The sequence below is a fragment of the Akebia trifoliata genome, chromosome 2 (assembly GCF_017979445.1).
Source record: "Akebia trifoliata isolate Shusen 1 chromosome 2, ASM1797944v1, whole genome shotgun sequence".
Taxonomy (NCBI): domain Eukaryota; kingdom Viridiplantae; phylum Streptophyta; class Magnoliopsida; order Ranunculales; family Lardizabalaceae; genus Akebia; species Akebia trifoliata.
Window position 1 is genome coordinate 9,550,227 of NC_141376.1, and position 64,957 is coordinate 9,615,183.

Here is a 64,957-nt window from a genome sequence, read left to right on the forward strand (position 1 = left end):
GTTGTTTCTTCATTTTTCCAATCTAGAACAAAACTGAACTTTGCGCTAAAGCATGCCAAACCTACTTGTTTGGTTCATTTTATAATTTGAACCGGACCAAGTTGAACCCTACGTGTTCCCCAAGAAGTAGTAATTTTTTTCTTGTTTTTACTAATAAAGAATTTGTGGAAAAACTAATGAAAAATCATCATACAAGTAGGGTGCCCAGTATCTGGGCTGGTTCCATTAATAATCTGATCTAATCAACCTGAACCGAATCCAACCCATTTTTAATTAAAAGACACGTTCATTTTGATTGACTCATGAGGATTGTAATAATAGAGAGAGTTAACGCAGATAGTAAGATGAGGATGGTGTCCCATCATCAGATTACATGTTGAAATTTTATATACACTAGTGCTGAGGTGAGGAATTACTGCTATTCTCACAATTCTGACATGGAGATGCGCACATAACCGTAGATGTTTCAATCATGCTGGAATCACTCAAACGGAGACCCGAAGGTTATAAAAATAATGTGTTGGCATGGGCTACCTACTTGAGCTTTTGTCACCCTTGTGTCTCCTTTGTGTCACCCCAGCACTGACTCCATTATTGTTACCAAGATAAGGACACAAAATTTATTTGCTTTAAGAAATACAAGATGCAGCTGTCATTTACATTATTACATACAAAACAAGAACAATAAAATTATTTAATGAAATTTATGCCACCTCACAGACTCATCACATTATAAACAAATTTTCTTATCTAACACCCCTTATTGTGGGTATTTCGGTAATATCACACTCTCGACATCACATGTTTCATGTGATAATAGAATCACCACTTTACGACTTTCAAATTTCAACAACCACCACCATCATCTTAATTCTCCCCCCAACCATCCTAACCATTCTTTTTTTTAATATTTTTTTTTTCGAGGGAATTATCAAATAGTTAGTAGAGTAAAAGTTGAAATTTTCAAATTTTAATAGATTATTCATTTTAATTCCCAAATAGTAAACTATCATTTTTCAGATTAAAGTATTTTATGTAAGAGGGGAAAAAAGTTACTATTTTATAAGGTGTAGGTCCATCATTGCACTCAAAAAATATAGGTCATTTACTTATTCATTACTACATGAGTTATTTGTGCCCAGAAGAGTTGTTTATCAATCCACCCGAGTGAAAGGAATGACTCGGTTGACAAAACAGGAATATGAGTAAGAGGGCTTGACTGATTGAGTAACTCAGTCGCACTAGGTTAGAGGGTGGCCGACACTGATATTAAAGTCTATAAATTTAAGTAAAGTTTACTGGTTCAAGACTCCGCGAGATTAGGGGGAAAAAAATGTATCCAATATAATACATTAAGGAAGAAGTGATGTTCCACATGAAATTGATTGATTTAATTGTGGAAAAGATCAGGAGGTTTTTTAATTGGTGAGAGCTACAAGAATATGGAAAAAAATCCTCATAGATTTAGAAAAAAAAAAAAAAAAATCTAAGAGGAAAGCGTTTTGGGAGTCCAATTGGATTTAGCTAAGAGCCCATTTTGATGGAAAGTAGCCAGTAGAAAATAGTTAGGAAAAGAGAGAAAAGAACTTTGGAGTACAAAAAATAGTTTTCTTTTGCTTTTCAAAATGTTAAGATTTTTTAATTTTTTTTAAAATAATTTTCTAAAATGAATCCAAATAAGATTTTTTTAATTTTTTAATTTTTAAAAGTAAAACAAGGGGATCCTCTCTCCCCCTATTTATGTACAATTGTTATGGAGGCCTTTTCCTGCATCCTTGTTAAGGGGAGAGGTCTTCCTTTGATCTTTCATCAAATTTTTTGCGGATGATATTCTCCTTTTTTCTATTAAGTTGGCTCAGCTCGGAATATTAAAGATCTCCTTGACTATTTGTTTTATATTTATGGATTGCAAATTAATATTGAGAAGAGTAACATTTTTTAGTGCTTCTTGCACTAATAAAAACTCAATTCTCAATACTCTTTCTTGCTTCAAACCGGTACTTGGGTCACCCTATGTTCTCTAGTCGATTAACTATGAATCTTTGTTTGTCTTTGATCAATAACATTCAAAAATGAGTTGAAGGTTAAAGGAGCCATCTTCTTTCTTTTACAGGTAGATTAGAATTGATCAAATTTGTTCTTTCGTCCTTCCAAATCTACTAGTCTTCTTGCTTTTCCATTCTTAAGGGGGTGATCTTATAATTTGAATCCATCCTTAACCGTTTCATTTGGAGTGGTCCTTCTTTGAGTTCCTCTTTTCATCCGAATAGTTGGAATAAAGTTTAGCAACTTTTAAAAGAAGGTGGGCTTTCGATTAGAAGAATACATGATTGCAACACTATTGGCCTTCTGAAAATGTTAAAAATGAGGCCTTGTAGTCGAATTGAATGAGAGCTAGATAAATTGGGAATGGCGATCTTTGGAGATGTATTCCTCTTAGGGACGCATCCAGGTCTTGGAAAGGTATTACAAAAGTGAGAAATCTGGTTGTGAGGCACATAAAGTTCATTATTGGGGATGGCACGCCAACGAATTTTTGTAAAAATCTTGTTAGAGAACTAGATACAACATATTATGATACATGAGATACATTATATCATATTAATGTATCTCATCTCAAAAGGAAGAGAATGTTAGATAATATACGTATATCAATTAGGATATTCTACATTAGGAAGTTTTAATAAATTAGAATATTTATGTTAGGTTAGTTTCCTTGTCTTGATTGATATAATCCCTATAAATATCCTATTAGGATTCATGTAATATTTATCGAAGAATACTTAATAAATCAAATTTTATATGGTATCAAAGCTCAAAGCTCCACTGAGCACATTGATCCTGGTGCGTCATTCTTCGGCGATGGCAATGGCGCCATCTCTGAACCTAAATCCATTTTTTTTTACTTTATTATTATTATAGTTTCCTTCAATAAATCACATCTTTTATTTCTCTATAAATCTCCCACGTCTATACATTTATCTCTTACAATCTAATTGTTTTTCCTTATTAAAAAAAAAATGCAGGATGCGATAATGATGGACTTCACTGACAGGCGGTGATCATCAAGAAGTAGAATTGGATTTTTGACGATCTAATAACGTTCCAATTAATAAAATCAAGATAAATTATTCAAAGAAGCCAATTACATATTCCTTCTACAAAAGACCATGCAATTGCGGGAGGATGTTAAAGAACTATATGCAACATATAATGATACATGAGATACATTGTTTCATATCAATGTATCTCATCTCAAAAGAAGATAATGTTGGAGAATAATATATGTAGCAATATCAATTAGGATGTTTTACATTAGGAAGTTTTAATAAATTAGAATATTTATGTTTGGCTAATTTCCTTATTTTGGTTGATGTAATCCCTATGAATATCCTATCAGGATTCATGTAATATTTATTGAAAAATACTCAATAAATCAGTTTTTACAGAAGACCCTACTCTCTTTTTTTCCATGATTATCTTCCATCTGATTTGTTTTTAATCATTCTTAAGAATCAATCTTGTATTTTCATTCGACGATAACCTATTTTTATTAATAATATAGAATGGGGCCCTTCATAGCACAACGTGAAAAAAACTCATATTTGATGGTCCAAGGTCATCAAAATTTCATAAAATTTGATGGATCATGGTGTCAATTTTTTCGTTGTTGAATTTTTTCTTCCAGTGGATCCAAACCATCAAATTAATGGAGGATGGGAGAAATTTAATGGTTCTAGGTCATCGAATGTAGGGAACATCACAAATTATGACGACCCTAAGCCATCAAATTTTGGTTTCTAAAATTCATGGGCTTTGATCTGTCTTATTTTCCTATAGAATTTTTCAGTTTTCACATAGTGTAGTCACTGTTTATCGATCAAAAAGAAAAAAAGAAAAAATATTTTTTTGTGTATCTAAACAGACTCTGACTTAATCGTTAGAGGTTCTTAATTAGGAAACCCTTCCCAACACCAAGACTTGTTGTAGGTACAATGGATGAGAACTTCATCAAGATTCGAGTCGGGGGATGAGATAAGGAATTTTACCTACATAAAACAAACCTTTTTAAGTACTTATTAAGAATAAAGTGAAAACATGTTTACTATTTTATAAATTAGTAAATACTTTTTTTACTTATGTAAAATATTTTATTTTTGAAAATAGAAAGTTATTAACAAAAAAAAAATGACCATGATTATATTAAATTTAAATATAAAAATAGAGGCATTCATGATCATTCAAATTTTGATCAACTTCTATTCCACCTTCTCTCGTTGTACTAGTAAAGATTATTGACCATTGGCTCTTAAAGGTGCCAACTTGTAACGTTACCCATCATATAGAATACAGCTCTTAGATTTATCAAAAGCCCAAATTGTTAAGGGGACTATTGTAACTTTCTTCCATTTTTTCTTAATTCCCATGAAGCACGAAGAAACACTTTAGATTCCTGTTGACCAACTTGGCTAGGACACAAAAGTAGTAGAAAAATACCAAGTCCTGATCATTGTTTAATATAACAGCGTGACTGAAACGGAAACGCTGGTTTATAGGATACCTTCATGTTTTACCGTCCAATTGTTGCTGCCACTGAAACTAGCAGCCGTTATAATGTTGTGACAAAGTTGTCTTAGGCTATTAGCTTTCAAATCGAAAAATGCTATTATTTGAGCATTTTTTCAGAAAAATATAGTTTGTTATAATGGTACAAAGTATTTTTTAATTCAAATTTCAATTTAAAATAAATAATGGATTAGCCAAAGCATGCTACACGTAAGCACGAAAACAATTTGTGAGCAATATACACACTGCTTGCATATCTTAAGACCATAGTTAATTATCTTTCTTTCTAAATCGTATTTGTTCTCTCCAAGAGATAATGCAGCTAAATGAAATTAGTCTCTCTTTTTTTCTAGATATTAATTTACTCATTTATCATGAATGCTTTTCAACGAAATAGGAAGCTCCAAAAAACATGTTTGATTTCACACAAAAAATAAATAAATAAATAACCTAAAAAACTAAACTCCATTGATTTTACTTTTCACAAACTCACAAGTTGAGTTACGTAGACAAAGTGTTTTGCCCTGCATAGGCTAAATGTTTCGGAATTATTTGATTTTTTTGATAGGATGATCCCTATAGTGAGAAAATCATTCTCACAAAAAATCAGTCCATTCCTAAACTTTTTTTTTCATATAAGACAAATCTTTGTCTAGAACGTTGTCTATAATTTTATTTAACGAACACTGTGCATATATATATATATATATATATGGGTTGGGTTACACAATTAAATTCCTAGCCAAAATTTTGTCTTATATGGGTTAAAAGTTTTAGAATGAGTTGATCTTTTATGATGATGATCTCTATGGTGAGGAGATCATCCTCACAAAAAATTAGCTCATTTCGAAACTTCTAACCCTATCAAAAGTGATTTATAAATTAACATTAAAATATAACAATTTACAATCCTTCAACTTATAAATTGGGGTTAGAAGTTTCAAAATTGACTGATTTTTTGTGATGATGATCTCCCTACCATAAAGGTCATTCTCACAAAAAAAAAAAAAATCAATGCATTCCGAAACTTTTAGTTTGTATAAGACAAAACACTTTGATTAGAACTTTAATAATAAGTCCATTATATATATATATATATATATATATATATATATGGGGAATGTTAACGTCCAAGAAGGTCTTGGACGTTAACATTCTCCAACACTTTATTTTTCTAATAATACTCATATTCATTATGTCTTTTAATGAAAAGAAATAGGGGTATATTGATCTTTTACACAATAAATATTTGTTTGTATTGATTGTCAAATCATATATTAGAACAAGACATTTAATTCTAAAGATTAAATGTCCTTAACATTTATCATGAAAGAGACAAATATTTATTACATAAATAAGTATTTATTATGTAAAAAAATTAATATATCATTGTCTTTTTTCACTAAATAACAAAATGAAGTAGAGGTATTATTAAAAAAAGGAAAATGTTGAAATGACAAAAAGTATTTACTGCGATTCTCACAAGTCCGATGTGGGATGTGCACATAACCATAGTGTGTTTCCTCGTGATACGAGTAAAAATCATCTACGGTTATGTATGCATATCCACTTCAGAAATATGATAATCACAGTAAATCTTATGTCACTCCAACACGACTCTTAAAAAAAAGTGTTAGAGAATGTTAATGTCTTTATAAGGTCTTCAACGTAAGTATTCCTCTATATATATATATGGGGAGTGGTTCAGCGGCCCTAAAGTTTGCCAAACATTTTTCAAAACATGGGTTAGAAGTTTTAAAATTGACTAATTTTTTGTGAGGATGATCTCTATGATGAGGAGATCATCCTCACCAAAAATCATCATATTCCAAAACTTCTAACCCCATCAAAAGTGATTTACAAAAATTGGATGGTCCACGATTCTTCAATTTGTAAATTAGGGTTAGAAATTTCAAAATTAGCTGATTTTTGAAGAGGATGATCTCTTTACCGTAGAGATCATCTTCACAGAAATCAACTCATTCCAAAGCTTCTAACCGATGTTTTGAAAAATATTTGGCACAATGTTTGGTAAACTTTAGAGCGGTTTAGCGATCCTAAAGTTTACCAAACATTTTTCAAAACATGAGTTAGAAGCTTTGGAATGAGCTGATTTTTTGTGAGGATGATCTCTACGGTGAAGAGATCATCCTCACCAAAAATAAGCCTATTCCAAAATTTCTAACCTCATCAAAAGTGATTTATAAAAATTGGACGGTCCACAATTCTTTAATATGTAAACTAGGGTTAGAAATTTCAAAATGAGTTGATTTTGGAGAGGATGATCTCCTCATCATAGAGATCATCCTCACAAAAAATCAGCTCATTTCAAAATATATATATATATACAGGGGGGGCGTTCAATGGCAAACTTTTTAGCAAACTTTTTGGCAAAACATTTTTCAAAACATGAGTTAGAAGTTTTGGAATGGGCTGATTTTTGGTGAGGATGATCTCCTCGGTGTAGAGATCATCCTCACCAAAAATCAGCCCATTCCAAAACTTCTAACTCCATCAAAAATAATTTACAAAAAATGGACGGTCCACGATTTTTCAACTGGTAAACATGGGTTAGAAGTTTTGGAATGGGCTGATTTTTGGTGAGGATGATCTCCTCACCGTAGAGATCATCCTCACCAAAAATCAGCCCATTCCAAAACCTTTAACCCATGTTTTGAAAAATGTTTTGCCAAAAAGTTTGCTAAAAAGTTTGCCCTTGAACGCTACCCATATATATATGGGAGCGGTCCAACAGCCCTAAATTTTGCCAAACATTGTGCCAAATATTTTTCAAAACATGGGTTAGAAGTTTTGAAATGAACTGATTTTTTGTGAGGATGATCTCTATGATGAGCAGATCATCCTTTCCAAAAATCAACTCATTTTGAAATTTCTAATCCTAGTTTACAAATTAAAGAATCGTGGACTGTTCAATTTTTGTAAATCACTTTTGATGGGGTTAGAAGTTTTGGAATAGGCTGATTTTTGGTGAGGATGATCTCTTCACCATAGAGATCATCCTCACAAAAATTCGGCTCATTCCAAAGATTCAAACCCATGTTTTGAAAAATGTTTGGCAGAGAGAGAGAGAGAGAAGAAGAGATTTGGATAGTTATTAAAGTGGGATTTTAAATCGATGGGTCCGGTTACAATGGATTTAAAGAGTACATTCATAAGAGTAAAATCATTATTTTATTTTATTCTTTAAAATTTTGACATTTAATAGGTACAATGAGCATTTTAGGTGTCTGCAAATAGCGCCACCCATGAGTTACCCAGCCTTTTTTTTTTTTTTACTTTGGCTTCTAGTTATTGCTACAGACATTGTAGGTCAGTGCAGCAAAGAGACATAGGGAGGGTACATTGGACATTAGAGCAAAGAATCTACAAATGAATTCTTGAATAATACTCATGCTCATGTTTCCATCAATCATGAAAGATTTTGCTCCAGTTTTCTTTTTTAAGTCCAAGAGGTATTAATTAAGTATAAGTACATGTGTAATCATAGAGATATTGGGCTGTCTCCCTCCAAAAAAAATATATAAAAATTAGGCAACTGATAACAAACCTAAGAAAGGGTTTAGACTTTGAATCTATTCACATCACATACAGGCGCACAACACAGAGATACACACCTGGAAGTACGCATACAAACGCATGTAAGTACACATACACAAGTTGGGAGAACCCTCATAGTTTATGTGGATACCAAAAATACTGTAATCCATCTCAAGGGCCCAGAATTGGCTGGGATTTTTCAAGATTTTCTGCTCCTTGAATATTGACTACACTTCATGAACGGGGTAAATTTAATGTCAAGTTTCAACGAATTTGACAAAATCCAAGCAAATTTGACAGACCTTAGCATTGCATTTACCCCCTTTTTCACATAATAATCCTCTCCCAAACTCCTGGGTGTTCCTAAATCAAAGACCTTCCAACGTCCAAGTCAGTACCAAAAAATCTTGAAGGGTTTTTAGGGTTAGAGATTAGTACAACTTTTCTAGAGTTACATATTTAAGCTGTTTATTTGATGGATAGCCTCGACCATGGGTTGGAGGCAAATGTTTTTCTTGGAAATAAAACTACATTAAGACTAGCAACAGGTGTCTTAATCCCGAGTAAAACACATTTTTGGCAAATGATTAAAATAATAAAAACCTTGAATATAATAATCCTTAAATTTTTATTTCCTTTTTAGGCCAAAGTTAAGAATGAATTTGGGACTACTGCATTTTAGTCAATAATTAGGAGGAATGCTGGAAACCAAACGGGGCCTGAGGTTCAATGATGCAGTTGAGGGTTTGGAGTACGTGATATCCAACTAACAGGGCGTTTCCTCAAAATTTCATTGTCGAAGGACTTAATTTTTAAATCATACCAAATATAACTTATTCAATTATACATCTAATTAAAAAAAAAAAAAAAACTTCTCTCTTTCCCGTATGTGCACGCACACGTGTGCAGCCCCCCTCCCCCCAAGTATGTAGAATGGAGAACAAGCCCATGCATGTATACATACATACATACAACAACCAATCATAAGCATAGTTTTAAAACTTGGTTTTGCTTCTCGCCTCGTCCATGCCAGATACTGAGTTATCTCAGACGAGTTTTTCGATATGTTGGAGAAGTCTAGTTCAAAAAAAATAAAAAATGAACATGGGATTTAATATCTCATCTTAAAATTTGACTTGTCCATCCGTCTCATCCATGCCTGATACCAAGACGAAATCGGGTGATACGTCTCAGTCTCAGACGAGTTTTGAAACCATGATCATAAGTTGTTTACCTAGAAAGATCAAATTGTGTTTAACTTTATTTTCTCATAACCGTAGAAACTGATTGATCATAGTTAAAAGGGTCAAAAAGAGTAAATAATGTAATTTCTCAACCACTAGTCTCTATTCTAAAAAATTGTTAATGCCTTAAATCAGACAAAGAATCTCCAAAAAAGCTAAGCGGTACCAAATATGAAAATCTTTTAGTTTTAAGACCGGATTAAGGCTTGCGATACATTTGGGGTAAGGATTTGCTGCTGCTTCATGCCTTTGATGATGATGATGATGATCCAATAAGGGTTTGCAAATGCAGACTAACCCAAATGCTGAGAGAGACTGGAGCTCTGCCTTTCCTAAGATCATTTAAGGGCACATTAACTATTAGATATTGTTGCAAACTGGATATAATATTAGATCTAGTGTTAGATTGGTGATCTACACAAATTTTCTGATCCCTGAGGAAACAAAAGTTGTTGGGAGGGTTATATTATAATTAATTAAATGGCAAAATAAGGGGGCATTTTCGTATAAATAAGGTATTAATATGGAAAAGATTCGTCCTATATATTTAAATAGGGCACCAAACTTTGTATTCTGGTTTACCTATTAAAAGAACTACTTAGTACTTTGGTTTCTAGTAGTGGTTTCAGGGTATTGTTGGACAATGTAGGAAAGAGTCATAGGGGGAAGGGTTGCATTGGACATAAGACCAAAGATTCATATACAACTTGAAATTAAGTACTCAACCTTAGCTTTCCCTCAATCTTGAAAGATTTTGCCTCAGATTTTTTTAGTCCAAGAAGTGAATAAGTACATGGGTAATCATAGAGATGTTGGGCTGTCTCCCTGAAAAATATCGAGCCAACTGATGACAAATCTAAGAGGGTGATTGTATTCCATATTACACACACAGGCACACAACATAGAGATACACATGAAGTACATATACAAGTAGCAAAAGTACGGATATATATATGGGTAGCGTTCAATGGCAAACTTTTTGGCAAAACATTTTTCAAAACATGAGTTAGAAGTTTTGGAATGGGTTGATTTTTGGTATGGATGATCTCTACGGTGAGGAGATCATCCTCTCCAAACATCAGCCCATTCCAAAACTTCTAACCCATGTTTACAAGCTGAAAAATCGTGGACCGTCCATTTTTTGTAAACTGTTTTTTATGGGGTTAGAAGTTTTGGAATGGGCTGATTTTTGGTGATGATGATCTCCTCACCGTAGAGATCATCCTCATCAAAAATCAGCCCATTCCAAAACCTCTAACCCATGTTTTGAAAAATGTTTTGTCAAAAAGTTTGCCATTGAACGCCCCCCTATATACATATAGGGAAATGTTCAGCAACAAACATTTTGGCAAAACATTTTTCAAAACATGGGTTAGAGGTTTTGGAATGGGCTGATTTTTGGTGAGGATGATCTTTACGGTGAGGAGATCATCATCACCAAAAATCAGCCCATTCCAAAACTTCTAACCCCATCAAAAATGGTTTTCAAAAAATGGACGGTCCACAATTTTTCAACTTGTAAACTGGGGTAAGAAGTTTCAAAATGAGCTGATTTTTTGTGAGGATGATCTCTTCACCGTAGAGATCACCCTCACAAAAAATCAGCCTATTCCAAAACTTCTAACCCCATCAAAAGTGATTTACAAAAAATGTTTGGCACCAAACTTGGCAAACTTTAGGGCTGCCGAACAGCTCCCATATATATATTTGGAGCAGAGTTATCTCGGAGAAGGGATAGGCTTAGTGAATATAAATGGTCTGAAATTTTACCAATCGAAATGATCGTTGATCTGAGGTATGTTAAAATTGCTCAATTAATGAAATAAAAAAGGTGCATAAAAATCGTATCCCAAACTAAAATATACTTAGTACAATAATACAAACAATGGTTTCTATTATATTTACACTAACTTTGTTTTTTGAACGTTAGACCAAACAAACTACAAATGGGTCCTTAAATATATGTAGTCAAACTTAGGTTTCCCCTAAATCTTGAAAGATTTTGCATCAGATTATTTTAGTCCAAGTAGTGTTAATAAGTACATGGGTAACCAACCCCAAGTTGATCCTTGATAAGCTCCTCAGGAAGGGTAGGTCAAGTGGTTGAAACCCCACGAAGCAATGGATTCCTTGGGGCCACCCTCCAGGGCCCGTTTGACCCTCGAATCAACCAAATGCAAGTAGGACTTCCTGAGGGGGCGGTGCGTGTGACCGTGGGATTAGTCTCACCCGAAGGGTGGGGATACCCACGATAAGACCCAAAAAAATAGACATACACAGGTAACCAATCATAGAGATTTTGGACTGTCTCCCTAAAAATAATTTAGCCTCCTAATAAGAAAATGAAAAGAGGGTTTAGACTCTAAATCTATTCCATATCACACAAGCAAAAACGCAACATAGACATACACACATGCAAGTATATACACACAAATTGCAAGAACCTTCATAGATTATATGTGTCACTTACTAATCCGCCCCTACCATTTCTTCAAATACAATACATTTGTATACTCTGGATAACTTTGAGAACGGAGAAGGATAAACCAAAGAAATATGGTCTGAGACACTTGGTTTAGACATCTAAATGATTACAGCTGAAAGGTCTGTTCAAATTACTTAACAAAAAAAAAAGGCCTCATCATATCGAAACCAGAACAAAACTTTTATGTAGCATAGTAATACAACAAAAAATTTATATTAGCTTTATTGGAGCTTCATATATGCCGTGAAGTGAAAGTATCAATCAAGAACACTCACCAACAAAATACAATAGTAGTAATCAAAGCTTCAGATAAAGACGCTCATATTCGACAAATGCACTAGTGAAAAGTCAAATCACTGACGTGCCAGAATAGAGACTTTGAGCAAAGCTCAAATGAATTGTCCTCCCCATAGAATGGAATAGAGATTATTTTTTTCAAACACTTACGTGTTTAAACCGTTAGCGATTAATAATTCATAAAAATCTATGGCATATCTAATACCCACTTAATAAATTTTAGAATTCATTTTTCTATCTTGATGTGACGTGGTTATCATCCTTGCTCGTTTCACACCCATATTCTCCATTAAACTAATACAAACAAACAGCTACTCTGGTGAGAGTTAATATAGTTTGTTTTCATATGATCGGTATACATGTTAATATAGTGAAGAATGAGCACAGGTGTTTTCGGATGTAAATTCTGTTACATCTCATGATGATAATGGAAGTCCTCTTACCATTTCCTAATTCACTGGTACGGCGTAGAATGGTCATCTGCTTCCAGGATTTTCATCTCTTGTACTTCAAAGAGTAAGCCTTTACACAATGAAAATAATCTTACCAAACATAACACTTGTATCAAATAGATAAGAAACATTATGAAATTAATCTCAGAATGAAAATCAAGAAAACTACCATATGCAGGAAAGATGGATGCATAGTTTGGAGTCCAAATCATCTGGGATAAGCAGTAAATTCCTTACATAACATTGGCCAAACAAACGCATTTTATCATTGATTTGAAAAACTAAAACCATTCATCAAGGTACCCAGCATGGTTACAAGCAGTTGATAAAACAATAAAGCACTCAAAGCAGTCAATAAAGCATTAAAATGAAATTTTTAAGCACATATTATCAGAGAGCTGGCCAGAAACACATTTCTGTCTGAAACAATCTTAACTGTCAGAGAAGGCATCTATCTTCATCACTAGGAACTGTGAGACCCTCAAAAGCATTCAAAATGCAATGGTATAAAACACTGCAAAATATTTTTCATGAAAAGTTAAGGCCTCTCACATAGTAAGTTCTTTGGAATAACCAGTGTAGTTAGAAAAATTGGTATCCCTTCCAAAGTTGTATCAAATAGCAATATATCTTGATAAAACCCACATTTTGGATAACAATCAAGAAGAGTGCAGAGAGCTTATTATCAAGTTACTCAGCTCAAACCCACGTTTTGATGTAGCAAGGTACCTAGCTCAAATGTTGCAACAGATCAGGTGCATACACTAATTACACTAAAAAGGTGAGAAATTGGGTATCTTCAAACACCATTAGTCTTCCATGCCCAATGTGGAGAAATCCAGTTATGATGAGTCCACCTACGTGGTCTTTTCTTTTATGCTGTTGAAATACTCCTTACGTCAACAAGCACCTAAAATTTTGCATGTAGACTAACAAGCGCACTGTATATATAGAAAGAGATTTCTTTAAACCCCATTTTGAATCATTCAAGTGCGAATAGGCGAAACCAAATTACGATCTAGCATACCGTTTGGGACCCCTTTTTTGAAGAACAAAAGGCTATCCACTTATGAAGCAAGATCCCTGTCTAAAGAGGGAAGGCCAATCTTGTTGAAAAGTAGTTGGCTAGCATCCCTATCTATTTCATGTCTCCATTCGCAATGCTCGTTTCAGTGGAGAAAAGCTGTTTAGATATTTTTGGGGGAGCGATTCTGTGGTATCTCCTAATTAGTATCATCTAGTGTGTTGAGATAAAAGGTGGTTCCCCAAACCGAGAAGAGGGTTAAGAATGAGGAGGCTTTGTCTAATGAACAGAGCTTTCCTTGGTAAATGGCTCTTGAGATTATCGAAAGAGCGAGATTATTGGGGACAAAGCATCAATGAAAAGTTTGAAAGTGAGAATTTAAGCTGGGAGTCTAAAAGAGTTAAGAGGTGGTTATGGCCTCTGAAAAAGTATTAAAATGGGATTGAGAACTTCAGAAAAGTGGCTCGTTTTAAGGTTGAGGGAGGGAGAAAAATATGCCTTTGGGAGGACATGTAGATAGGAGTTGATCCCTCGAGAATCCAATTTCCTACCCTTTTCATACACTCCTTCCAGAAAAATCAAGTTTTGTATTTATAATTGGTTGGGAAGTGAGACCCCTCATGAGACCTTTACTTCAAAAGAAATCTTTATAACTGAGTTGCCCTATTTCCCTTGAGGATGAAGATCTTTTGGTTTGGAAGATGTGTAAAAATGTATTTTCTTAGTGAAGAGCTATTTTTCATGCGTTTTTATTCTCAATTTCCACCATGGATTGGCTGTTTAGGGAACCATGGTCTCATTTAAAGTGGCATTTTTTTTTTTCTTGGTATGGCACTTTAAACAAAATTGTAACAAGAAATCATCTCATAGCCCACAATGTCATTATGTTTAATTTTTATGTCGTGTGTAAATCAACTTGTCACTCATTCCCTAGTAACCTCAATCGTCCAACACTACTTTTTTTCTCTATATCTTTAACATGTGTTGGACTCTCTCCAACTCGATCTTGTCATATTGATGGTCCCTTGGCCCTTGATGGAATGCTCTTCGGATGATGCTCCCTTTTGTCATTTTGCTCGAGCTTGGAGTATATGGAAAGAGTGGAACATAAAAACTTTTGAGGGATTGAGGAGGGACTTCCAAACACCATTCTATCTGTGAAGGAGAATCTCCATTTATGGTCTAAGATATACAAGGATAATACAACATCTGCATACACCATAACCCTACACCACACAAACTGTATGCAGTCTGTACACTACGTGAAAACTGGAAAATTCGACAAAGAATTTGATGGGCCAAAGCCCACGAATTTAGAAACTGAATTTTGACAGTCTAAGACCGTCGAAATTCTTGATGTTCCCAGATTTGATGGCTTAGAGCTGTCGAATTTCTCCCATCCTTCATAATTTGACAGTTTCGGCCTGTCGGAAAAAAAAAATTTGACAATGAAAAATTCAATGCCAATTCGACCTCTTGGTCCGTCGAATTTTATGAAATTTGACGGCCCAAGGCCGTCAAATTTGGACTTTTTCACATTGTGGTAACCACTACATGTAACCAACCCATGTCTCTGTTGTAGTCCTTGTGAATATGCCACGTGTCATGTTGTAGTCCTTATGAATAAGCCATGTGTCATGTAGTTATCTTGTAGCTATGTTGTAAGCTATTTTGTGTACTTATAAATAAACATGATCACTGATCTGGAAAATAAGATCAGATTTTCTAGAAAAACCTTACTTCATCTCTTTAAACATTTTTAGGATTTTGTATTCAAGTGGGACTTAATGTTGTTTGGTGAGGGTTGATAGGTTTAACCTCTTTAAGGCTTTCAGGCTGTCGCCTTGACATATTTGTTTTGTTTTGTTTAGCTTCATTTCCTTTCGTTTAGTCTGTTCTCTAGTAGGACTTCTGAGCCTCTAGGGAGGGCTCCTATTTTTTCCTCTATGTACTATTTTTCTTTGTTTATGAATGAGTGTTCACTTGTGAAAAAGAAAGGTATGATCTGTCACTTTTTGTGCAAGAATTGAGAATAGTACAAAGAATGAACTTTTGAGGGCATCATATTCATATATATCAAAGCTATTGATGCAACAAAGGGAAAGTTCAGTAACAAATGAGTTGCAAGATTTCTGATAATGACCATACTTGGCAAAACCGCTAACTATATATGGAGTTGTAGGAGAAGTATGTACATATGTTTATAATATGATAATGGTTTTTCATAATCATAAACAATATCTAGAGTTGAAATAAAAGCATAGAAAACTCTTGGGAGATTTAACCAAACAATGAATGTGCTGCAAAGGATAAGTTTATATAACGTGGCAATGGGGTTCTTCATTGTTGCAAAGGAAACATACCTAATTTGGTTAGGCATCTTTTCCTCCTTCAGTCCATCTAATTGTCTGTTTTTTTTTCCTTACGAATGATGACTTTTTCTGTATCCTTCAATTGCCAAAAGTAAACAAAAGCAACCACCCCATAGTGGAAATTGTTTTTTTGCTCACAGATATCCACCAATCACATGAACCCGTGTGTATTGAATGGCATCCTTAATTCACAAAGCTACCCTTCTTGGTTACAAAATTACCCTTACATGCTTGACGTGAGTGACACGTACTGAAGAGTCTGTTAGCACTGCGAACAAATATTTTGTGAGCAAAAAAAATCAGTCCTCATGCGAGTACGTGTGTAGATGGAGGCAGGACGCATACCGCTTCCATTTTTACCATAATGAGTAGTCAGGACAGGATTGAAGGTCTTCTTCACAATCACAAACCAATGAAACGCGGCCCAAGTAGCCTTGGATTCCTTCTCATAGAAACCTCAACACCCATGCATTGGCTTAAAATGAGTCGGATTTTATCCCATATTTGAGTGGTCCGAAAATTAATTTTAGCGGGTTTGGATTGTTGGAGTGGACCCAAATAAAAAAATGGGTTGAATATGATTTAAGGTCTTTTGACCCAACTCGAATTCAGGTAGGATACAAGTTCATCATTCTATAAATCCAATTTGAATCCTAATGTTATGTTGATTTTTATCCTAAGATTCATCCTATTACATTTATAGCATCTTTGAAACTTGAACCCTTCATTCATATTCTCTATTTCCCTCTCAAATTCAAGCCTTCATATTCTTTTTTGAAGACTACTCTTGCATCTTTCAATTAAGATTTTACAAACTTGATATCGCATCTCTCGAATGGAATTTAGCAAGACGATCTCTGGTGCTTCTGCTTGCGTAGGTGAGATCAAATCTCGTTTAGATTTGGGGCATGTTTACAACTCCCACTACTTTTAAGTTATAATTTCAAAATTTTGTTCTCATGTTCTCTCTCTCACTCTTTCATCCACAAATAAGAGAGGTTCTCTTATTTCTTTAATCTATGAACATGGAATCAAGATTTTGACCCTAAATCAAGGCTTGAACCCCTGAGCTTGGGGTATAAATGGTGTTAATACAGAGAAATGTAAGGGTGTCATGGTCTCGTCGATGCACCACTGGCTAGACGTGAAAAGGTCTACGAAAACCAAAGGGTTAAAGTGGAGCCGTTACGTGGTAAGATGGAATGACATAAAGGAGTGCGATTAGTCCCACATTAGATAGGAAAACATTCAGATCATGATCTATAAAGATAAATCAGACCCTATATAATACAACGCATTTTCAAACCGTGAGGGCTTCAGCCCAAAACGAATAATATTGTATCTTTGTGAGTCTGGGGCATTACAAATGATATCAGAACTGAAGATGACTCTTCTTGTTTAGAGGGGAGATTGTCACGACCCCGTCGATGCACCATTAGCTAGACATGGAAAGGGCTACGGAGACCAAAGTATCGAAATTGAACCGTCATGTGACAAGGTGGAATAGTAGGGACGAGTGCAATTAGTCCCACATCGAATAAAAAAACATTCAAATCTTAGTATATGAAGACAAACCAGACCTTACATAGTATAACGCATTTTAAAATCATACGAACTTCGACCCAAAACAGACAATATCATACTATTGTGATTCTGACACTTTACAAGGGGCTCCTAAATAATATACTTTTTTTTTAGAAAAAAATGATAAAAATTATTATACTAAAAAATAAAATAAAATAGGAAATATTCAAAGTGTGATTTTTTTTTCCATTTATATAAAAATATATTTTTCAAATTTGAAGGATTTAAATTTAGATTCTTGAAGAATCCAATACCATATATATAAAGTGATCGGTTGTAAAAACTTGATATATAAATGCAGAGATAGAGATGTAAAATAAGACTTTGGATAAGTCAAATTCGTTCCACAGGGATAGTTTGGATTCAAAAACTCATTCGGATAAAAAGGACAAAACAGGTTAGAAAACAGATTCTTTAAAAACGAAATTGATTTGTAAAAAAAAATAGAGAAGAAAGTAGCAACTAATTTGTAATTGAAATTAAAACTAATAACAGAGATTGAAGATATAAGGAAAAGAGCTTGGAGAGGTCAATTCAACCTTTGTAATTCATCCAAAATGGTGATTTAGTCTATTTATAATTCAATCCACGTAGCAAGTCATTGCTCGTGGATCGAAAGATAAATCGAATTAAACATTGATGGTAATGAAAGAGTATTCATGAGAATCCCAACTTAAATAAGATTAGCTGACTTATACTTCAATTCTTCACATAGCATGATTGTTCTTGAGCTTATCTAAGTAACAATCATCTAAGCTTGATTTGAATGTATAAGTTTGCTGATTTTATCCTAAGAGGATTCTCAAAATTAACTTGTAAAACAAAAAGAAAGAATTAAAACAACATAAGTAAGATGAAATTGCTCCGGCATTCTTGACCTCTCTAAGGAGAGTATAGCAGATCATCGCAAGGGTCATATTGCAACAGTAATAAAAGCAAGAGAATAATAGATGGAGAAGATAATGTGGAACAATGCTGCAATGTGATTCCTTCTTTGATAGTCTCTTAAAAGAGTTACAATAGGTGCTAATGAATCACTCTTGATGTTCTCACTACACTCAAAAAATCTCCCAAAGGAAAATTACAGAGACTTCTAAAGAAAGAAACTAAAAAAAATACAAAAGAAGAGAGCTTCCCTCTCTGAAATTAACCTTCCAATTTATAACATTCGTATTCGGGTAATTGGGTCGATTTGGTGGATGATTTGATTCGAATGACCCAATCAGTTACAACCATCGAAGCAATTGGAAGTTTTGTGCGAATCTCGAGGATAGATTCCTCGAGATGATCGCGGCACAGTCTTGCCTAGCCACGGCGCGGTGACGTGGCACTCAAATTAGTTGACATTTGGCTGGCTGCTTCCTCTTTGCTCACATGTTGTAACAGTAATTGTTATCTGTTTTGTTGGTTTCCGATTGTGCCCTTTTCACCTGAAATTGGTAACACATTATTGTTAGCTACATTAATTTGGGATTTAATATAATTTATTATTATTTTTAAGGAACTAGTATTCAAACTTTGATAATCTTGATGAAATTAAGGTCCCAAAGTGAAATTATTGGGACCTTATCATAAAGATATATTTTGAAGTTGCATCCTGATCCCACACAAATCTTTCCCAAAATTTTGAATGAGTAAATTTAGCCTTGATAACTTATTAAAATTTCAAAACAAGCAATTTGGTTCGGGTTCGGTTTGTGTTGTATTTAATTTTAATAAATAAATAAAATTTAGGATGTGACCTTGAATGGTAGAATCCAAGTCATATTTGAATATTGTTCTATATTTTAAAAAAGGATCTAGATATGGACATCACATATTCAAATCGGATCTAACCCATTTTAAACCTTACACCCACCCCCAAATTATTACTTAGTAATAATCATGTTAAAGACCCAGCTTCTATGCATATATTTATGGGAAATTTTTTGCGCACAGAAAAGTCAATTTAGGATTTCACATAATTTCAATTGAACAATCATAAGACGTAACATGTATTAAGGAGCTCCCAATTTAAAAAATACCCACATAGATACTCTTTCAATTCATGACTGCGAAATCTTAGATTGGCTTTTCTATTAAAAAAAATCATATATTTTATTATGAGTCATGACAATCTGACTCAAAAAGACACTCAAACGTCACTCAAATTACATGGCATATGCACATAGCCATAAATTTTTTCTTGAGGATACACAAGGAAAAATATCTACACTTTTTTGCAGTTGAGTGAATTTTGAGTGTTTTTTTTTAAGTCTAATATATTATCATTATTTGTTGAAGGACCAAATGATTGGCACTTTGACCAATTCCAAACCTAGGCTTCAAAGTTTGTCTTCAAATTGGCATGTTCATTTTGAAGACCCTGAATCACTTTTGAGCATCAAACTAGCTCCATCTTCAAATAACTATTTTTTTCTTCAAAAACACTATTCACTCACTCACAATATTAGAAGAAGAATACAAGAGACAGGAGAAAAAATGATATTTAAAGCATGTTCTATAAAAAAAAAAGAAGGTTAAAACTTAAAATTGACATTTGTGAAAAAAAACAGTGATATAATAGGTATTTAAAAACAATAATGATGAATGCATACGGTTTTGATACGTGGCTGACATGGCAAGGACACAATACTGGACATCTTTTTTCTGTGTATCCTGAAGAAAAAGATCCATGGTTTTGTACCCTTGGCACATCAGTCGCATACCAAAATCACGTGCATTCATCACTACTCATTTAAAAAAGGAAAACCATGTAGAGATTTGGCTTAAAAAATTCTCTCTTCATTTTGAAGATTGGTCCGAAATGAAGCCATGTGCATTCATTCTAAATGAAATCTTCATTTTGAAGATTGATCAGTTGCAGTTTGATTTGAAATGCTCATTCTCTAAAGATTTTCCTCGAGATACACAAGAAACAAATCTATTATTCTGTGCACATTCCACGTGGTATTTTTGAGTGTATTTGAGATTTTTTTTTTTTTTTTTTTTTGAGTCAATGTATTATTCAAAAAAACAAAGTTTCATCCAAAACTATTGCATCACAATTCACAAAAGAGAACACAAATAAAAACAAAAATTTGCAGATTCTAAACAAACAACAAACAACTGTTCTTCTTACAACCACGCAAACAACTAGTGACAGAATCACTCAACCAACCACGCAGCAAAAAGGGGGGCAATCAAGGTGGGGGTTCAGAGGTCAGATGAGATGGACTAAAAAGAAGGTGGAGATTCTTCACATAGATTTTAAAACAGGAAACATTGAGGCAGAATGCATTGTTTCATTTCAGTTCTTCTAGACACCCAACTGAACTTAATTGGGGTTCAATGAGTTCTTCTTTCTCACACATCATGAACCCACGAAACTCTGACCGTAGATTCTTCACCAGATCCTTCACTGTCATGCAGAATTCTTCGTCCATCTGTAATATAATCCAAATGGGTGTTAAAATTTATATGGTTTGAAGCCAAAATAAATAAATAAAAGGAGCTAAAGTCTTTAATATATTGATCTCCTTTTTAAAATAAAATAGAAGACAAAGACAGAAGATCTCTCTCTTTCTTTCACACAAGTTAAGATCATAAGAAAGAATCAGAGAAATTACCTGAGCTACTACTGTTATCTCGAGAGCGGAATTCCCAAATGGCATGACACACGAATTAACGACAGTTAGATGGAGTTTCTCAATTTTGGCATGTATTTTCAAGAGAATTCCTTTGTGTTTCTCAAAGTCACAATGAATTCTTATTAAGAGGTTCTTATTGGAAACTCTTACTTCCATTTGGGGAAGAAGTTCATCGTATCTATCATTGAAGACCTCATCTGAGGACGATGTAGTCTCATCATCCGCAAAGAGTTGTGATTTCTTGATATTGATCATAGACTCCATGCTCTTCTTTGTGGTTTGTTCTTCAAGTATTTTCACTCTCTCTTGGAGTTGTTTCATGTAGGTTATAGCATCTTCAAGAACAGAAATCTTGTCCATCTGCATGCAATAAGGATACAAATGATCAAACAACACCCTTGTTGGAAATTCCTATCTTTCTCTGCCCCAAAAAATTTTGACTGACCACATTATAGTAATTAGAGATATTTATCAAAACGTGATCAACTTTTGACGAAATTATAATTTCGGCTCACTGTTAAATTGCCAAAACATGAACGATAATAAATTTGGAGGTTTTGAAGTAACTATTTTGCAGGTTTAAAGTGACTATCTCGTAGGTTTCGCTATTTTTAGCGAGATTGTCACTCTGATTGTAAAAGTGACGATCTCACAGGTTCACTACTTTTTAGCAAGATCATCACTTTATAAACCAGTAAGATTATCACTTTTCAAATAAATATCAGTGATCTTGCTACCTTATATCAATGAGATAGTCACTCTGAAATATCTGTGATCTTGCACTTCATGTTTTGGGAATTAAAATGAACACAAAACTAAGAATTTCGTCATATTTAACTCACATAAAATTGTAATTTGGCCAAATTTAAATCCATTAACGAAGACCGATTTCCATAGGCCTACCTTCTTTATTCCGGGGACAATGGCTGATAGAGCTTTAAACATCTGGTTATGCTTCTCTCGCCGCTTCCTCTCCCCCATTATGTGATCTCGAGTACAAGAAGTCGACTTAGTAGCCAAGGTGCTTGCACTCTTATTCTCTTTATTATTATTATTCTGGTTACTATAGAAACCTTGACAATTCCTAATATCAAAGGGGGAAGAAGCCATGTTTCCATCAGACACAGCCTTCTTCTTAGGCCTCACAGCACCAATTACATTCTCATAGAACTGCTGAAGATTGGTCGAATTTGGATTATCAAAAGAAAGAATGTTGGGAGGAGAAGAACTTTCAGGGGTCGATATGAGTTGGGTAGTGCAAGAGTTCCAACTTTCAGTCTTGAATTGCTTTGTGAGTTTCTCATAGTTAGTGGTGGTGGTGGTGGTGGTCTTGCTGCTTCTTGGGTTGAAGGGTGGGTAAGAGAAGAAGCTATCAGTGGTGAGAGAGTGTTGGAATTCCTCTCCAAGTAGCGAATCTACCATTTGTTTTGAGGTGAGAAAGCTCACCTTTCATTGATGGATGAAGGATGGGTCCTCCATTCCCTGTAAATTGAACCAGAAAACACTTACATATGTACTTCTGGCTTAAAATAAAAAAATAAAAACTTGTTATTGAGTGTCTGCAGTTGATGATGAATTATATATATATATAGTAGCAATAATATAATAGATATACCATTTCAGATAACCATGTGATTGACGAGGCCTCCATTAATGCTTGTTTGGTTTCTCAATCGTGTAGAACAAGAACTTGATGATAAGTTCCTGGAAAGAGGCCATTATATAATTAAAGAAGAATGGAAATCAATGAAACTCGAATTTCAATTAAATCAACTGAAACCATAAATTGTTATACAACTAATAAAGAATTTCTATAGATTCAACTGAAGAATTCCAAGACAAACCCATTAGATAAGGAAGAAAATCCAACAGTTTTTGACGTTCAAAAGAGTGAAATTTCATCAGGAAACTCAATAAGATCCAAAAGCCATTTCATTTTTTTATAGACCCAAAATCAGAATTAATTCAAATTTCATAGAATTCCAAAATTTCCATTCCTTTTAAAGGAAGAAAATAGAGCTAAAACCCAAGATTTTATAAGAACATGAGAGAAGAAAGCTCACCCACGGAAGAAACACATCTATGGTTATGTGCACATCCCACGTCAGACTTGTGAGAATCGCAGTAAATACCCTGTGTCAATCCAGCATTTTCCTTTCTTAAATGACCAATAATATGGGTAATAGGAGACTCTTCTTTTATAGTTAATTCTCTAACATCCTTTTTCACACGTGTGAACAGTCTGATACTATTCCAACAAATCTTGATATAACGACTTGTCTTAGATAATTTCAAATCAAAAGAACTTTAATTAATCAATTTTCATCCGAAAATGAAGTTAAAAAAATTGAAAAAATCTTAATTTTTTACATACGTTTTCAAAATACTTAAAATAAATCTTTGAAAATCACTTATTCTTCCTTCTCAAATCTTTTACATTGAAATGAAATCTTTAAAATTTGATTGGGATATCATAAATAAAAGAAATTTAATTAGATGCAAATGATAAGTCTGAAGGGTTAGTGGGCATATTCAATGTTTCAATTGGGAGAAATTAATGTGAAGAGTGAGATTCAAGGCCTGAGTAGAAAAAAAAATTTACTAAATGAACTATTAAGAAAAATTCTTAAATTTAGAAATTAATTAGAAAGAAATACCTCCACTAAGATCCTTTAAGAAATTTTTCCTATAAAAAATCACGTCTTAAGATTAAATAGAACCTTTCTACTTCTAATTTAATATTTCCTCGGCATAAAGACAAAAGAACTTTGCTTTAAATAAAAATGTAGCTGTCATTTACATCATTACATAAAAAATAGGAACACAAAATTATTTAATGGCACTTATGGCACCTCACAGACTCATCACACAACAGATAATGTTTTTTATTTAACCCCTAAATTTCAATAATATCACACTCTCGAAGTCACATGTTTCATGTGATACTAACCTCGCTTGCCTTAGCAAAAATAAAAGTACACATTGGTACTGCTACCATCTGTTGAGGAGGGTGTGACAGATTGACAGGGCTTCGTGGACCAAACCAAGGGCACATAAACCTTTATTTCATGGGTTTTCTTTCTCTTAAATTTATCAAAATTCCTAGTTGTTAGGAGGGCTACAATAATTTTCTTTTTTTAAGATTCCTGTTGAGCAACTTGTAGTTTTAAAAGAAAAAAATTGTCTTTATCACTGGTGAATATGAAAACGCCCGATCTTTTATAACTAAAGTAAAATGCTAAAGTGACGTAAAAAATAATATGTGCTTAGCATTGTACATGTTTTTTCTCAAGATGCAAGTAATCTACACTCAAGGGTTATTTTGAAGTTAATGGGGCAAGGCTTGTTAGAAAGTATATTTTTATTTTGAGTTGGGCTCCGTTTAACTCAAGAAATAACAGATGATTTTGACCATTTAGAAAATTAGTATCAGAATAGGTATCATCAAGATAAAATCTCTACTATTGAATGTAATTCTTACACGGTTAGGATCATTCAAAATTTCTTGAGTCAACAAAATTGACCCATTTGTTTTACTATCCATAACAGCTGCAGCTTTTGAAACTGCCAGTCGTTATATGATGGTATGTGTCAAAGTTGTATTAGCATTTCAAAAGTTTTAAACTTCAAAAACAATATTGTTTGAAGGGAAAGGTTGCCTAAACCAAGGGATCATGTAGATCAGGGACCAAGGTTCACATTTCGATCACATGGACGGTTGCATTAGTCCAAATGACAACTTAGCCTCTTGTTTGTCGTCTAGATTGGGTTTGAAAAAAAAAAATCCTCCCAAAATAAGCATTTTTTGGCATTGGATTTTGATTTTAAAAATGGACGCTCTTTGAACTCTTAGATTTAAAATTGAAATCCAATGGTGAAAAAAATCTCTTTTTTAAATTCTATTTTTTTTTTTTTTTTGTAGAGTTCCTAAAATTCTATGCTTTACATACATGTGGCACCTGATGGTGTAATTGGACACCACATTAACATGTGGTTCATAGAGATAAATGATCCTTTGGTCCATAGAACCCATCTCTTGTTTGAATATTGTTTTAGAGAAGAGAGCTTCTATTGCCACACAAGCAATTGATAATGCCACCCCAACTGTGTTAATTCTTTAGTGGTTTACATATGAATTGAAATGATATTAGCAAAAGTTGGTGTGGCAATAGAATCTCTCTTTAGAAAAATATGGTCTATAATAATGGTATGCCAAGACTTTATGGGTGTAGTCTGTTCATGTCATGGCCAACCACTATATAATATTTTTGAATTTGAAAGTGCCACTTGTTAAGTTGAGAGGGTTGATCCGATGACCTAGGTTCAAATCCTGTTAAGGCCGCACACTTTCACCTCCTTTAACCACTAACCCCTTTCCTGCTTAACAAAAAATATTAATAATAGTAATTGTATATTTGTATGGGATAAAATCATATTAAACATGTGGCACAAAAACATGTATCATTGATTGATCCAAGAAGATTTAATGGGTATCCCAAGGCATTAATTAGTAAAATTAGATCTTATCTTTCTAAGAATAAAATATTTTCTTGAAATATAAAGTCTCCTAATCTAAGAGAGTTGCCATCGATCCCTAACTTTTACTTTTTACACCTCAATTAAAGTTTCCTCTAATTGATTGGAGTGTTTCTATTTCTAGATAATTATTCATTGAGAAATCCTGGATTTGGAACCCACAATGTGGTCCAAATTTGTGATAAACCCCATCAACAAATCCTCTAAGATGTTTGTTTCTTATAATTTTTGTGTATTTGGGTAGATTTGTATGTGAATTGATGAAGAAGTTTGTTGGAGTTAAATCTCAAAGAAAAATGTCTCTGTCTCTTAGAACACTGTATCTCGCCCAAATCCCTCTGGTATATGAAATATCACACATATCAAATAAATCGGGATAAATCCTAGTGGGTAGCCAACGAGGGGTCTTGAACTAAAGACCTCTATCTTGTTGGAGGGAGGCGTTGGCCACTATGTTGATGGTTTCATCAAAATCCAAAAGAAAAAAAAACAAAACAAAATCAATTTAAAACGAAATGTATTGAACTTTGTTAATGATTTATGATAAAATGACGTGCTGACACATACTCTATACATGGTTGACGTGGCAAGTACACAGAATCGTATTTATTTTCCTTCCGTATATCTTTTTCCTTGTGTATCCCGAAAAAAAATCTATGACTCTATGCACTTGTCATGTCAACTGTGTACGTGTTACGGGTGATTTTATCACCACTCTTAGTTAATGTATATTTATTTGGATCCCAGCTATATAACACATCCCCAATAAAACGTTGGCTGAGTTGGTTCCTTTTTCTAATCCAATTTTGGTGGTCTTTTGTGAATAATGTAATTTACCGAGTACGCAAATTACACCTGTTACCCATGAAATTTTCATAAAGAAAAATATAGTATATGGAACAAAATTTCTAAATATTTTGGAAAATAATTCAACGTTTTCGCGAGTTGTATACATATAAAACATATTATTTGCAAATAATTCAAAAAAGAAAAGCACCTTTTTGACCAAAAGAATCATCAAAATTTGTTCTGTGTAAAAAGATTAGAATCCATTTTTTTTTATTTGCAAATAATCCCTACGTGCTGGAGAGGAGAACCCTTTAATTAGGATTTTGGTTTGCAAGAGGGATAGAATCTTTTATATGATTGGTAACCACATGAGACAAATGGGTTTGGAGAACATGATCTCCAATTAGGTGTTATCTCCAAGCTTCTTTGAGATTTTGTTTTGGATTCCCAGTGTCAAGAGGGCTTAATTTTATCCTACAAAACATAACATATTCAATTAGGCCGAACTAAAAAAACAAAAAACTTGCATCTCTACCTGTATCATAAAATAAAATTTACTTATCAAAAAGAAAATATATATCATAAATTATTATTTTTTAAATCATATCTACAATGTCTGAACAAGCACACGTGTGCCCGTGCCCTAAGTATGTAGAATGGAGAACAACCTCAAATTAATATAAGAACAATGATTTTCAGACGCCCCCACTGACATATACCCCCATCACAGAACCAAAGATCATTTGCCTCGGGATATGCATAATCATAAGTCTTTTTCTTGTGTTTCCCGAGGCAAATCATCCATGGTTCTGTGATGGGGGCCTAGGTCAGAGGGGGGCGTCAGATTATCACGACTCTTAACATAAATAAAGATTATTGACATACATACATATATAAATATGATCATTCTTGGAAAACAATTAATGACTGGTGTAAAAATGCTTGACTATCAAGTATGAGAATGTTTAAGTCTGGATGAGGGTCTGTCAAATATTTGGAGGCTTTGCTTTTTCTTATGATGTTGATGATGATCTGATAAGGGTACAAATACAAACTGATTCCAAAGACAGAGCAAACAAAGAATTTTAGTTCAAGGGGAAATAAACTATTAGATACTGTCGCAGACTAGAGATAATATTAGATCTTTTATTGGATTATTGATCTACACAAATCTTTTCATTTCTGAGGAAACCAAGTAGTTGGGAGGGTTATATTATATTCTAAATGTGCAAACAAATGGACATTTGAGATAAGTAAAGAATTAATATGGAACAGATTCTCCCTATAGGGTACCCAACTTTCTAAATTTGATTTCTAGTTGTTGCTATAGGCATTGTAGGTCAGTGTAGGAAAGAGACATACAGAGGGTACATTGGACATTAGAGCAAAGAATGCACAAATGAATTCTTGAATACTCATGTTCAGGTTTCCCCCAATCTTTAAAGATTTTGCTTGTTTTTTTTAGTCCAAGATGTATTAAGTACATGTGTAATCATAGAGATGTTGGGCTGTCTCCCTTTATAATAATAAAAACTAGGCAACTGATAACAAACCTAAAAGAGGGTTTAGACTTTGAATCTATTCACACAACACAGGGATACACGCACACAAGTTGCGAGAAGCCAAGAACCTTCATATATAGTTAATGTGTCACAGATCCCAGTCCCGTCCGCAACATACTATGAATACCATTGAAATATGCTCAAGTTGCCAAACAAACAAAAAATGCATTCTTATCAAAACCCAAACTCCAATTTACTTAGTACAATAATAGAAACAAAAGATTTCTATTTTATTTACAAGAGCTTCATGATTGTCATTAAATGGAAGCATGGTTAAGAAAACTCGTCCGTAAAATTGCACTAATAAGAATAGAAGCTTCAGATAAAAGACACTCATATCCAACAAAAGCCTAAGTGAGAAGTCAAATCGTTGATGTGTCAAGGATAGGGAAATAAAGCGAAGCTCAAATGAATTGTCCTTGCAATGACCCAATCAAATGGGATATGGTCATTTGTTTTCAAAAAACTTAGCGTGTTTAAAACGTTAACAATTAATAATTCATAAAAATCGATGGCATATAATATGTTCTTAAAGAAATCTTAGAATTCAATTTCATATATTATACTTCAAATTGTTTCTATTATCTAGAAGTGGCATGATTATCATCCGCGCTTGTATCACACCCCACTTGGCAAATAGGTATTTGACAAATAAAATACTAGTTTTTCCAGGTCTCGAATTTTGAGGGGATTGAGAGTGACTCCTTCCTCCAAATTATACTGAGCCAGGGCCAGTTCACATGAAGAGCTTGCTTGGTTGAAGTCCTCCTCCAATAAGGTGATTGATAAAGTCCAAATAATGTGTTCAACTGCCATTCTCACTTTGGATGGAAGTTTATATAGTGAAGCAAGAGAAGGTGTTTTCCGAAATAATTTTTGTTCGGTATTCACCTAATGATGACTACGAAAGTCGAAAGTATTGTGCCTCGGGGGTTGTCTAGAATTTACATTTCTCATACTTCAGGAAGCAATTTCTACACAAAAATAAATAACAATCTTACCAAACTTAACAACAGTATACAATAACTAAGAAACAATATGAAAATAATCCTAAAAGGAAAATCAAGCAAACTCCCATTATCAGGAAAGATGGATGCTTCGTTTGAAGTCCAAAACAGTCGGGATAAGCAGTAAAATTCTCTACAACATTGGCTAAACAAACACATTTTCTCATCATTTTGAAGAACTATAACCTTCCATCAAGGTACCATGCATGGTTACAAGCAATCAATGAAACAATAGAGCACCCGAAGCAGTCCAAAAAGCAATATATAATATGTGATCCGTCTCTCACCTTCTTCCCTCACCAACTGCTTGAACAGCTACAACCCATCTGCCCCCTATTCCACTCCTGAAGAAAACCCCATGATCATTGATGCCCACAACATGCTGTACCTCTTGACAATCAGATCAAAGCTGGCTACAATAATGTTATTTCCATCTGAAACCAACTGTCTTCATCATTAAGTACAGTTCCCAAAAGCACTCAAAAATCTAGCAAAGGTGTAAAACATTCCAAGTTTAATATTTGTCTTTCCACATTTCCATAAAAAGTTGTGAGGCCTTCTCACAGTAAGTTCTATGACTAACTAACAAAAATGAAGTCAAGAAGAACACTATCCCTTCCAATGTTAAATCACATTGCAATATAACTTGATTGAAATTTTAAGTTCTGTGAGTCTCCCAAAAGAATTCAAAAGGCTGGGAAAGGTGTAAAACATTGCAAAATATTCATCTTTCTACTTTACATAAAAAAGGTTCTGAGATAACCAATAAACATTGTGTTAAGAAGAATACTCTCTTCCAAAGTTGCATCAAATAGCAATATGTCTAGATTGAACTTCCCACATTTCTTTATAACAGACATTAAGAGAGTTGATTACAAAGTTATTGAGCTCAAACCCAAGTTTCCAGGGAGCAATGTACCTAGCTCAAATGCTGCAACAAGCCATGTACCACTAGTTACACTAACAAATTGGTCTGACAATGGTACCCAACATATATTCAAACAACAGTCGAGCTTCTTGTTGATGCCCATTATGAACAAGTCCAGATATGATTGAAGCCCGCATACTTGGTTGTTTGCTTTCAGGCAGTTGAAATCCTTCTTGGATCACTAATCAGCTCACATTTAGGCCAGCGATATATCTAAAACCAATTTGAATAATCTAAGCATGAATATGCAAAACTAAATTATGATCTAGCATTTTCGTACAAGAACTGAGGGAAGTACAGTACAGAGAATGAACTGTGAGGGCTTCATATCAAAGGCATTCATGCAACAAAAGTAAGGACAATAATGCTTCATGTACATAGCTATGCTTAGCACATTCACTGCACAGTGCACACTTCTTGGTCAGGGCCATGCTTAGCAAAACCGCTAGCTATATAGTTGTACTATTCGTGTGTGTATACAACTCTTTGAGACATTTCATTGAACAATGGATATGCTAGTTAGAAAGTTCTGTACCGTCTTCACCATCTAGATCAATCAACACTACACATGCCTTTATCAACCTAGCTAAGTTGGCATCTTCTCTGCTCTGATCTTTTAGTTCAAAGAATACCGTAACATTATGTATTTATTGATTGAATCACTCAGATAACCCATATCAACACCACCACTAGGACTTTGTCCCCCCTTTCTAGCTCCAATTACACCGAACTCTTCTTTGATTTTTTATGGAAGGATCCAAGGCCATCTGCCTCAGTGCCTAGTATGTTGAGTGTATATTTTCCTCCACTCTCAGGTGTATCATACCCCAATCAAGTCCCACAACCCTCTTATATTCATAGTTCTCTCCTTCTCTAAAATATCGGTTTTTTTCCTTTTTCTTTTGAGTGGTTAGTTGGTCAACATGGTACCAGAGCGTTAGGTTCATATAGGTCATGTATTCGATTCTTCTCACCCTTATGGGTGGGGGGAGTATTAGATTGCATATTTTTCTCCACTCTAGGTGTGTCATACCTCAGTTAAGTCCTACAACCCTCTTATCTTCATAAGAATAATGCTACATTGACCTCAAGATTGGACCTCACATTGCACACCCTGATGCGAAAATATATGGGAACCACATATACTTTCCTCGAAATACGAATGAAAAAGCATTTATGGTTCCTATCCACTTTCACATCAAGATGTGCGATATGAGGTCCAATCATGAGGTCACTCCAATACAACTCTATTCATATTTCTCCCTCTAATACAAAAGATTGGGTCTTCTCTTTTTTTCTTTTTTCTTTTTTTCTTTTTTATTTTTTATTTTTATAGTAGTAGTAGTCGATTGGTTAACATGGTATCAACACTCTAGGTTTGTATAGATCACATGTTCAATTCATTCCACCCTTATAGGCGAAGGGGAGTGTTGAGTGTACATTTTTCTCGAACTCTTGAAGTGTGTCATACTAAGTCTCATGACCCTCTTACATTCATAGTTCTCCCCTTCTCAAAAAGATTAGTCTTTTGGATTAGTTGATTGTTAACGTAATACCTACACTTGTTTACATGTTGGAACAGTAAGCCAGATCCTATAGTTGCATAGTCAGTTTACCCGATAATTCAATTTTATTATTTTGTTTTTGTATTTTCATTTCTTCGATTTCGATACATGATAAGACCAAAAAAAGAGTAGTTTGTATACTCTGATCCAAAAATAGTATAAGAAGAGATGAGATTGCAGTCATTTAGATAAAAAAAAAATTTTACCAAATGAACTACCAGTCTAACACTCAAAAGTTGGAGCTCGCACAAATGGTCTATTAAGTAATTTTCTCTTCTTATGTTTGAGGTATTCAAATGAATTATCACATTGGCAATTCAACATCGTAGCCCTCTAAATTTCATAGAAAAACTCATATTAAAAAAATAAATAAATAACAATTCTTTTGTACTAGATCCAAGCTTTTAAAAATAGATAGCTACCAAACTTTCACAAATTCCAAAATTTAACAATGTAGAATAACATTTTTTTTCTAAGTTCATGCAATTGTGTCCTCTACGACAACCCTATGCCATTGGATCTTATAACCCTTAGTAATATTTGTAGGTGAGTTTAATAATAATTTTCATGTGCAATCATACACACCCTAATTTCTCGAGTCACGATCCAGAACAGTGCCATGTTCTTATAGTAACATACAGTGCCTATGTGGCATGTTTTAGTTGGATTTAAAATCCATAGGGCTGCTTGCACAAGAAGCAGATCCTGCAGTACATGTTCCTGTAGCAACTCTAACACACACTTTCAAAAGATGGGAGACGTGTATTTTAAAAAAAAAAAAAATTAACCTCTCAGTCGCTTGTCACCATAACTTACATCTGATTATAAAAAATAAAAAAGAAAAATGCTGGAATGATGCAAGGTATTTATTGCGATTCTCATAAGTCTGACGTGAAATGTGCACATAACCTTAGATGTCTTTCTTCAAGATACGAGTAAAAACCATCTATGGTTATATAGGCAACTCTAAGTCAGAATTGTGAGAATCACAGTAAATCCATTGTCACCCCAGCACAACTCAAAAAAAATTTAAGCAACATGTTTTTTTTTTTTTATTGAGATCCTAGACTTTAAAAATGAACGGCTACTGGTCTCCCCAGATTTTAAGTGATGACGCTGACGTGTCGTTTTTCCAACCGTTCAAAGTGTGAGGCTTGCTTCAGGATCGTGTGCTACAGAGGATCGGCTTCTGCTTCCGCTTGCACGGTTTGTTTAGGAGTCCAATAAGTTTAAAACACCAACTAAATCTTGCCACGTAGACATCGGTCTGGGTCCCGATTCATTTCTTTTAACATATTTTTTGGAGTTTCACATTTTGGTTCTGAAACATTCGTAATCGCGCGCTCCCCTCTATCCTCTCAGCTCTCACGCTTTGCAAGAAATTCATTTGGTCGCCATTGGTGTCAAAGAGGATCTCTGCAACTCGAACCCTTAAAACCCTAGAAACGATGGCGACTACAAACTCGAAGATCGAGCTTCGTGAGTTAGGAAACACTGGTCTCAAGCTCAGCTGCGTTGGCTTCGGTGCCTCTCCACTTGGCAATGTCTTCGGCCCCGTCTCTGAAGCAGACGCCATTGCCTCCGTTCGCGAAGCTTTCCGTCTCGGCATCAATTTCTTCGATACTTCTCCGTTTGTTCATCAAACCCTAGAATTACAATTCTGTAATGTTCTCTCTCTTGAGTCTTGATCTCCCCCAATTTACAGATCTTTTAATTACTGTGTTTTTTTAGATATTATGGTGGAACATTATCAGAGACGATGCTTGGGAAGACTCTTAAAGCTCTAGAAGTCCCCAGAAGCGAGTTTATTGTGTCGACGAAGTGTGGGCGTTACACCGAGGGGTTTGATTTCAGTGCGGAGAGGGTGACAAGAAGCATTGATGAGAGCTTGGCCAGGTTGAAGCTCGATTATGTAGATATACTTCAGTGCCACGATATCGAATTCGGAAATCTCGATCAGGTGTTAAATTTTGTTATTTTTTTCCCCACTTTTCTATCTAATTTATTTACTCGAATAGTGTTTCTGATCTGCGAACATTGTTTGATTTGTTTGAGTTTTTTTGGTAAGTGTAAAATTTTATAAAAACCAAAAGGAGAAAAATGAAACAATGGAGGCCGAGGAAGGCCCCAAGCATAAAAGCAATACAACAAAAACAAAAGAAAAGACTATAAGTTACACAAGCTATCCCATCTAAAAATGAAGTCTTTGAAAGAGATCCCGGCGAAATCCTTGCTTAACTTAGCCTAAAAAAATAGCAGCCCTAAAATCTCCATGTACACCGTATGCAATTTGCTCTCCTTTCCTTGGAACACTATGTTGTTTCTCTCTTTCCAAAGACACCAAGCAATGGCCGCTGGAAGAATAGCCCAAAGATGTCTTCTATTAGAGAAGATGTTGTAAGCCCGCCCTTCAAGCATCAAGGGAAAATTGTTGGGAAAAACCCAAAACTTATGAAACAATGAAAGAAATGATTTCCAAATAGTACTAGAAAAAGAGCAGTGAAGAAGAGTGTAGTTCAAAGATTTGCCATCATTCATACGAAGGGGACAAAATTTTGGAGTGAATCCACCCACGAGATATTAGATTGTCCAAAGTAAGAATCCTCCCTAGGGAGGCAAGCCAAACGAAGAAAGATACCTTAGAGGGAACAAGAGATAACCAGATAAGAGAAGTAGGAAAAATACTCTCCGAACTAGGACTCAAGACTTTGTAGAAAGAACGTACAGTGAATCTCCTGTCCTTAGTCTTGACCCATTCCCACCTATCTTGGTCATTCTCTCTGATTTGAACTTCATTTAAGATATTTAGAAGAGATGTTATCTCAATTATCTCCCAATCATTGAAATTTCTCCTAAACTTCAAGTCCCAAGAAAAATTGTTCTCTTTACGGATCACCTATCAACTCAAGAAAGTGTTCCCTTTCTTCTTCAAACCTCCATAATCACTTGCCTAGAAGGGGGCTCTATTAATTAACCTCAGTTCTCTACTCTCCAAACCACCATTCCTCTTTGGGGTGCTAATCAACTTCCACTTAACCAAATGGTATTTCCTACCTCCATGCTTATCATTCCACAAAAAATTCTTCATAAATCTTTATATCCCGATTTCTACAAAAAATTCTTCATGAGTCTTTAAAATCGAGTCAAAAGTCCATTTTGAGTCAAAGTTCTTTATGTTCCTCACTTTCAGAAATATCTTGAGTGTGCACAAATTTTTTTGATTGTAAAATATATTTTCTGGAACAAGGTTTCCCTTCTTAACGGTTAAGATGGTTGGGTCTGCCTAAATTCTAACTTGAAACTGAGCCCCCTGTCTGGGGTTGTAAAATGTGTGGATGTTCACTTTAATACCTCTAAGGGGCTCTATCTGTGATATTCTAATGTACTCACGTTTTTACCATTGACGACTTTCACCCTATCGTACTATTTGGTCTCATTAGACTTTTTTTTTCTCATTGCAGTTCTAACCATCTAACCATCTTTGACATTTTTCTCATACTTTTCTGCTTTTCTTTTCAACGTTTTCACTTTTCACTATTTTTCTAGTGTTCTTTTTCTAAAAGCAGGTAGTCATTTCGAAGGTACCCAGTCTAATCCTATGGTTGTTGTCCAAGTTGTGTTATCCACAATTCTGTTTTTCTTCTAACCAGCCAACCAAAGGACAAGGAGATCAAAGTTCAGTATTTTCAAGTTTTCCCTATCATTCTAGATAGTGAAGAAGACAAATCTTATTCCAAAATAATTTTTTCGCTACAATCAAAAGTATCGTGAATTTTATTTTCAAAATACTCTATTTCGTTGAGGAATAAGAATTTGTAGACACAAATTGGACATGAGCCTGGTTTTAAAAATTCATAAGATGACAGTACATATAAAAATTTTGATGAAGGTATTTTAAATATGTACAGATAACAAAAATTAAAAATTAAATGAGCTCCCATACCCCCAAACATGAACACAACATTGTCCTCAATGAATAAAGAGTAGAGAAAGAAACAGGGTAGAGTACACCTGAAACAAATTTCGTTACGTCACAAAAGTTGTGGATACAACCAAAATGAGTGTTCCGAACAGGATGTAAAGCACACCAAGCAAAATTCAAACAAAAGAAACTACTACAAATGAAAACATAGCCATCACTCCCAAACACACCTACAAATAAACACACCAAAAACAAACTAGCACACACATCCTACAAACAAACATCCAAACACTCTATTCTGACTCAGAACCGGGTGCAACTCTAGCACAAACACATGCACGCCTCTCCTCATGGTAGGCTAACAGCTGACGTTGCTGCTCAATGATGGTCTGCTAACCATTCTTAATGTCCTACTGACCGTCTTGAATTTCCTTGTAGTGATTGTTTACCTTTTTCAAACCTTTGAAAACTTTAGAAAAGGTCGTACGATGTCCCTTCTGAGGGATTTGTGCGAACCACTGTCATCGTCAAAATCCGGACTCGGAGTGCGGTTTTCTTCCTCTGCAGGCACATCAAATTCTTCTCCTGCTTTTCCATACCCATGTGGACTGTCATGCTTTTGCTCCCGAAGAAATTCTAGCCTCCAAAAACCTTGGACACAAGTTTTGATGGCACAGCCCCCCAAAAATTCTTTGATACGGATAAGGCGACCTTGTGGTGTCAAACCAGCAAGGGACAGGATTAGACAACGTTGGAGGATGCGGCAAATTAGGTGAGGAAGGATTAGGGACCGGTTATGGTTGGACAGAGCATCAATGAGAGTTTCCAAAATAAGTCTAAACATGCAAAATGTGCGGTCTCTCGTCTGAATGGCGTGAAGGATGTACACATATTTGTTGTACAAAATAGGTGTTTTTTGTGCCAAGGACGTTATTGGTGATCCAACGCCAACAAAGATATTGGTTCTCAAAAAGGCTACTCGATTTAAGGGTGCCATCCTCTATATGAATATTGTTGGCAAGAAGGCCTAAACAAGTAAAGTAATAATCGAAAGTGAAATATGGGGTGCACGTACCCGATTCGACTAGAGGGATCCCAATGATTGCTTCAATGTCGGACCCGTCAATGGTAAATCAGATTCCATTAAAATTGATTTGGATGGAAGGAATCGAAGGCGAGGAAGAAACTAAGGAACGGTAAAAGGTATGAACGGCCTCCTCATTAAATGGTTCATTGCCATCATAAAGGAGGGAACTCCATCCACATTCAATGATCTCTTTGTCGAACCATGCTTCGATAATAGTGCCGAAGATGTAGGCAAATGCCGTTTCTAGAAAGATAGATCGTACTCTAGGTGCCATTAAAACAATGAGGAAGACAAGAGGAGCTTGCTCAAAAAAATTTGAGCTTGATCAGACAAAATAGGGCCGCAGCGCACCAAGACCCTACTGCGGCGTGGTTAAAGTTTTGGCGGCGTGATTGTTTAGTGATGGTGATTGTAGTGATGACTTTAGAAAGTTTTGGTTATGAATGGTGGTGGGGTAAAGAGAAAAATGGAAAAGATATGAAGAAAAATGAAAATGGAGGCAAGTTTGGTAGAGAAGAAGAGAAAGAGATGCCGAGAGAAAAATGTGTTAGGGTTTAAAGAAGGTCCAAAGTTTTCTAGGAAAATAAATTTTCCTTCATGGAAAATCCTTGGAAAATCAATTATCTAAGGAAAATTTGAGATAGAAAATCAATTTTCTTTCATGGAATCCGATTTACCATTGACGGGTCCGACATTGAAGCAATCCTTGGGAGTCCTCTAGTCAAATCGGGTACTGCACCCCACGTTTCACTTTCGATTATGACTTTACTCATTTAGGCCTTCTTGCTAATAATATTCGGATAAATGATGACGTCCTTAAATCGAATAGCCTTTTTGAGAACTAATATCTCTTTTGGCGTTGGATCATCAATAACGTCCTTGGCACCCAAAACACCACTCTTTTGTACAATAAACATATGTACATCCTTCAAGCTATTCAGACGAGAAACCACACGTTTTACATGTCTAGACTTATTTTAGAAACTCTCATCGATGTTCTGTCCAACCAAAACCGGTCCCTAATCCTTCCTCACCTAATTTGCCGTATCCTCCAGTATCGTCTAGGTGTGTCCCTTGTTGATTTGGTACCACAGAGTCGCCTCATCCGTATCAAAGAATTTTTGGGGCGCCGCGCTTTCAAAACTTATGTCCAAGGTTTTTGGAGGCCAGAATTTCTTCAGAAGCAAGAGCATGATAGTCCACATGGGTACAGAAGAGCAGGAGAAGAATTCAATGAGCCTGTAGAAGAGGAAAACCACACTCTGTGTCCAGATTTTAACGATGACACGTGGCTCGCACAAGTCCCTCAGAAGGGACATCGCATGGTTTTTTCTAAAATTTTCAAAGGTTTGAAAAAGGTAACCAAGCACTACAAGGAAATTCAAGACGGCCAGCAAGACATTAAGAATGTTCAGTAAACCATCATTGAGCAGCAACGTCAGCTGTTGGTCTACCATGAGGATAGGCATGCACGTGCTTGTGCTAGAGTTGCACCCGGTTCTCATTCAAAATAGAGTGTTTGGTTGTTTGTTTGTAAGATGTGTGTGCTATTTTGTTTTTGGAGTGATTGCCATGTTTTCATTTGCAGTAGTTTCTTTTGTTTGAACTTTGCTTGGTGTGTTTTACACCCTGTTCGGAACACTCATTTTGGTTGTTTCCATAACTTTTGCGACGTAATGAAATCCGTTTCAAGTGTACTCTACCCTCTTTCTCTCTCCTACTCTTTATTCATTGAGGACAATGTTGTTTTTAGGTTTGAGGGTATGGGTGCACATTTAATTTTACTTTCTTTTAAATCTCTAATTTCTTGCTTCAATTTCAATTTATAACTTAGCTGCAATTTAACAAATCTGTTTTTAAAGAAAAAAAAGAGTTACAATTAAAAATGAAGAAGAAAATTGACAAAATCACTCTTGATGCTCTCACTACAATCAAGAGTCCTCTTAAAAACAAAGAAAATACAGAGAATTACAGAGGAAAAAGAGTTTAAGAGAAGGGCCCTTTCCTTTGAAACAATCCTTTAATTTATAGCCTTCTTAATCGGGTTGCTTGATTTGTTTCGAAAGGACAATTCAGTTACAACGACCGAAGTTTCTAGAATGTGCAATTCGAATCTTGAGGCATAATTCCTCGAGATTACCGCAAAGCACTAGGGTGATGCCGCAATGCTGTGACATGGCGACTTTTGCTACTCAACTTTGGTTGGTTGCTTTCTTTTTGCTCGTACGTTATAACAAAAGTTATTACATAGTTTGATAGCTTCTGAATGTGCCTTCTTTACTTGCAATTAGTAAGGAATTTTCATTAGTCTACATTAATTTGAAATTTTAATATAATTTACTATTATTTAAAGGAACTAACACTTATACGATGATAATCTTAGTGTAATTACGGTCCCAAAACCGACTTATTGGGACCTTATCAAGGGATATGATCCGACACTGGGCTAGAGGTAGTAGATTGCACATCATTGTCAAATTTGTCTTTCCATAAACTGCCCACTAAGAACCTCTCAATTCTAGACAACCTTGGGTTCGCTTGGTTATTAGACCAAGTAAATCGCCTGCCCAACAAAGGGAAGTCCATGAGAGAGTGTCTACTAACGAATCTGTTGAATTCCCTCATTCCTTTAGTAATGCTTGTGCCTCCATTTTTCTCATGGCTGAATCTGACAACATTAAAGTCCCCTCCTAGCACCCACAAGCTATCCCAATAATCCACAGTATCATCCAACTCCTCCCAAAATTGATACCTCTCACTACTTCTCGTAGGACCATAAACACCTGTAAACAACCATTGAAAGTCATCATTAACACAATTACATAACACTGAGATGGTGAACGCCCCCATGATGCTATTTGTCACATGAAGCAAATCTTTTCTCCTCATCAAGATAATACCGCCAGCCATGCCTAAAGCAGGAAGAAACAACCAACCAATATCTCCCCACCAAAGCTCCTTAATGATCTCCTGATTGCATTCATTTAACTTCAACTCCTGAATGGTCACAAGTATCAGATTTTTCGATTTTATGATAGCTTTCACTGTCGCCCTCTTCTCCTTATCGCCCAAACCTCTCACATTCCAAGAAAGATTTTCTATCGTCATGAAGAACTAAACTAAGACCCACGGAAAAACTAATCACCTAATTGTCCACTCATGGCCTCAATATCCTTCTAGCCGCCTCCAAAGGAGCCGTCACCAGTAGTTCATTAAATTGGCTATCCCTGTGACTACAAATCTCTTGGCTGTTCTGACCAGTTTGAGTCACCTCCTCTCCAGGCACTTCAATCTCTCTTCCATACTTAATTAATTCCTCCTCCAGAGTTTTTCTATCTCTCAAATCTCCTATCACCACCCTAAGATTTGTGAATGAGAAATCTCGATTAGGTGTTCAATTTTGTTATTAATTTTTTTTTCCCATTTTTTATCTTTTTATTTACTTGAAAAAAGTGTTTCTAAATGAGAAATCTCAGAGGAAAACTCAAAAAGTGTTAAATTTTGTTATTTTTCCCACTGTTCTATCTAATTTATTTACTCAAATAGGTTTCTGATCTGCAAACATTTTTGATTTGTTGAGTATTTTAATAGATCGTAAATGAGAAATCTCGATCAGGTGTTTAATTTTTTTTTTTTTCTTATTTATTTCTTTTTATTTACTTGAATACTGTTTCAGAGCTGTAACTAGCATTGTTTGATTTGTTTAATAGGTAGTTTTTTCCATTTAATAGATAGTAAATGAGAAATCTCTATCATGAGTTTAATTTTATTATATTTTTCCAAATTCTATCTATTTATTTACTTGAAAAGTGTTTTTAATCTGGGGTAGCATTCAATGGCAAACTTTTTGGCAAAACATTTTTCAAAACATGAGTTAGAGGTTTTGGAATGGGCTGATTTTTGGTGAGGATGATCTCTACGGTGAGGAGATCATCATCACCAAAAATCAGCCCATTCCAAAACTTCTAACCCCATCAAAAACAGTTTACAAAAAATGGACGGTCCACGATTTTTCAGCTTGTAAACATGGGTTAGAAGTTTTGGAATGGGCTGATTTTTAGTGATGATGATCTCCTCACCGTAGAGATCATCCTCACCAAAAATCAGCCCATTCCAGAACCTCTAATTCATGTTTTGAAAAATGTTTTGCCAAAAAGTTTGCCATTGAACGCCCCCCTTTAATCTGTAACAAACATCGATTGATTTGTTTTGAGTGTTTTAGTAGATGGTAAATGAGAAATCTCACTTGGGTGCTTATTTATTTATTTTTCTGATTTCTATCTATTTATTTACTTGAATACTGTTTCAGATCTGCAACTAACTTTGTTTGAATGTTTTAATAGATAGTAAATGAGACGATTCCTGCACTTCAAAAGCTAAAGGAAGCGGGGAAGATCCGATTCATTGGTATAACTGGACTTCCTTTGGAAGTTTTCACATATGTGCTAGATCGAGTACCTCCTGGTACAGTCGACGTGATTCTGTCGTATTGCCACTACAGCATTAATGATACAGCTCTGGAAGATCTGCTACCTTACTTGAAGACCAAAGGTGTTGGTGTCATCAGTGCTTCTCCTCTTGCAATGGGGCTTCTTACGGAAAATGGCCCACCAGAGTGGCACCCTGCTTCGCAAGAACTCAAGGTTTACCGCATTTTCTTTTTTTATTTATTTGAATGTTCAAGGTTTTTCATTTATAAATTATATGCACATTTTACGTGACTAATGCATTAGTCCGTGGCTTGAGATCTTTAAATTTGTAAAATTGGATGTAAAACTATTAGTTGAGAAGATAGTGTTCGATTAAAGATTGAGTCATAGCTCGAGTCATCTGTCTTGCTTTCATATTTTCGAACAGAGGATGTTCCATTTTGTTGGAGCTTTGTGATTTTATGATTTATAAACCAAGGAGTTGGATGGTTCTTCCTCTATAAAACATTGATTTTTTTCACTCACAGAGGCTAGTCAGTCCTTGGTGGTAGAGAGTTCGAATGTCGTTGAGACTCGGGCTAAGTAAATCAAAATTTTGAACTGGTTATGAGGATTAATACCTCAAGGATGTGAATTGGTCAAGAAATTCTTTTATGCACTATAATTAATCCTATCTTCTATTAGCTTCTCCAGGATGGGATTTAATTTCTTGCATTTTCATGATCGTAAAATAGTTTTGTTCTCAAAATATTTTGTTAACTACTCTTTTAAATTTGGAAATTGATTTTGGACTGTCTTGGATACCAAAATTGGGGGACTCGCTCATGTGTGCCCCTTCAGTACTAGCTTTATCCAGTGAAGCATTGGGGCTGAAGTGCTAGCAATCAGATGAGGTACCAAAGTCTCAGAACCCATCAAGCTTTTCTTGGATGTCTCACCACTTTCATATCTTCTTTGAGTGTCTGACACTAAAAGGCTTCAATTTTTCTAATTTATAGGGATATCCATTTGTTTAGAGTATCACTGCATTTGAATTCACCTTTATATTATATATTTCTTACAGTCTGCATGCAAAGCGGCCGCAGCTCATTGTAAAGAGAAAGGGAAGAATATCTCAAAGTTAGCCATGCAATTTAGCTTGTCAAACAAAGAAATTTCATCTGTGTTGGTCGGCATGAACTCTGTCAAACAGGTTCTTATCTTTTTCTTTTTTTGATAAGTATAAGCTTTATTGAGACAAGGAACACGATACAAAGGGTCCATCGAGATGACCAACAGGTTCTTATTCTTTATATACCTTAAATATTTAATGTCTACTTTTACTAATAACATAAGTTATTCATTTCCATTGTTTTGTAAGTTCCTTCAATTAACTTCATTAGCATTTTTTGTTATAAATCTCTGGGCTATTGAAATAAATGAACCGCACGATGTAATGTGCATACGCTTCAATTGCAGAAAATAACTTCATATCTTCTTAAATTTACAAGCCAATCATATATGATTTCACACAGATAAAGTTGTGATTTGGATATGGTATAGATGATGATAATCGTGATGTATGGATTCTCACTTTTTGTTTATATTTTTGTGATTAGATGGTAATTAAAACATGGGTAAGGCAATCCTTGTAAGAAAGATGGAGCATACTTGATCATCACATTTTTGTTTTGATTATGGACTCTGTTCTCATTAAGATTGAGCAATGCCAACCATTCTTCTTGGTTCTTCATGCAGGAAGACTTTTTGAAAACATTCTTTCTGATATTGAAGTTGGATTTCTAGATACCTTTGAAAGTGCTATTATGTGCCTTGAACCTTACCTTTCTAACTATTTTGTTCATGTAACTGAGCAAGCTTTGTCAGGACTTCAACATCACCACTTGTCTAAAAAGTTGGTAACTTGGTATTGGTAATAGTCATTGTTACTCATACTGAACATCTATAAGATGAGCTCTGTAGCAATTGTACTAGCAACAGCCCTACGAAGCAATGTTGTATGATTCCCTCTGCTACTGCCCAACTACCAGAAACCCACCTAGACGTTTGTGTTTACCCACAATGCAAGGGCTAATTACTGCCTCAATACAAATCGTTTTCTCCACTCACATGTGGGGGAAACGAGGTTGACCTTCAATACCCATCTAAAAATGAGGAAATATTTTCATCTCTTATGCAGATTGAACAAGTAAATTATGATTATCAGATTATTATACATAGCAAATGCTTTTCCTGCTTCGTATTGTACAAGAATCAGTTATTTATCTATTTTCACACTCATAACAATATATATAGTAAATTTTTTGAATATTTTGGGCAGGTTAAAGAAAATGTTGTTGCTGCAATGGAACTTACAACTCTTGGTGGGGATGAGGATGTTCTGGGGCAAGTTGAAGTCATTTTAGAGCCCGTGAAGAATCAGACTTGGCCTAGTGGTATTCAACAAAGCTAGGTCCTGTTTAGTAATGCTGTCAGCTTTTTCGATTGAGGAAAGTTGAGAAGTAGTAGTGTTTGATAAATTATCATTTGTTGAACTGTGGTCGAAAATGTTGTGTTGTGTACAGAATTTGGGATTACTGTTTGTCAAAACAGTTGTACTTGTTGGATTCAGACAAAATGACCAGAATTACCCGTTGAATGTAAAATAAAGAACTAGTGATATTTTTTCACATTTTCTGAATAAATTTTCGTTAGTTCAATTAGCAAAACAGAATGGTTTTAGATATAAAATATCACAAGAAGTACCAATAAACATCCAAAGATAATAAAAAAAAATAGTACATAACTGTATAAGATGTCCAATTTAAGTACCAAACAGGTACTAGAATATAATGTTGCTTCAGTGATAATCTGTTTCTTGTACATGTTTTTGTATTCAATTTCCCCGTGCTCATTCAACCCTGGTTAATCCATTATTAAAATCCAATTCTGCCATCATGACATTCTTTTCGTTTTGTTAATTTTTTTTTTAATTGTTAATTATTTGTTTAATGAAACCAATAACTTGGTGATGGTGGGAATTGATCATAGGTTTACGTTATCATCACCTATGAACATTTTTGTCTATAGAAAAATCAAAATTCAATATGGGATTTCATAGAATCCTAGTTGACTAATCGCAAGATATCATATGTATTTAGGATTTTCCTAACACGAGTATTTATTTAAATTGAGGATGGTCTTAATACATACGGCATCTTATGATTGATCAAATCCAAATTCTATGAAATTTCTGATTGGTTTTTTTTTTGTACAAAGACAAACAGACTTTACCATTTTAATTGTTGATACCTTCTTTTTTTAAATCCATAAAACAGTAAAAGAATGAACAATTTATTATTCTCGATGTGGAGCATTCAATCTTTTGAAAAAATGCACTGAGATGGTGAAGACACAAGCGTTTGTTTCAGATTCTAGAATCTGATTCTGACTCAATTGGATTCTAGAATCTGATGTATCATTTGGTTCAGATTATCTATGTGATTTTTTTATTTTTTTTATAATTATAAAAATCAAAATCATGGAGAATCAAAACAATTCTCAAGTCATTTCTCTTGATTATCGCACACTATCCACTTATGACGATCTTGAAATACTTATTGCAATAATAATTATTATAAGAATAATGACATTAATAATAATACCAATATATAATTAACAACAACAACAACAATAATAATAATAATAGCTTTTGATATAAAAATATAAAATCATCATAATTTTTTTTTTTTGGCAATCGTAACACATTCATTGACGTATAACTTGAAAACTAATAAAAAAGACCTAAATGCCCTTTTTTACAATCTTTTTCTTAAAAAAAAACCTCAATTTTTCTCTCCAAAAATCCAGTGTTCAATATTTGGGGTAAGTATTTTTACTCTCATTTTCAATTTCAAGATGTGTAATTGGGTAAAATTTTATCTAGAAAATCAGTTTTCAGAAATAGTATTAACCAATGAACCAAACGCCCATAGTCAGTTTAATTAACTATCATCAAGATTGCTATCATACTATGATTCCCCCTAGCAGATCAGACCTCTTGCAAGTACACTTTCTAAAATTGAGAATTTAATTAGAAGTTTTAAGAGTTGTTAATTATCTGGTAAGATTGGATCATCCTCTTTACGGTGAACAAAGATAAATTTTGCCTGAAAAAAATTGGAAAATATATTTCGTCTCGACGAAAAATGGCAAAATCAAAATTGTCAATAAGTTCTATTAATATGACAAATTTCAAAACATTGAAAGAGCACATAGAGGGTAGGATGACAATAGGGAGCAAAACGAACTGCCTATGCAAAGAAATGAGAAATCACATAAGGACATTGGATTGAATTACAAAGAGTGTCAAGCATTTAAATGAGCAAGAAATCGAAGAGTAGTGAAAGATTTAAAAATCACAGTTTGGATTACCTTGAGAAAAAAAAATTGCTATAATTTGAACCTTCATATTAGTTCTTATTATATCAATTGGTTCGAGTTGATGTTAGGTACTAAATTCCAAAGTACAACATTGGTTTACATTAAATTAAATTTGTAGTCACAGTATGATCGATCAGCTGGTTTGCCCGAGAGGTTAAGGGGGAAGACTTAAGATCTTCTGCACATAAGTGCGCGTGGGTTCGAACCCCACAGCCAGCAATTATGCCTTTTTTTCTTTTTAATTTTTCTCATTTCTGCTCTTTTACAGCCAGCATGACATCATTTAGCATAAAAATTCCATAGCAAAAAAAAGGGCCACTTTTTTTTAATAATCAAAATAGAGTTATTTGATACAGTAATAATATTTTTGGACAGAAATACCCCTACCTAAAATTTCTCCGAGAAACTCTTTAAAAATAATCTTCTAATTTGTAACTTTCTCCCTCTCAATATTTTATACCATCGAAATAGAAAGAGATCCATTCTTTATCAAATAGACTCTAGATTTGGAGAACTATAGTGAATCTTGTAGATCTACGAACTTGTGTTCAATTCTCGATCTATCGAAGATTTCCAACAAAGACAATCAATTCCTCCTCTATTTCTATTATTATTATTATTATTTTTAAATCATTTATATATTCTTATAAACTTGATACATTTCTTGTCCATAGTTATCTAAGGGTATGTTTGATTGCACATGGCAAATGGGGTGGAAAATCAATTTCCATGGAAAATGACATTTTTCATGTCTTTAATTGCATTTTTCCATAAAAATTGATTTTTCACTCTAATCAAAATGTTCACTAAAACATGAATTTCACTTTCTCACCCATATAGGAGGAACAGTGAAATCAACCCATATTTTCTATCCTCAAAATATCATTTTCTTCTTTCCCACTCATATCTTACTATTCCCTATCACTACCACCATAGTCACTATAACACTAACCTCGCCGTCGTCACCTTTGTCATCGTCACCATCCCCGCCCGCCTTCTTTCTCTCTTTCTCTTCGCCTTCTTCTTCCCTCACCTCTGTCGCCACCAACATCACGTTCTCCCCTCTTCTTCCTCACTTATCTCCGCTGCCAACCCCACCACATCCTCCCCCTTCTCATGTCATCTCCCAAGCCTCTTCTTCTCCTTCCCAAACCTCTCCCTCTCCTCTCATCTCATCTTCTTTCTCCTCCTCCTTCTTCTTCTTCTTTATCTATCTTAGATAATTTTTCATGATTTTATTCAAGTAAAATCAAATAATGGAATTTCATTTTCCAATCTTACCTATTTTTCATGGATTTCAAATTCTATAGATAGTCACTTTCCATGCAATCAAACATATGAAAAATAGTAGAAAACAAAATTTTTTATTTCACAAAATTTTTAAGATTTTGTTTATAAAATTTACCTAGCGTTGAACCATGAATTTGGAATGTATTATAGAGGAAAGGCTCAACGGTGCTTATTGTAGAGGTTCGACGCTGTTGACATTTTTCATTAAAAAAAATTTTATTAGATAAGTTCGTCGAGGTTCAACAATAGGTATTGTTGAGCCTCAACGCTATGATACATTCAAGCATCGAAGTTCGACACAAGGTGAATTTTATGAACAAAATCGTAAAAATTTCTAATTAGTTTTCATTTTTATAACTATGGACGAGAAATATATCCAGATTATAAGAATATATAAATGATATAAAAAAATATATGAAAGAAATAAGAGAGAGCTACTTTAATGAATTCCAATGACTTTTTGGTAGGTTTTGATTGAGAGAACGGATCTCTCTTTATTTTGATGGTATAAAAGGTTGAGAGAGAGGAAGTTACAATTTAGAGGATTATTTTTAAGGATTTATTAGAGAAATTGTAGGTGAGAGTATTTCTTTCCAAAACATGAGGTATTGTAGCAAATAGCCCTATTTTGAGTATTAAAAAAGAATGACCTTTTTTTTTTAGCATTGTCATAAACCCATGGATTTTTATGCTAAATGTCTCAGTATCTATGGTCTATTTCTTTTTAATTATTTGCTTTTGATATTTTTTTCTCATTCTTTACTCTTTTGCTTTTTTATTTTAATTATCCTAATCTCTTTCTTTACTCTCCCATTATTTCATATTTTTTTTTAAATATTATTCTCAAAAAATATTCAACCATCTTTTTTTTTTTTTTTTTTTTTGGTGTTTTCCAACAATTCTAAGAAAGAGTGACATAGGGCTTAATTTGTGCAAACATCACCTTGAAATACTTGAAAGTATCTAAGATCTTGGTTGGATTAAAGAAAGACTACTAACATATCTCAAGTTGTTCATTGCACTCCAATCTTAGAAACATATTTATTTATTTTTTCATTTTCTTTTAATCCCTACTAAATTCATATCAACAAAGACAATAACCCCAAGGGGTTAGCCTAGTGGCTAGGGCTGCAACTTGAGTGGGCAAAACCCAAACCCGTTGGACACTGGGTGGAACTCAACCTTAGGTCATGTCTGGCATAATTAGCTTGGGTTTGGCCAACAAAAAATGCCCAACTCAAATCAAATTGGGCACAAGCATAGGTATCGGCAAACCTGATTGCCCGGACCCAAACTTAATATGATTATAATTTAAAAATATTTTTTTTATCTTAGTTTCTTTTATACTCATAATTCATATTTCAATAGAGTTGTGCAGGGGTGACACAAAGCAGACACAGAGGGGATACAAATGTGGTGGCCCATACATAACCGTAGATGCTTTTCCGCAAGATACAAGTAAAAAAGCATCTACGTTTATGTGCGTGCCACCACGTCATTTGTGTCTCCCCATTGTGTCACTCCTGCATTAGTCATTTCAATATGTATGCTTTTGTTTATCTATATTTCAAATATTACAACTTTAACTATTTTTCCTTCTCTTGAAAATTGTGATTATTAATTAAAAAAATAATTATTTTAGTTAATCTTATTATTTTTCTTCTCTCTTTAAATTTTATTTTAATTTTATGTATGTAAACTTTTGAAACACATTTTTTTTTAAATAATTGTAAATTTTAAATTCTTTTACACGCCACTTATATTTATATAAGCCCTTACCAATGCTAAATTACCTATTATTAATGATGGATGAATTAACTCAACTTAGTTAGGGTTCAAATTAAGCATGTCATGCCCGAGGTCTGGTTGGGCAAGGGTGCAGGTTGATCCCCAACCCGCCCGAGTTGCAACCCTACTAGTGGAAAGCTAAGCCTTAAGAAGCTCATTAGGAAGGGTATGTCAAATGATCAAAACTCCATGAAGCAATGAATTCCTTGGGGCCACTCTCCAGTTATGATTTGATTTCACCAGTTGGATTTATTGAAGGGACGGTGCATGTGATAGTGGGATTAGTTTCACCCGAAGGTCAACTCGATCAATCAAAATAATAAAAATCTCTCTCTCTCTCTCTCATGGCAAGAACTACTTTGAGATTTGTAACTCCTTGCTGATGCTCGTCCTCTTGATCGTCTTATTCCTTTGGGTGTATCTGCACAGAGATCTTTTGACACCCAAATTAGCTACAAAACAATTTTTATACTCTTAGTAAGTAATTTTTCATGTATCTTTAGATGGTCAACACATACTTTATTCGTAGAGGATGAAATTTTAGACATTCTCTTTTATTTTTATCCTGACCTCAACCTACCTTAGGCCTTGTTTGATTCAACTGCCTAAATCTATTATCAGTTTCTACTATCAAAATCTGTTGTCAGAAACTAAAACACTAAAAAGCTTATTTGATAAACTTTTATAAAAGTGTTGTGCTGTTTATCAAAATCTAGAAATTATTATTTGATACAGGTTTTAGAATCTGTTGTATTAGGGTAAAATGACCAGAATACCCTTAAGGTTGATAGTGCACCCAAAATGCATAAAAAATTATCAAAATACCCTTATAAATATATAATTACATTAAATATATATAAATATAATAATTTTATATTAAAATTTTATAAAAATAATTATCTTAATTTAAAAAGTATATAATTCTTTAAAAAATTATAAAAAATTTATAATTCTATAGAAATTTCGACAACATCTCCTCTTAAAAATGGACATGAAAATTTTCTACTAAACAAAATACCTGCATAATACGCAATCCAACATAATGCACCCAAAATGCATCAAATATTACCAGAATGCCCTTATAAATATATAATTACATTAAACATATATAAATATAATAATTTCATATTAAAAATTTATAAAAATAATTAGTTTAAAAAATTATAAATATATAATTACACTAAATATATATAAATATAATAAAATTATATATTCATACCCAGTAATCATGCTATCCTACTATCAATTTTTCAATGATTTAAATATTTTATATCTAAAAAGAAACATGATCTTGTAACTGTCTTATAACAAACAATCATTCTACATTTGGTTTCACAAATTAGTTTCCTAATTCCCAATATGTCATATCAGAATAAGAAATTCAACAATATAAGACAGTAATCGTTGAAAAAAACTATAATCTATCATAGTAAATTATAAGGGAAAAAAAAATCTCAATGTGAAATTTTCATTGAAGGAAGGATAATATGTATACCTAAAATTGTTAAATCAGAAACATATTGAGTATTTACAAACAAAAAAATTTCAAGTTAATTTTACAAACAGAAAAATTTTCAAGTTGATTCTGAGAGTTGGGTAGCTTTACAAACAGAAAAATTCCAAGTTAATTTTACAAACCAAAAAACTCCAAGTTAATTCTAAGAGTTGGGTAGCTTTACAAATAGAAAAATTCCAGGTTAATTCTAAGAGTTAGGTAGCTAATTTACAAATAGAAAAAATCCAAGTTCATTTTATAAACAGAAAATTTCAAGTTAATTCTGAGAGTTGGGTAGCTAATTTACAAACCGAAAAATTCCAAGTTATTTTTACAAATATATGAAATCATGTCTATGTGAGTAACATCCATAAAAATTCAAACAAAAAGTAAAGAAAACAAGCAACAATTCAAACAACAAAACAAGCAACAATTAATTAATAAATTAAATCAAACAACAAAATAAGGAACAATTAATCGAACAACAAAACAAGTTCTATCTAATCAAATTAACACTAATCCCTTATCTCTCTAAAATCTTTTTGTTTGAAACTGACCCAATCAATGGTGAATATTTTTTTGTGAATATTTATTTTTTTTAATAAAAATCTATCAAGAAATTAGAAATAACCCTAACAAAAATTTTTATGTCAATATGCAATTTTGTCAAGAATCAGTCACAAAAATTGAAATCGATGAGAAAGAGCTCACAAAGATTGTGTTACAAGCTGCTGTGGGAAGGAATCTAAAGGCGTCGATCGGAAAATATGTCAAACGGAGATATTGAGTTCAATCGGACTTCGAATCATGGTCATCAATGGCGTCGATCGACGTCGTTGTCTTGATCGAGGTTAGGTTCAACGATAAATGGTGTCGATCAACGATGGATTTTTCAAACCTTGTTGTTTACCGTCGTCGTTGATGGATTTCGATTGAACGAAGACAACGTCGTCATCATCGTTGTCAATGGGTTCGATTGGTGCTGTGGTGGTCGTCGTTGTCAATGAGATTGGTCATCACTACTGTCGATATCCAAGGTAGAAGACACATTAACGATAAACGATAGGTTTTAATCGCGGACAAACGTTGAAAATTCTAAAAATAACGAAGGTTATAAATGTCATTTCACATTGACACTTTTCTACGTGGTTGCACGCCCTTCCATCCGCTTTTCAAAATTGCAGTTAAAAACCATTGTTTGTGTTAAAAACTTCGAAACACAGATTTTAAAAGCGTTATCAAACGTGCATAGCTTCTCCAATTTACGTTTTGACGCTAAAAAGCACTTAAAAGTTGCGTTTTAAAACTGAATCAAACACCACCTTAGTTAAGCCTTTTTAACCCTTTTAAGAGTCTTTCCCTTTTGACAACTTCCTGATAAGAATCCCTTGAAATCAGGGATTTTGGCAATCTGTGCTGCACATCCTTTGAGGGAGCACCCTTAACCTTATGCTTTGTACTTTTGAGCCTTTAACTCTCTCAAGTAGGGCAGTCATCCACCTATCCATCCAAATCCCAAAAAAATTTCTATCATCCGAATTTGAATCTGAATCCGTCAAATATTCTAAGACACTATTTGAATTTGAAGATTTAAAAAAAAAACAATTTTTCCCCAAAATCCAACAATCATTCAACATTATCCTGTGCCAAAAAAACTCAATTTTTTTTTTTTGATAAGTATAATATATTGCAAAGAGAAAAATCGAAAACAAGGAGGCCGAGAAAGTCAAACAAGGAACAACAAGAAAAAGAAACAAATAACAACATTAATTAAAAAAAGTCTCATCTGAAAACAAAATCATCAAAAGAAATTCCCGCGAACTTTATGTTTAGCTTAAAAAACTCGATTTTCTCATTCATAAAAATAAAAATAAAAATATTCTCCAAAGTCCAACTATCATTCATTTTCAATCATGATGCATTTAAAAAAAATCCCTAGCCTTCATCATGTATTAAAACAAAAACAAACAAACAAAAAAACCATTCATCTTCAACCCATGATTATTCTCAAATCCATTCATCTTCAACCCTTTCATTTTTCAACTTCAAAATCATCCCATCTACAACAGTAAACCTCTCAATGCAAGACAAGATAGGATTTGGGTATTTATGAAATTTGGAGTGAGAGACCTTAATAGAATGACCAACCGAAGTCACTAGAGAAGAAGATTGAATTAATAGCTACGTGTCTCATCGCCAAACCCTAGATGGAGATATGGAGTGTTGACTATTGAGTGAGTAGAGCAGAAGAAAGAGGAAACAAATTGAGAAAGAACAAGAAAAGATATATATATATATATATATATATATATATATATATATATATATATATATATATATATATATATATATATAAAATATTTCGGATAGAATATTATCAAATTTATGTGATTCCGCATCCAATATGTATTCAAATAGATAAAAGTATCTAAATCCAAGTTCGATATTCAAAAATTTTAGATAATATCCAATTTTTCATATTCAAATTTGAATTTCGACCATCCTTTTAGTGCCCAAGTCTCAACCTTGCGAAATTATCAGATTAGGGCATTCCTTTATCCTCATAGAAGGGAAGCCTTCCTATCCAAGTCCTCACAGAACAGAAGCCTTGTCCATTTTTTCTTAGAAGATTGGTTGAAAAGACAGTTCCTTTTTGGGATTGATTTTAAAAATAATTTAGAATTTTTTATTTTATCCATTTGACATAACAAGTGCATATATACATCTCGAGGGGCACCACGTGCCCAACCTTACTTAAAATATAATATTGTGAAAATAGACTTCGCCAGTATGAATTAAATGATCGCACCCGACGAGATCCACTCCACTTTCAAGTAGGGATCAAATGACCACACCACTAGTAAATCAAGAAAAATAGTCTTATTAACAAAATCAAAACCATTTAACCCTCGTCATTTAGGTACACCAAATGGCTAGAAATCAATATTCAAGAAGATTTATAGTGTTATGGGTCAGAGAAAAATACTCATGAAGTCGATTAGCCCAAAAGAGTTTCCACCAAACGTAAAAACACCGCATAAACTTGGGGCTGTTTAAACTTTGATGAGCTCATCCATTTTCACTGCAACACAATTTTTAGTCAGAGATGGTGAGAAGAAAACAACAACAAAAAAAGAAACAAGCAGTAACAGTAACCCTCCTTGGCATCAATTATTCCTACAAGTGCAACAAATGGAAAAGAATGAAGTCAAAATATAATTTTAAGAACAACTCGATCGTCCCACCACCATAAATCAATCATCTTCCAGGACTACAAAAGGAGAGACAAGTTATAAATGAGTTGACATCAGGATATCAATTGAGATTTTTTTTTCTTTAATCGATATATCCATTAAGAAAATCAACCACGTGAGGTCATCGTTGGCTTTGGCTTAGCTTGCGCTTCTTTGCTTTTCTCAACCTCTCAAGTCTCTCCTCTTCTTCAATGCGCTGAAGCTCTATTTCATCTTCCTTTCTAGCTATCATTGCACTGTTTAAGACAGAAAAATAGAATCAAAACCCATATCAAATATCAAATTGCATCAAAGCCATTTGTAAAACAACAGTTTGCACGACTAGGCCTGGTATTTTCCACATTATTCGGTGGTATCAGAACCAAATTAGTATAAAATAACTAGTCTTTCCTCTACAACCTGGGAAAAAAATTTAATAACCCACTAGTTTCCCGTGTAATAAAACTATGATAGTTACTACATCCAAAGGTACAGTAGGATTACACAAAAAATGTTTCTGGAAGAACAAAATTGACTGAAAAAACATTCCTTACCTCTTTCTCTCCTCTTTCATGATATCATCAAAGTTAGCCTCCATGTCACTGTCGTCCTCATCATCTCCAGCATATTTATTCGGATTGTATCTGCAAATATTAGGAAAAAAACTTTCCTTACCTCCTTGGGGAAAGAATTTGCAAGCAGGGTAAATAAGCAATGGCAAAAATTTTGGTTTTTTTTTGTTATTTTCACGTCAACATACTATTTGTTTCCAACTGAGCTACCTGCCCACCTTCAATTTTTTTGGTTTTACCACCAAGACAGTCTGTTTTCCAATGATATCAGTAACCAAAGTTAAAAAGTGAATGTGAACCCAAGTCTGTGGTATTAAGACTCGCAAACTTTACAAACTTGCCAATATGAAAGAAGTAAATCAAAGTGCACTTTTGGGAGGCTGTTTGGTGTGGAAATACATCACTTCAAGACCAATTTCCAGAGTTGTAGGGCATTTCACACAAGAAGGGGCAGATGGTTACTAATTTTGGAGAAGTGAAGGAAATGCAAGCACTTGGGACATCGGCTTTAGAAGATCATTCAACGATTGGGAGCTTAATAGTGTTGGCAACTTGGTTCAGGAGTTAGAAAACACAATACTCACTGAGGAGGAGGATTCGCGTACTTGGGAAGGATCAAGGGATGGGAAGTTCTCAGTTTCCTCGATATGCAGTTCGTTGTCTACTGATCATGGCCAGGAGCAGTTTGACCCTTTTATGTGGTTTGGCAAGATCCCATCAAAGATTTCTGAACTTATTTGGGCTGCCCCTTTGTGAAAGCTTGTGACTCTTGATCAAATTATAAAGAGGGGGTTTTCAATCTGTCACCTTTGTAGACAAGATGGGGAGTCAGCAGATCACTTATTACTGCACTGTACTTTCCTTTGGCTCGATCAATTTGGTCACAATTTCTCTCTTTGTTTGGGTTGGAAGGTTGCTTTCCATCTTCGGTTAGAGGGCCGTTCCAGATTTGGTTATCTCGGGGTGGTGCTTTTAGAGGTCAAGGAGTATACTTTGGAGCTTACTGCCCTTCACCATTTGTGCCTTTCAAAGGAGAGGAATCGTCGGATTTCCGAAGAAAGAGAAGGTGCTCTCCAAGAATAAGTCTTTTCTGTTTTTCGTCTCCTTTTCTTTTCTTTTCTTGGTGGGGTTGGGGGGTTGGGGGAGGGGGGGGGAGGGGGGTTGGGGGAGGGGTTGTATAAGGAGTTTAATAAGGGTATGTTTGATTGCATGGAAAGTCACTTTCCATGGAATTTGAAATCCATGGAAAATTAGTTGTGGAAAATAGGTAGGGTTGGAAAATCAAATCCATTGTTTGATTTCACATGGATAAAATCATGGAAAAATATGAGAAAAAAGAAGAAGAGGAGAAGGAGGAAGAAGATGATAGGAGGGGGAGAGGAAGAAGAAGATGACGAGGAAGAGGGAGGGGGGAGGATGTGGCGACAACGGTGGCGGCCACAACGGCGGCGACGGTGGCGGCGACGACGACGGCGGCGGCGGCGACGACGACGGTGACGGTGGCGACGGAGGTAAGTGAAGAAGATGGGGGGAGAACGTGGTGGTAGTAGTGGCGGATGAGGTGAGGGATGGAGAAGAAGGAGAAGAAGAAAAAGAAGAAAAGAGATAGAAGGTGGTCGGAGACGGAGCCGATGGCGACGACGATAGTGACAACGACGACGACGAGGTTAGTGTAATGGTGATGGTGGTGGTGATAGTGGTGGTGGTGGTGGTGGTAGGGAAGAATTGATGATGGAAAATATGGGTGGATTTCATTTTCCCACCCATATGGGTGGGAATGTGAAATCCATGATTTAGTGGACTTTTTGAATGGGTGGAAAATGAATTCCATTTCCATGTGCAATCAAACACTTGAAAAATGTCATTTTCCATGGAAATTGATTTTCCACCCTATTTTCCATGTGCAATCAAACATACCCTAAGGGTATTTTCTTCGAGGATTTCAATGCAAGAAGGAACTAGTTTGTAATTTAGAACCTCCGTAGGCATATTTCTTTTTCTTTTTCTTTTTTTTCTTTTTTCCTTTCTTGTTTGTATCTCTCCGGGCTGGTCACCTCGACCTCCCCTTCTTTTTAATATATCCGTTTTATCTATCAAAATATATATATATATATCAAAGGTGGAGGCTGTTTTAAGCACAGTTGTGTGGTATCAACCAACTCAGCAAATTGGCACCTTCAAAGTATAAGACCCTTCAGAACCTTGGCTAATCATTCTCTGTTGATTATGAATTTATATAACACAGTATCATTATTGCACTTGCTAGAAGACATCAACCATATACAGTCTATAAAGAAGATGTTAAGAAACCTCACCCAAACATTTTTCTGATAATACTAATAGCCTGGGGACCATCGTCATCTTCTTCATCGGAGTACTGCCTACTAGGCCTCTTCTTTTGACGGTCCATTTGCATCGAAGCACGTGATGGAACTTGCTTAGGAGGCTTAATCTGCAGAAAGTTGATGCAAACAAACAAAGAATACGCAATCATCATACAGTAGCATAGTGATAATTCCCTTTTTAGAAGGGAAAACAAACAGTGATGATGCAACTTCTTTTTCATTGTGTGAACTGTGAATGAGTGCAAAAAGAGTAAGATGTAACCTGAGGTCTTGACGAAGAAACTGGCTGCCTTGATGTCGGCTTAGGCTTAGCCTTATCTGGTTCTCGAAGCTCCCTTCTACTTTCTGAATGTTGCTTGTGCACAGATGAATGCAACTTTGGTAAAGGTGCTTTCTGCACACCAGGCACCGGTTTTTTAACACTCATTGAAGACGTCTTCTTATCCATGGCAGAAGCCGGCATCTTTTTTGAAGTTGGCATCTTAGTTGGAGGATGCATCTTGGAAGGCAATCCCTTTTGCCCGGAAGGCCGACCAGGCCCGTTTCCATTATTATTGCCGAGCTGTTTTCTAGGATCTGCTGACGCCAATTTGGGCCTACTTGCAGGAGTAACCTGGTGGTGCACTGCTTTAGTCTGCACATGGTGATTTGTCGGAGGAAGTTTTCTCACTTCACGACCATTAGACATTGACCTGTTAAGATTGCTCATTGACTGCTTGCTTTTATATGGGGCTTGAGCAGGCTGAGCATCTTCCATATCAGCAAAAACCTGTATAAGTTTCTTCTAAAAATATATGTTTAAAGCCTTGTGAGTAAACGGTTAGACTAGATTTAATAGTTAATATCAAGGAAAACTAACCAGAATTTGGAACAGAAACATTTCGAGGTGGGGGCAATTTTGTAGGAGCAGGAATTTCTGCATCATCCGACCATAGAAAAGAATAATCCCGCATATCCTTAAGCTTCTGCACTTTCTGTTTCACCTGAAACAATTGCGGGATTCATAGCTTTTATTAAAGCATATCATAGTCATTTCAAAGGAACCAGAGCAAGTTATAACAGCTGGCACAACCTACCTCATTAACGACCTTTGGTGGTGGGTCACGTATAACATGTTTTGCTCCTGTAGTTGTTGACGCAGGGCTTTTTTTGCTCTACAAATGATTGATAGAAATTAGTTTGGGGTGGGGAGTAAGAACAAGAGTATTTATGCGGAGTCTGCACACCCTCTGACCATCAAACTTGACGTACATGCGGTTTATAGGAACAACGGTAGTGTGTACTACTGAAAGAACACACAGACCAACAAAAAAAAAAAAAGAAATACATAACTTATTAGATAATCCTAACCATTTAATTTATCAACTTTTGCGTTTTCACCTTTTACCCCCATTTTATCCCTTCTCCCCTCTTTTTACAGTCCAAAAGAATACAAAAGGTCAGACAGCAAGAAATATCAGCCTGCCAATAAAAAGCTAGATCCTAACAAGTTGTATGTTTCTAATTGTTCCAGTCAGGAGGTCAGATGTGCAGCAACTTAACCTAACTATACCTTAAAAGATAATGGTCCATGATACATACACTTTGGTGGGAGTTCAAAATCCTTCCTGCCAAATGCCGAGTTTCTAGCAAGGACTTGCTTTCTAGGATCACTCTTTGAGCAATAACAGGCTGAGAAGGGCCAAAGAAAGAGCCATAACTGCATAACAAGAATCGAAGAAACATGCCAGTTACATAACATCACCAAGAAAACAAACTTGTGGATGGAAACCATATAATCACTTCAAAGATATCATGAATTCAATAAGAAACAAATATTCAACAGTGAAAATAATAAATACTTAGCTATCAATAGCATAGATTAGTCTTTTTTATTTATTCTTATGTTAAATTATATTTTGACAATCAATACTTAGTTTTTCTATTTCAATAGACTTATTTCTAAGTCAGAATTTTTCATGCCCACCCCTTATCAATGAGTCATAACCATTCAGGAGCATTCCCGCCTATTATACAAAAAGGAAGCGGTAACGTGTTTGGAAGGTTGCCCTAAATTCCTGCAGTTCTTTGTGCATAATTCATCTTAAGTATGATTGGGCTTAGACCCATAATTCAGTTGGTTTCTCGTATTGCAAAACAACTTTCAGGTTGTGGGTTCAAGTCCAGAGTTTACCCATCAAAAGAAAAGAAAAGAAAAGAAAAAAATAAAAGATAACAATGGAAATATAAAATCAATAAAGTATAAACAAACCACACGAAGGACATCAACTGTTGAAATTGATATTACAGTCGCTGAACCATAGTGAAAAAGTCACAATTCGGAAATAATTCGGCAGGAGAAAACTTCAGAAATAGTCGACAAAATATTTAATAGCAACTTTTTCAAAAAATCACTGACTTTTGTCACTATGCGCCGAACCATTATCAACTACAATTGCCCAAGTCCACAATCATTAGAATCCTAACGATTTGATAAAATCCAAGGTCCCCAGCTTGCTCACTTCATGGAGATTCATACAAAATCAAGTCAACACACAGCATAAATATATAATTACAGCTAAGATCAAGTTTAGCACATAAAAGAGATGATATAGGTTTAAAACTTCGACCCTCTCTCAAACAACTCATGTAACACCAAGGCAGGGGAAGGGATGTCTAACGTTAAGACCATATAGGAAAAAAAGACAATGCAGCGCAAAGTGTTCCATTAAACAAGACTCGTAAAATCAGAAAATGAGAGCATCACTCACTTGTCATATGGAAGTTTCTTCTTCTTGTCTTGGGAATTGCTGACAGAAGCACCACTTTCTTTCTTCATCTGCTTCCTCAAATCATCTTTTAGCCGCTGCCTCAACTCAAGGTATTCCAATTCCTCCCTCGTGGGCTTTGGATCTTCTTTTTCTTCATATTCCTCTTCTGCTGCCTCCTCCTCATCCTCGTCCTGATCATAGTCGTCTTCTTCATACTCATCTAAATTTTCTTCCATCTCCTGTCAATTCAGTATGACGAAAGCCAAATAAGCCTTCATAATATATAGCCCACGACACAAAAAAGAAATCACTCTCATAGATTCAACTTGCCACTTACATTTCTACTATAGCCCCGCATAACTTTTGTGTTTTCTAGATTGGGCGACAGGAAAAAAATCACAGATACCAAACACCTGAAAATCCAAAACATAAAGAGATTGATTCAACAACATATGTTAAGGATCTCATATACTTGCAGGAATTGCCTTTTCATTCCTGGAGACACCAATTGATTTGAGGGTAAATCAGTATATTAGTTAAAGAACTGCTTCAGTCTTCAAGAATTTTGAAGATCGCTGATGGATATTTTATTGAAACTGTGTTCTAGGTTTTTTCAGGAGGATCTTAAATCTTATGATTCCTCTACCAACATTCTTCAGTGAAAAAAAAGATCAACTTTTATCAATTAGAAAAATTGAGAGAGAAATTACGAAGAAGAACCCCAAAATATGATGAAAGCTATGAACTAATAATAAACTGATTTGAGGGTAAACCACCATACTTGTTAGATGGAAGAAGAAGAATTGCTTCAGTCTTAAAAGAATTTTGAAGATCGCTGATAGATATTTTACAGAAATTATGTTTCGATATTTTTGGGGATCTTAAATCTTCTGATTCCTCTTCCGACATTCTTCAATGGAAAAAAATCCGCTTTTATCCATAAGAAAAATTGATAGAGAAATTACGAAGAAGAACCACAAAATATGATAAAAGCTATGAACTAAAATTGAAACCCTAATCCCATCCAAATCGATGTTAAAGCGATCAAACTGAAAATTCAAACCCTAATCTCAAAAGCAAATCATCCACCACGATGGTAAAGCTATCGGAGCTAAAATTGAAACCTTAACCCATCCAAATCGGTGTTCAAACTAAGAATTCAAACCCTATTCTCACAAAAAGGAACCAACTTATAAAAACAGAACTTAATCATCTAATGTAACCACTGGAAATCAATCCCGCAACTAAAATCCTAGGAACCTCAAAATCTACAACCGATCTGCAAAAAAACCAAATAAATAAGTAAAATAAAGGGGGGAAAATCCCTTACCTCTAATAATCGAAGAAATCGGGATCAAATTCACGCCATTCTCGACCGAAAAAACCCTCGATCGAGTATGAAAACAAGCAGAACAACGGGAAATTGATGATCTAGGTATGAATCCGAGTCAGAACCCTTCGCTGCGATCGAAGACGAAAGCTTCCACCAAAACCCTAAAACTGTGAAAAAGGAAATCGACCCTTTGGTCTATGTCTGTGGGCTATGGTTACAAAAACATGGAAACGGAAGGTCCCAGACACGACAACAAGACTGCTAGCAAGTGCATGTGACGTAGTTGACACTTGACACGTTCGAGTCATCTCGACTTGTTTGTGAGTTTAACTCGATTTAGAACCTTTTGTTAATTAGGTTTGTATTCAACTATGATTACTATATGAGACCTACTATTGCCACACCAACTCTTACTAATTTCACACCAATTCTTATATAAATGACTAAAAAATTGCTCAGTTGGTATGGCATTAGTAAAAATTGGTGAGGCAATAGCAACTCTCTTACTATATATAACCATTTATTAATTGTTATGTATAACCATTTGTTAATAAGGTTTGTATTATGATATAATTTCATATATTTCTATTTCGTTGGGATTGCATTTGTAGTATTGCTTGTTCTTAAATTTCTCTTTATTCTCTTTTAATTGGTCTTCCTAGAAGAAGAGGGATTCGCTAAGGAAATCCACTATCCCCTTACCTCTTCGTTATTATAATGGAGTTCCTCTTTGTCAAACTATTAGACCTCACTAACAAGAGGAAGTTGGAGCTAATAACAAGGTGCAAGGAACCTAAGATCAATTATCTTATATTTGCAAACGAGCTAATGATATTCTTCAAGGGCAACCACTCATTGGCTAAGGCTGTGAATGAGGCTCTGACTTGGTTTGATAGAAACCTCTGGGCTTAAGATGAATATGAACAAGAGTAATGTATACTGTTTTGGTATCAAGGATTTGGAAAAAAAGAAGATAACCATGGAGCTGCAGATAGCTAAAAGACATCTCCCTGTCGGATACCATGGAATTCCTCTTATATTAACAAAGCTAAAGCTATCTAATTACCAACCTCTAATTACCCAACTCTCCAATAAAATCAAAACTTGGAAGGCAAGATTATTGTCGTTGGCTAACTGAATTGAATTAATCAAGCATGTCCTTAACAACATGCGGTATTTTAGACTAGTGTGCTCATATTGCCGAAGAAAGTCTTAAAAGAGTTAGAGAGACTAGACACTCCAATTTACATGAGCCCATTAGAAAAATTCAAATTTGCTCAAGTTGATTTGAATTAAAAGTTTAAAACTTTTCAATGAACCCACATTGTCACTTAGCACCTTTTTCATGCATATATGCACACATGTATCATCTCATATTATTTTGCATACCGAAACTTTGTCCCTAATCTAATCAAAGTTCATACCCGCTCCCTAATCCATATCCACTCTCCATTAACTAATCTATCATCCATACATTAATCCAATACCAAGTCCATTTTTAAATCTAATCCAAATACCTAAAGTCATCCTAAGTCCATAACCCAAGTACAAAACAAAGTCCATACTAAGTCCATTCTAAATTTATGATCTTACACCTCCTCTCAAAAGATGACACATAGTGGTATCTCATAAGCCTCTAATACCCAATGCTTTAATATAATTGGAGAGTCAACTCCCTTGAGAAAATCCAAGAATATCCTTCTAAAAAAGTATGGTAAAACCAAAAAGGTATTTTGGTATCTTGTAAAAATCCCTAAAGTTAAGAGAACTTCCAATCCTACCCTCAAAAGGTTGGAATCTTCAAGTTATTTAAATACATACATGAAACTCTCCCATTGGTCCACTTCAAAAATATACATTCACCATTGTTTTATGAATTATTTACAAATGAATCAAGGTCTATTTTTTACCTTCTACTTCACCTTTACAGATGTCACTCTCATACTTACCCTCTCAAAAGTATTTTTGTTCTCTCACCTCTATTTACCAAAAAATCAAAGACTAAAAATATTTTTAAGGTTTCTTCTCACAAATTCCACTTTTACTCTCATAAAAATAAAAAATTCAAAAAAGAAATAATTAAAATCTCATGTCCATTCTCTTTATTTTTAAGGTTAGAATACTTTATCCCCAAAAGTTCTCCAAAAATGCTAGAAATAATCTCATTTCATATGAGCAATTGATGCTCTTAAACCTCATCTCTCAACCTAAAACTCTACCAAAATCCCTACTTCATATCTCTAACTTTTTCTCAACCCAACATTTAACTCAAAAACTTTTACCCATCTCTCAACATTTAACCAACAACTCTCATCATTTCTAACCATCTACCATCAATTAAAGCACTCAACCCTCAAGTTCACCCCTTAAGACTCAAGTTCATTCAAGAACATCAAGGGACAAGGTATGCTAGATTAGGTTTTCATTTTCAAAAACTTACATCTTCTATTTTTAACCCTTCATTTATTTTATGTTTTAAAAATCTGATATGATGTAATGCACACCCTCTCCCACCTCCGATAGGTTGGACTTTGGTCGGTCGAAAAAATGGCGGTTGAAGCCTTTTTTTCTCCTATAGTATATCTCATGCATCATATTGTACACATGCACCTACTCACATATGCTTAGCAATGATGAAGAAATGTGTCATCCTCTTGTTGTGATTGAAACACCAAATTTCTAGCCTTGCGTACATGTATTAAGGTTGTGACATTAAGGGAACTCCATCATTGAATCTCTCTAAAAAATCTCAAACTAGCATTCATACTCATAAAAATAATGTAGGCTATATGGGTCATCATTTTCTATAAGATGTCCTTAATATCTCATATTGACATCAAATCACTTTTCTAAGGGAACATTTTCACATATTGCACACATCATCTTTAAACATGCATTTTCATATTTTTTTTTCATTTTCTTAAGTTTTTCAGAAAATTGGCCAAGTTCTAAGGTGGTACTTTTAGTATAGGGGATAGGGTGCCTAACACATTTTCTATCCTCTAACCGGATCTCCCTACTTAAATCTTAAGTAGACCATGCCCGTATTCATATACGAGAGTCATTATAATGATAAAATCAATTTTAAAATTATTTTAGATACCCATTATACTCATTTCTAAAAAAGAATGGTGGCGACTCTAAATAACGTAGCATTGAGGTTCTATGACGAACATCTCATGTCTACAAGCAATCATTTCTCGAATGAGGATGTAAATGATGCTCTGACTTGGCTTGACAGAAATCTTTGGGCTCAAGATGACTATAAACAAAAGCAATATGTACTGCTCTAGTATCAAGGACTAAGAAAAAAAAAGAAGATAACCATGGACTTGCAGATAGTTGAAGGACATATCTATATTAGATACCTTGGAATTCCTCTTATATCAACAAGGATAAAGTTATCTGACTGCCAACCACTAATTACCAAACTCTCCAATAAAATCAAAACTTGGAAGGTAAAATTATTATCGTTGGCTGGTTGAATTGAACTAATCAAGTCTATCCTTAGCAACATGTAAGTATTTTGGACTAATGTGCTCATGTTATCGAAGAAAGCCTTAAAAGAGTTAGATAAACTATGCTCTAGATTCTTATGGGCAGGGCCTAACATGGGAAACAAGATACATTGCATTAGTTGGAAGAGGGAAGCAAAGGATAATAGAGAATGAGGGATGGGCTTCCATGATCTAACACTCCAAAACAAAGTTGCCATAACTAGACAGATCTAAGATATTACCCCAAATAAGGAAAGCCTATGGGTTAACTGGATTCAAAGAAACATGATCAAGGAAAAGAACATTTGGACCATCCCCTCTCCTATTGAAACCTCATGGATGTAGAGGAAAATGCTCCAAAGTAAGGAAGTTTTTCAAATTTTGATTTGGCACATAATAGGGGATGGTAGCAAATCCTTCATATGGTATGATCTTTGAAGCTCTGAAGGAATTCTAATGCACAATAGGCAACAAGAAACCAACATGGAGCTAAGGCTACACAGGGAAGTAAAAGTGAGTTCACTAATTCGTCAAGACTCAGGGATCCTCCCTATGCATCTGTCTGCAAACATGGGGCCCATATGAAACAACATTTGAATCTTAGAGTTGGATAACACTAAAAAGGACAAAAGTGATATGGAAACCAAATCTGAAAGGTATCTTCACATTGAAATCTGCTCACAAAGCCTTGCAAAAACCCAACCCACAAGTCATTGGGCATAGGTTTGTTTGGTTCCCTAACAACTTCAAGAGACACGGCACTACCTCATGGCTTGGACTAAACAAGGGCCTCAAAACCCAAAACAAACTAATGGCCATGGGAATTACCCAATGCTCAAACTGTTGTGTTTTGTAGGAATGCTCCTAAAAAAGAAAACCACTTATTCCTTGGATACAATTATGCATTTGGGTTGTGGAAGAAACTGTTAAGGAGAAGCAACATCAATTACTCAAACAAAGACTAGAACTCTGTGGTAGAATGGTTGAGCAACCACATCAAGGGGAACTCCTAAGCTCCTTCGTTAAAAAACTTGCCTATAATGCATTCATACACCACATATGACTGGAAAGATGCATAAGAATATTCAAGAATAACTTCTTGTCATCAAATCTACTGGAAAACTTCATCGTCAGATATGTCATTTTTAGAACTAGAAGCATGGACACAATCACTGAAAACAACAATGTGAATAAA

General features: G+C 34.7%; 3 protein-coding genes, 2 long non-coding RNA genes and 1 other non-coding gene across 6 annotated transcripts; 2 read left to right on the top strand and 4 right to left on the bottom strand.

The window, feature by feature from the left end:
- Nucleotides 1-9,408: 9,408 nt before the first annotated feature.
- On the bottom strand, nt 9,409-16,812 carry LOC147409403 (uncharacterized). Its single transcript, XR_015173649.1, has 3 exons — nt 15,990-16,812; nt 12,594-12,672; nt 9,409-9,700 (listed from the first exon to the last, which is right to left on the bottom strand). It is a non-coding gene; the product is annotated as an uncharacterized LOC147409403 (long non-coding RNA).
- A 3,972-nt stretch (nt 16,813-20,784) lies between these two features.
- On the bottom strand, nt 20,785-22,633 carry LOC147409404 (transcription factor bHLH19-like). Its single transcript, XM_086417857.1, has 3 exons — nt 22,115-22,633; nt 21,191-21,571; nt 20,785-21,007 (listed from the first exon to the last, which is right to left on the bottom strand). Exons 1-3 carry the CDS (start codon nt 22,631-22,633, stop codon nt 20,867-20,869), a joined length of 1,041 nt encoding a protein of 346 aa, XP_086273983.1. The 3' UTR covers nt 20,785-20,866.
- A 10,270-nt stretch (nt 22,634-32,903) lies between these two features.
- Nucleotides 32,904-43,721, top strand: LOC147409405 (NAD(P)-linked oxidoreductase superfamily protein). Its single transcript, XM_086428529.1, has 5 exons — nt 32,904-33,228; nt 33,330-33,558; nt 40,951-41,250; nt 42,101-42,229; nt 43,358-43,721. Exons 1-5 carry the CDS (start codon nt 33,047-33,049, stop codon nt 43,487-43,489), a joined length of 972 nt encoding a protein of 323 aa, XP_086284655.1. The 5' UTR covers nt 32,904-33,046; the 3' UTR covers nt 43,490-43,721.
- A 1,874-nt stretch (nt 43,722-45,595) lies between these two features.
- On the top strand, nt 45,596-45,678 carry TRNAL-UAA (transfer RNA leucine (anticodon UAA)). The gene has a single exon. It is a non-coding gene; the product is annotated as a tRNA-Leu (tRNA).
- Nucleotides 45,679-48,760: 3,082 nt separating this feature from the next.
- LOC147409407 (uncharacterized) lies at nt 48,761-52,335 on the bottom strand. The gene is made up of 2 exons (XR_015182997.1): nt 50,744-52,335; nt 48,761-48,970 (listed from the first exon to the last, which is right to left on the bottom strand). It is a non-coding gene; the product is annotated as an uncharacterized LOC147409407 (long non-coding RNA).
- An 832-nt stretch (nt 52,336-53,167) lies between these two features.
- Nucleotides 53,168-60,508, bottom strand: LOC147409408 (SPT2 chromatin protein). The gene is made up of 10 exons (XM_086428534.1): nt 60,263-60,508; nt 59,270-59,345; nt 58,933-59,171; nt 57,764-57,881; nt 57,259-57,336; nt 57,042-57,165; nt 56,445-56,932; nt 56,153-56,289; nt 53,820-53,909; nt 53,168-53,522 (listed from the first exon to the last, which is right to left on the bottom strand). Exons 2-10 carry the CDS (start codon nt 59,288-59,290, stop codon nt 53,408-53,410), a joined length of 1,410 nt encoding a protein of 469 aa, XP_086284660.1. The 5' UTR covers nt 59,291-59,345; nt 60,263-60,508; the 3' UTR covers nt 53,168-53,407.
- Nucleotides 60,509-64,957: the final 4,449 nt, after the last annotated feature.

Coding starts and splice junctions, on each gene's coding strand:
- LOC147409404 (XM_086417857.1), bottom strand. CDS start 22,633: ATGGTAGATTCGCTACTTGGAGAGGAATTCCAACACTCTCTCACCACT. Junction 21,572..22,114: donor TTGTCCCCGGAATAAAGAAG/GTAGGCCTATGG, acceptor TATTGCATGCAG/ATGGACAAGATTTCTGTTCT. Junction 21,008..21,190: donor AGATAACAGTAGTAGCTCAG/GTAATTTCTCTG, acceptor ATTATATTACAG/ATGGACGAAGAATTCTGCAT.
- LOC147409405 (XM_086428529.1), top strand. CDS start 33,047: ATGGCGACTACAAACTCGAAGATCGAGCTTCGTGAGTTAGGAAACACT. Junction 33,229..33,329: donor AATTTCTTCGATACTTCTCC/GTTTGTTCATCA, acceptor GTGTTTTTTTAG/ATATTATGGTGGAACATTAT. Junction 33,559..40,950: donor AATTCGGAAATCTCGATCAG/GTGTTAAATTTT, acceptor ATGTTTTAATAG/ATAGTAAATGAGACGATTCC.
- LOC147409408 (XM_086428534.1), bottom strand. CDS start 59,290: ATGCGGGGCTATAGTAGAAAT. Junction 56,933..57,041: donor TGTTTCTGTTCCAAATTCTG/GTTAGTTTTCCT, acceptor CTGATATGGAAG/ATGCTCAGCCTGCTCAAGCC. Junction 56,290..56,444: donor TTTCTTCGTCAAGACCTCAG/GTTACATCTTAC, acceptor AACTTTCTGCAG/ATTAAGCCTCCTAAGCAAGT.